Source organism: Phacochoerus africanus, chromosome 8 (genome assembly GCF_016906955.1).
Source record: "Phacochoerus africanus isolate WHEZ1 chromosome 8, ROS_Pafr_v1, whole genome shotgun sequence".
Taxonomy (NCBI): Eukaryota; Metazoa; Chordata; class Mammalia; order Artiodactyla; family Suidae; genus Phacochoerus; species Phacochoerus africanus.
Window position 1 is genome coordinate 169,455,670 of NC_062551.1, and position 69,055 is coordinate 169,524,724.

Sequence of the window (69,055 nt, forward strand, 5' to 3'; positions counted from 1 at the left end):
TCGCAGAGGTGTTGAGAGCAGGCCGTCTTTTATGTGCTGGGAGAGGAAGAGGCTCCTCCCGCGTGTACCCCTCTGCTAGGTGCTCGGCTCAGCTCTGCTTCGCCTCCCCCACCAGATGAGCCAGTCTCCACACACCAAGCAGTCCTGCCACGCCAGCAGTGTCCTGTAGCTGAACTCCGTTCTGACACCAGCTCCCTGGAGGTAGAATCAGATCGTACAGAACTGGGCTCAGTCCTGCGAGACTGACCACCCCCCCCACCCCGGCTTCGGATGCCAGTTCAAAGTCCGTGTTGTTACCTGTGCTTCTGACTGAGTGGCTGTAACTTAGAGACTCCCTGGTCCTCCCGTGGGTTCGATTCATTTCCTAGAGCATCTCACTGGAGCTCGGGAAAACTGTACTCACTAGATCACCAGTTTTTAATAAAGGAATACAGTTGAGGAACACGCCCTGGGAGGGGCCGAGGTCTGGGAGGGAGGGCGGCGCTCCGGGCCTCCCTGCATATGCACCCCTTTCCCAGGCCCCGCGCGCCTCGCCAACCCCGAAGCTCTTTGAACCCTGGCCTTTGGGCTTTGCAGAGGCTTCATTAGGTAGGCAGAATTGATCGAGCTTGGCCGCTGGTGGTTGAACCCCGTCTCTAGCCCTGCTCCTCTGCCCGGAGATTGAGCAGTGGGGCTGCAAGGCCCCACCTCGTAGTCACCGCAGTCACCAGGTTGGTTCCTCTGGCAACCAGCCCCCATCCCTAAAGGCTTTCCAGAAGTCACCGCGTTAACGCACTGAGGTGTGGCTGAAGGGGACCTGTTATGAATAGCAAAAGATACCTTTACGTCTCCCACCACTTAGAAAATTCCAAAAGTTTTAGGAGTTCCTGTGCAGGAAAAGGGGATGACCACACACACACACACACACACACACACACACATGTGTGTCTCCTCATTGATCACAGGGACATAGCAGGGACCAGACAGGGGAAGACAGGTAACGAACACACATGCGTGCAGCTGTTTTAGTTCGTGATATGGCTGCTGAAGGCGAGCAAAGCGAGAGTAATTAGGTTGAAAGTGATTATGTGGGGGAGTTAGTGCTTTTACTAGGCTTTCAGGAAAGGCCTCTCAGAGGAATCAGTATTTGAGATGAGACCCAAATGCTGACAAGGAATCAGATATGCGAAGATCTGGGGGAAAGAACATTTCAGACAGAGGAAATTGCAGGTCAAAGAATAAAAGCATACCTTAATCAAGAGGAAGGAAAAAGAAGCCAGAGTGTCTGGAGCTTGGACAGTAAGGGGGGAGTGGGGAGAGGAGATGAGGTCCAGCAAAGACAGGGCCAGACGCTGGGGCTCCTTCTAGGCCGTGGGAAGGGTTCGACTTTATTTCAGGCGAGCAAGTCAAGGCCACTGCACGGAGGTTTCCGGGAGGATTTTGACATGATCCAATTACGTTCTAAGGGTTGTTCTGATTACTTTGTGGAGAATAGATTCGTAGGTGACGGGTGGGGGGGAATGTGTAGAAATTGAGTTGTAACCAAGAGATGCATACTTTGTGAGATCAATTATTTCAGGATTAGACCAGAAAATTTTCATCAAGGAGCTGGTCCTTGGAGCCCACTCTCGCTTTCGCTAAGTTGGAATTTGCCAGAAGACAAGGAGAAATTGAGGGGAAAGAAGGGGGCACATTCCAGGCAGAGGGGATGAAACTGCCAGAGGCCTGTGCAGGCGATGGTCAAAGTCCAGAGCGCTCAGACCCCACGGGGGAATAGAAGGAGCTCTCTCTGAGCCAAGACTGAGGTCAAAGCTCTAAGCAGAGCACCGAATGAACATTGAGATTCCTGGCAGCCAAGGCAAAACACGTGTCTGGCTCTAGCAGAGTCACCTGTTCTCTCCAGGCCCTGGAAGAGGCACCGGATATTGTTCCCCATCGTTTTTCCCCCCTGGGCCCCAAGGACTAGGCTCTGCTCCTGCCCAGCTCCCAAGATCTCTCTAAAGATGGTCCCCAGAGCCAAGGCAAGAGGGGCCTCACCTGCCAGCCCCCCCAACTCCAGTAACCCCTTACCTCATAGGTGGCCCCTGACGCAGGTCCCCGGTGACTCACAGCCTCATTGTGACATTCCTTTCGAACGGTTCCGAAATCAGAACCACCCTTAGATTTAACTGAAGAAGAGTCTCAGGCCCCAGGCCCTTTGTGGGGAACTCTTCCCTCCCTCCATCCCTCCGCTCTGGCGCTGCCGCCAGCCTTGCCCATGGGGCCATGGGGGCAGGCCCAGGAGGGTGGGGGCATCACAGACCAGTCCCCACCCGTCATGGCAGGTGCCCGCCTATCCCGCAGGGTCGGAGCGGCACCTGGAAGGCCGGGACACCTCTCGACTGAGTGGCCGGGACCCCTCCTCGTGGACGGTGGAGGATGTGATGCAGTTTGTCCGGGAAGCGGATCCTCAGCTCGGACCCCATGCTGACCTCTTTCGCAAACACGTAGGTGTCCCTTCCTGACCTCCCGTGTCTGCTGGGAGTCCTGCTTTGCAGCTTACAGACTTTCAAAGGGCACAAGTTTGTATTTGTTCCAGGTCCCTTGAAACTAAGCACAGTCCACAGCATATAAACTTAGAGACAGGATCCAATCTTGGATCCCAAGCAGCCCTCTCTGGGCCCTGAGTTCAGCTCACTCTGCCAGTGTAGGATCTGATACCCTTCTGAGGGTGTGGCCCTGGGCTCCTCCTTGGAACGCATGCTCTCCTACCTGCGGGCCTTGGCCTGAGTGCAGAGCCAAGTTAAAGAGCCCCTGGCCACGTGGCCCCAACTCGCCAGCCTCATCAGACTTCACCCTCTACTTGCACCGTTGGGCTCTGTGGCCAGGGACTGCTGCTGATGCCTCCGCGGTGACCATGCTCCTGAGCCGGGGCTTCCTCGTAGCCCCCACGGCCTGTGCTGCTCTGCACTGGGCGCTCAGAACAGCTCCGCTACCTCTCACGGGTCAGCCCAGCCCTTCTCAGTCCTTCACGCTGGGCGGATGCGGAGGGTGCCCTCAGGTCAGGCCTGAAGGCCTCACCGCTGCTCAGGGAGTGCCTGCTTTGTGCCTGGCTCCCACAGAGGGGTCCCTGCTGTTAGGAGGAAAGGGGGCTCGCCCGGGGAGGGTCGGTATGGACGTGGTCCCGTGAGGGACACGTACCCTGACGGGGGGAGGCCTCCCGGAAAGAGCTGGGATGGAGCTGGATCGCAGGGCTCTGGCAGGGTGGGAACCTGCCTCTCGAGCAGCAGAGAAAGGAAGTGGGTGCCCGTGGGTGGAAAGAGCTTAGCCGGGGCATCAGTAGCAGGTGTATGTGGAGGGTGGCGGGAACCGTAGGCTTTCGTGCGCAGCAGGCGCGCTGGACTCCGTGTGGCTGGCACATCCCCACGTGGCCTTTCATCAGGCCCTGGGGTGGGCAGCCCCGGGCCTCTGATGTCGCCGCCCCCCCCCCCCCAGGAGATCGACGGCAAGGCCCTGCTTCTGCTGCGCAGCGACGTGATGATGAAGTACATGGGGCTGAAGCTGGGGCCCGCGCTCAAGCTCTCCTACCACATCGAGCGGCTGAAGCAGGGCAAGTTCTGAGCAGGGAGGCGCGGCCCGGACGAGGGGTCGCGCGAGGGGGCCTCCTCCTCCCGGGAGGCAGGGCCGGCGAGGGGCCCGGGCTGCCCCGGGACCCTGGGAGGCTGCGTGGAGCTGCCACGCCTGTGTCCCTCCTGCCGCGGCGTGTCCTTCCGTGAAGGGCCGAGGCGGGGCGCGCGGGCCCGGGGCTGCACGGCTCCCCCCCTCAGCCCACCTCGGCTCTGGGGTCCCCGCGTGTTTATTCCTCAGGCCCCGCCAGCCTCTCTCCGGGAGTTCAGACTCAACACCTTCCAAGTGGTGGAGGAAGGGACTGGCCCCGGGGCCTCGGGAGATGGGGCCCTGCAGTACCACTCGTGCCCCGTCCCCTCCCCAGCTGCCAGGCCTGGGGGGCATCGCGTTGCCCCGCAGCTCCCGCCTTCTCCTCGCGAGATCCACAGACTCAACTCATGGTGCAAACCTCTACCTTTTTTAAAGAAAGGCTCTCTTCTTATTGTTAATTTATTGTTTCTAGGCAAGCCCTCCAGCTCATCGCCTCTCTCCCGACACTAGATTTCCAGAGGAGGGCGGCGTCCTGCCCTGGCCCCAGACGGGCCCTCTCCAGGGAGGCGCGGCCCCTTGGCAGAGGTCGAGACCGGGCGCTCTCTTTGGGTGGACAGGCCCCTGAGCTTGGGCCACGTCGTTGCGCACGGGGAGGAGGGTCCCTGGCGCCTTCCCTCCCCGCCCCCCGGGGCCCCCTGCAGCCCCTTCTGTGGGAATGGGGGTCCCCGCCCTGCCCTGTCCCCACCAAGCTCCTTGCCTTGGCTGGAATTGCTGCTGAAGGAGGTGGGTCCCGTGGCGTTAGGGCCTCTAAGACGGCTGGGAGAGAAGGGTCCCGGCTGGGGTCTGGTCGCCCCCACTGCACTGTCCCCATGCTTCCTTTGTAAGCAAGTCAGCAGCATAGCTGCCCCTGCTGCCCTCTGGACTTATTTTACGTCAGTCTGTTTGTAAATAAAAACAATATAGATGCCAGTGTCTTTGTGGTCACCTGACAGGCAAGTCACCGTGCCGCCAAAGGGCGGGTCACTCCCCTTGTCTTGGTCTTAGCGCCTCATTTTATAAGAGGAAATTTGGGCCAGATGCTCCCCAGCAATCCCTATAGAGCGGGTTCACAGGGGCCCCAGCATCGCACAGCCCCTGGGACACGGTGAGAGCCCTTCTCTGCCCTCGAAGGGCTTTGCTCTGATGCAGCCAGGCCGCGTAGACCATACAGGGTCAACAGCTCCAAGAAGCCTCCGTGGCGGGGCGCATCCTCACCCTCATGGGGCGAAGGAGGGATGCAGGCTGGCCGAGCTTGCATTGTACCCCTTGGGCCAACCAGGGGCCGGTCCTCCAGTCCAGGGCCATCCTTCTTTGTTTGTAAAGAGGCTGCAGGAGTTCCCATCGTGGCTCAGCGGTTGGCAAACCCGACTGGTATCTATGAGGACACAGGTTCGATCCCTGGCCTTGCTCAGTGGGTTAAGGATCTGGCATTGCCACGAGCTGTGGTGTCGGTCACAGATGCAGTTCAGATCCCACGTTGCTGTGGCTGTGGCGTGGGCCAGCATCTTCAGCTTGGATTCAACCCCCAGCCTGGGAACCTCCATGTGCCACGGATGCGGCCCGAAAAGACTGAAAAAGGGGCTGCGGGCGGAGGGGGTGTGGGGACAGCAGTGCAGCGCAACCTGACAATGATTAACGCTTCGCTGTGTGCCCCACAGACTGCTCTGTGTGAGTTAGAGTTATCTCGTTTCATCTTCACAACAGACCCGTTTTACAGATGAGGAAACCGATCATAGAGCCAGGAAGTCCCGAAATAGGTGTTTGAAGCCAAGTGCTCCTGACTCCAAGGCAAGGCCGAGGGTCCAGCTAGGGCAGCTGTTCTGGGGGATGGTTCGGGTGGGTCATTTCCCTTCTTTGGGCCTGGCTGCCATGAGGGGTTTCGATGAGACTTCTGCGGGTCTGACCAGTTCTAACATGGCATCCACCGGGCCATGGTGAGAGTCCGACCAGGGGCTCGCTGAAGCGGTCAGGGTCCGGGCTGCAGAAGCAGAATAAGCCCATTTTCCACAGACTTGTGGATGTGTGTCTGGTAGGCTGTGCTGTTCACTCAGGATACTCCCAAGGGGGCCCTGACTGGACCCTAATAAGGAGCTAAGGTGACCCCGGGGCAGGCAGGCAGGCCAGACGGGCAGGCTGCACGGCCGGGCCTTGGGGAGCAAGTGGCTCCCACCCCAGCCTGCCTGTTGCCAGCAGGTGCGCACAGGTCACAGGGACACTGGTGCAGGGCCCTTTGCGCTCTGTACATGAACGTTAGCTCACGTCAGCCTCGCCGCAGCTCTTGGCAGGAACTCTCATGCTCCCCCCATTTTGAAGATGAGAAGACGAAAGCCTCGCGAGCTTAAGTCACCAGCCCCAAGCTCCATGGCTAAGAAGGGGTGCGAGGCGTCATACTGCCTGCGGCACCCACCAGGTGGCTGTTGTCGTGGGACTCGCCCCCCCCCCAGCGGGGCCGGGCGTGGCACTCGCTTGGAGGACTGCCACGGGAGCTGCCTGCCAGCAGGACCACATGAAGCAGGCCCGTGTTGCCCAGGTGACAGCTCGGGTGCGGGGGGATAAGATGTACCAGGGAGAAGTGGGGGTCCCCTTGGCTTCGAAGCATTGCGCCCCAAGGCAGCCAATACCTCCCAGTCCCATGGGCACAGCTTCTGGGTCCCCCAGGAGTGTGCCCAACTGAGCCGCTGCGCTCAGGAAGCCCTGCCCGAAGAGGTGTTTATGGTCTGTGCAGAGAACGCCTGGGCCAGGTAACTGGCAGTCAGGGCTCATCTTTCCCATGAGCGCTGTCGCCTTGCAACAGCTGACATTCCATTTTTATCTGGTTTCCAAGGGAACAGAACTAGAAAGGTCACCAGATGTCAGATTCTGCAGGAGGGGAGAGAGGAGTTGGCATATCCTTTCGCTCCTGCCGCCCTACCTCTGGGGCCGGGATTCACCGTCATTTCAGAGAGAGACAAAACCAGAAAATAACCTCAGCCTTCTGACAGTGACCCGGCGTCATGGAGAGGAGCCAGAGACACGCCACTGACCCTGACCGTCCAGCGGCACGGGGCGGGCACGTGGGAAAGTGAGGCTGGGGACGGGGGCCTCCTGGCAGCAGCTTCACGTGCCCGCCCTCGTCGCTGTGACAAGGGAGATGTCGCCGCGGCTGCCGAGGACCATCAGAAAAGGAGAACCGCAGGCGCTTCGGGAGAGGAGAGCCCAGGCCCTGCCCCCCGGCCCAGGTCCCCCCCGCCGCGTGCCCGCCGTGTGGCCCGAGTCCCAGAGCTCGGCTCCGGCGCCGCTGTCCGGGCAGACGCGCCCGCGGCCTCCTCTTCGGCCTCTTTGTGGAGCAGCGAGCCCCCTCTGGGCTGCGCCCCCGGTGAGTCACGTTTACGCACCGCTTCTGTCCTTGTGCCCGATGGTGCGACCCTCCGTGGGACGCGCTGGAGGTGACTCGCCCTCAGGCCTCACAACCGAAGCCCAAAACGCGGAGAACTCCTTGCCTGGGAGGCTCCACACATCCCTCCAGCTCTTTGCAGCCTCTTCCCATGACGCCCCCAAGTCGCTGCATCCCATCAGGGAGGCTGTGCAGCTGGGAACCTCCGGGCCAAGCCTGGCCTGGGACACCAAAGCCACCGCACATGCTTCCAGGGCCCCGCAGCCACAGGCCTCAGAGCACAGACCCTGGGCCCAAGACGCCCGTTGGGAGGCTGGGCTGGCCCTGGCGAAGGATGGCGGCCACGGGTGCTCCAGGAGAGGACTCAAGACAGGCCAGGGGCCTGGGGCCCGGACGGCAAAGGCTGCGTCCGCACCTCCCCGCCCTGGAGTTGGCTCTTCTGATCCCCTGCCCTCTCCCACCTCGTCCCCTGGCCCTGGGCCGGGGTCCCTGGGGGGGGGGGGGGCGCAGAGCTCCGCGCTCGCTTTGGTGGCAGGGACTCGTGGCCACGTGCGCCCCCAGGTGGACACTCCAGATGATGAGAAGAGCCTCATCCAAAGCCTCTCTTGGCCCCTCCTCCTCGGGCCCCCTTTGCTCTCTTACCTTTAAATTCAAGAGGTATTTTCCTCCAGTGCCAAGTGGGGGTTGTCACTGAGGTGACAGGCGTCCAGCGGGGGAGCAAGGGGGCTGCTGATGCCCCCGCACTGAACTTGTGTCCACAACCACCGAGCTGCTGGAAAGCCTGAGACGCTGTGAGTGGCCCAGTGACATGGCCGCGCGTCTCGGTATTCAAAAGAGGGTTCCGGAGATGTATTCAGTGCTTCGAATGAAACGATTCTTAGCCCCTGGAAGTAGGACGGGTGTTCAGTTCACACAAGGTTGTTGAAAGAGCCCAGGAAATGTGCCATTTCCAGAAAGAGTGGGGCAAGTTTTGGCACTCAGATCAGTTTGGAAAATTTCATGCCCAACTGCTGCCTGATAGCCAGGCCCCCGGAGAAGTATGCTCCGTTCACGGGTTCATCTCTCAGGCACCTCACCGGCCAGCCCTCTGTCCCTGCGTAGCTCACGCCTCAAGCTAACCGTCTAAAAAGCTCCAGGCCGGCTGGTTCGGCTGCTGAGAGAGCAGCTTGCGATGGCAGGGTCTCGAAAGGCCTGGAGAAGAGGAGGCGTGGAGAGCCGAGGGCCGCCCTGCTCTAAGCTTCAGCTGTGGACATGGAGACGGGTCAGCCCTGGCCGCTGGGGCCTGTTCCTTCCCCCACCGCACAGCCTCATGTCTCACATTCCCCAGCCAAGCTCCGTCCTTCCTCCTCCTTGGGGAAACAAAAATTCATTAGCATCTTCAGAATGGCTGCTCAGAGAAGGAGGCGGCCGCCTCTGCGCTGCCAAACGGCCTTTCCAGTCTGGAACACCTGCCTCTGGACACCAGCCTCCTCCCCCACACCGCAAGGACTTCCAGAAGCCGCGTGGGGAAGTGCTGCCTACATCTACGTGATGCAAGGCGCTGTCAGAGCCCCCACCCAAGACGAGATTTCTGCGTTGATAAAGGCTGAGTGTCACCCAAGCCTTGGTCCCTGTCAGACAGTGGGTGACAACCCTGTCCTTCAAAAGAGATGGCAGTGCTTGACCCTGCGCTCAGGACTCTTCTGGACAGCACCCTCCATCTCTGGCAAAGAGAAGGAAGAGCCTGGGGTCAGGGGAGCCCTGGAACCAGCGGTGTGCATTCGGATCCATCCTGGGAGTAGCCGGGCCCTGTCGGCGCCCAGGGGAGCCTGGGCTTGGCGACTGAAGCAGGAGGTGAGGACCTGTGTGGCGCAGGGGCCTGGAGGGACCTTTCAGAGGCAGGAAGTATGTCTTCGATCCCTGGATTCAGGGGGCTGCCCGGAAGGAGCCCCATACGGCCCCCCGGGCTGCATGGGATGTGTCTTTACAGCGGGGTGAGTTTTCCTGATCCACTTCCCAGAGCTGCCTGCCTGCCTGAGGCCCCCCTGAGGCCTTGTTGACTCTTCTGAGGTCACAGAGGTGGCTGTGCAGGCCCCGCCCACCTCCTACAGCCTCGGTTCCCCTCTGTGAGCCAAGCCCCCCAAGAGCTCCCAGGAGCTGCGGGTCAGGGGTCAGGGGTGTGGGAGCTGAGGGCTGGCACCTCCTTCACTCCCCCAGGAACCATCAGGGCATGAGGGTCCTAGGCCTCCCTTTTCCTCCTATGCCCGGTTGCCCTGAATGCCTGCACCCCAGCAGTGGTGGCCCCCAGCCCCTGACTGCCTCAGGGATCCAGCCTGAAAAGATGCGGGCCTGTGGCACCTGCCACACACACTGGAGGCGGGGTGTGTGGGGGTGAGCGGAGGGGCTGGTGTGAGCACAGCTCAGGACTGCGGCCCCTGGCCTAGTGGGAGGTGGCGAGGGGGGTGGGGGTACGCAAGGGCCCCAGCTCTGCCCTGGTTCTGCCCCTCCTCGCCTCTGCTCTCGGGTTCGGTCCAGGCAAGCCTCAAAGCACATGTGTCTTTGCCAAGGACACTGTCCCAGGAGGGCCCGTAGCTTTCATCTGCACGCCTGACTCCTGAGAACCTCGCTCAGAAACCCCCTGTCCCAGCCCCTGCGGACCAGTGAGGGAGGGCAGAGCCGCCGGGGCACTGAAAGGATGTGGGAGGCCCTCCGAGACCTGGTTCTGGTCCCCCTGCCCTTCTTCTGGCCTGTCCCCTGTCTTCCCTGCTTGGGAGAGAGCAGCAGCCCTTGTGCTCGCCTCTCTGGCTCAGCCCTGACGGACGCTCCTTGCTGTCGGAGGCCTCGGGTGGGTGGCAGGCCCCTTCCTGCTGGCCCTCTGCCCATCCTCTCTCTCTGGCCCTCCCCAGCCCCTGCCAACCTGTGAACCTCCTGGGAGACTCGGCCCCCCAGGTCCCCAGGGTCCTGGGAGGAGCAGCCAGCAGTGAGGAGTAGAAGCCCCTCCGAGGGAGGCCCCTCCGGAGACCCTCGGAAGACATCACCCTCACCCAGGAGCAGGAGCCCCGCATGGAGCCCCCGGGCGGGCAGCCCCTGGGGGAGCTCCCCGCAGAGGCCTCCCCGCCGGAGGACGCCAGAGCCAAGGCGGCTCCCAGCAGGCGTCTTCTCTACGTGGGCCACCTGAACCCCCAGCTCCCCATGCCCGTGCTCGCCTGCCTGCTGCGGGACGCCCTGGAGCGCCTCGAGCTGCCGGTGGCCCGGGAGCACATCGAGGTGGTGCGGCGGCCACGCGAGGCCTTCGCGCTGGTGCAGGTGGCCACCCACGAGGACACGCTGGCCTCCCTGCCCTGGCGCCTGCACTGCCGCCTCGGGGCAGCACCAGATCATCCAGGAGCTGGTGGCCCGCGGGAAGGAGCTGGTCCTGGAGGAGGGCTGGGAGCCCTCGAACCGCAGAGAGGTGAGAGCGGCTGTCCCGAGCCAGGAGGCGCGCGAGCCCCTGAGCCTCGCTCAGGAGAGGCCGGGTGTGCGGGGCCTGGGCCGGGGGCGGGCGGAGGGGTGTCCTTGAGGAACTGGGGACAAATCCACGAACGCGAGCGCTGCCGTTCAGACGACCGTGGTGCAGGGACCACGACCCTAAGGGTTCGCCCCCGGCCTTGGCAGCAGGGGAAGGGAGCCCCTTCTGCCTCCAGCCTCTGGTTGGGGCATCCCGGCACGAGGATACACGGGGTCCCGGCCCTTGCCTTGACCAGCCTCATCCGTTCAGCCGACAAACAGCAGCGCTGGCTCAGAGGCACAGGAGAGAGCGAGGCTCACACCTGCCGTGGGGGCTCTGTGTCCACGAGCAGAGCCAGACGCCCAGAGGGGGCGGCCTGGAGCTGGAGGAGGACCCAGGAGGGGTCCTCACCCACTGCTCTCGAGGGAAACCGTCCCCAGCGAGGCAAACCCAGGCTGGAGCTCAGGCAATGGGACAGGCACCCAGGGACGGACACCCCGAGGGGGACGTGGCGCATACAGGGGGCGACGTGGGGGCAGGGGAGGGGCGTGCAGTCGCAGGAGGGCAAGCCGCTTACTGTCCCCAGAGCCCAGGCCAGAGGCAGCCAGAGAGCAGGGGCCCGGCCACCGAGGGCCGGGTGACCAAGGCAGAGCCCGCAGGGGGTGGGCTTTTGCGGGAGGGGGAGGGCCGAGCCAGCGCCCCGAGGCGCTGGTGGGTCTCAGCGCAGGATGCCTGATCTTGGTTTGTCGTTTCCTTGGGGCCGAAGGCTCCATGGAGGTTGCAGAGCTCAACAGCCCCGGGCTTACCTTTGCGGACCTGTGGCCTGATGGCATGTTCATATGATGCTTGACCATCTCCTCACGGCTCTGCCACGTGTGGCTTCTCTGGGAGCTGCAGGGCTGGTAGGATGTGCGTCTCAGCACCACCAGCCCACACGGAGCTCCCAGCGCTGGAAGCCAGAAGGCAGCCGGGAGCCAGGGGAGGGTCTTAAGGGCAGTGACAGCGTGACTCACATCCGGGGTCAGCGAAGGGAGGCAGGGGACGGGAGAGCCTGGAGGCAGGGAGCCCAGTGGTGAGGCCCAGACTAGGGAGGCGGCCGCGAGTAGAGCCAGAGGGACGTTCAGACTCAGGACGGTTCGGTGAGGCTTTCAGGGAGATCAGGAAGGCGGGGTGCCTCTGGGAACCCCTCTCAATTCAGAGACCTGCTGCTTAGTCTGGGCACCTCAGGGCGCTGAGCTGTCTCCTGGGATGATGGAGCCCTAGGCTTCCGGGTCTACCTACAACCCGAGTGGCACAGAGTGGCCCCAGGTGTCCCAGCTGCCCCCTGGGATGGAGAGCTCCTCTCACCCACCCGCAGCCCATGGTTCGCCCGGGGAGAGGGCGCCCTGGGCAAAGAACACTGGCCTTTGACCTCGACCCTGCTGGGGTTTCCGCAAATGCCGTCAGGTCAGGCAGTATCAGACCCCTGCCGGGAGGGCCTCAGGAGGCCCGGGAGACGGGCTCGGCCGAGGTGGGGCTTCTGGCTGCCGGTCCTTCTGGCCACCAAGGCGGGGCCTCCCGACTCTTGCCCCCGCCCCAGCAGGAGGACAACGGCGGCCCCAGCCCCAGCCCCAGCCCGAGCCCCGGCCCCAGCCCGCGCTCCCGCCTCCCGCCGGCCTGGCCCCCCGGCACCCCTCCTGCCCGGGCCGCGACCCCTGGGCAGCAGAGCCCCCCGGGCCGCCCCAGGGCTGCGTACTCGGACAGCGCCCTCGTGCGCCAGGAGATCCTGGGCCAGGAGCGCCTCTTCCAGGGTGCCCTCCTGGGCTGCGAGACGCGCAACGTGGAGTTTAAGCGGGGCGGCGGCAGCTACCTGAGCCGGGCCTTCAAGCACCACCTACGGCGCTACGTGTGCGCCTTCCTCAATGGCGAGGGCGGCAGCCTGCTGGTGGGCGTCGAGGACGGCGGCCGGGTGCAGGGCGTCCGCTGCAGCCCCCGCGACGAGGACCGCGTGCGCCTGCTGGTCGACTCCGTCCTGCAGGGCTTCAAGCCCCAGGTCTTCCCCGACGCCTACAGGCTCGAGTTCATCCCCGTGGTGGGCACCTCCGCCACCGGCGCCCCCCTCAAGGTGAGCCCCGCCCCCGCCTCCCGGGCCGCCCCGGGAGCCAGGGAGGCGGGCGTGGGGCTGCAGGGCCCCGCGCCGAGCCCACGCGTCTGCCCCTGCCCTTCCCAAGGTGATCCGCCTGAGCGTGCAGGCCCCCAAGGCCCAGGCCGAGCCGCTGCTCTACGAGACGGACCAGGGGGAAGTGTTCCTGCGGCGGGACGGGAGCATCCAGGGCCCGCTGTCCGTCCATGCCATCCAGGAGTGGTGCAGGCAGGTGAGTGGCCCCGGACCCCATGGCAACCCCCCCCCCCGGGCAGCCCCTGAGCCCTCGGGTTTCCCTCGGCGCCCCCCAAGGGCTGGACTGCGACCACCCCCCGCGACATGCACGCTCCACGGCAGCGTGGCCGGAGGAGCCAGGAGAGCCGGACGTTGAAGGTTTAAGACAAGCCCAGTACTGGGTGCCGCGTCTTGGGGGGAGGCCCTTCGGATGGGGGCAGTGATACAGTCCCAGGGAAAAGCCTTTTCAAGAGGGAAGCATCAGGAGTTCCCGTCGTGGCTCAGTGGCAATGAACCCGACTCGCATCCATGAGGATGCGGGTTCCATCCCTGGCCTCGCTCAGTGGGTTAAGGATCCGATGTTGCCGTGAGCTGTGGTGTAGGTTGCGGACTCGGCTCGAATCCCACGTTGCTCTGGTGGAGGCCAGGAGCGGCAGCTCTGATTTGACCCCTAGCCTGGGAACTTGCACATGCCGTGGTAAAAGCCTTAAAAAGACAAAAATAAAACATAAAAAAAGAGGGAAGCATCCAGTGACAGAAAAAGGGCAGGGGGCTGACAAGGAGGGAGAAAGTCACGGCCGGGCTGCCAACATGAGCCTGCCCGAAACTTGGGGAGGCCTGCAGAGGGCAGGTCGCCCCAGGGTCGGGGATGCTGGCGGGACCCTCGGGTCAGGTGGCTTTCCCCAAGACCACGGGCTGACTTGGTCAAGGGACCTGGCTCCCCCACCTACCAGGGCCAGTATGGCGCCCCGGGGCCTTGGGGAGGCCACCCCGGCTCTCGCACCAGTTCGCCCCTGGGTCTGAGATGAGGTCCGCTTAGACGTGCTCCCCTGATGTCCTCAGAAGTGGATGGCCGAGCTGCGCAGGCTGGAGGAGAGGCTGGAGGTGCTGACGGCCGAGAAGGAGCAGCTCCAGCAGCAGCTGCGGCAGCCCAGGCCCCTATCCTGCACCTGCTGCGTCCTGTGAGGCCCGCGCTCTACCCGGACAGGCGGGAGTTTCCTCTGAGCCCTGGTCTCCCCGGTAAAACCAGTCTGGGCTGCTCAGAGGCAGACGGGAGCACCACCCTCCCAGCTCCCTCCACGACAGTGTGCACGCCCGTGGGCTGGGCCCCACGCGGCCACAGTCCTGAGCAGACCCCCATCTGCGTGGCTGAGAGATCACCCTTCGCTCCGTCCCTGAGGGCCCCTACCTTCAGAAGGGGCTCTCGAGAACCTGGCCAGGGCTATCCTGGGCGGAGCTGAAAGGGGCTGGCCCTCCCCTTGAAATGCTTGCTTTGCCCAGGCTGGGGTCTCCGCTCCCGGTGGCTAGGCAGGGCCAGGAAAGGGTTTGTCACCTTGGGAAAGCCCCTGTGCGGATGGCAAGGCACAGCTGGCAACTGCGGTTACAGGCCGGACAGGCCACCCTGCAGCCCCACCCCTGGCTTGCTGGGATCTGTGACTGTTGGAGCTCTTAATAAATTACAGGCACCCGGGCAAGAGTGGTTCTTTCTAGAATACTTGGCTGGCTGCATGCGGCTGGGTCACGAGTCCCATGCCTGGCCCTCTTCTGCCCCGGAGGCCAAGCCAGCTCTGGGCTCCTCCCCTCACACACGGCAGGGTGTGACTCCCACTCAAGCACCCTCCAGCCACTGGAGAGGATTCCTGATCCAGCCATGTCCCTGCCACCCCCACCAGCAGAGTCAGCCTCCATAATGCCATCGTCTGGTCCTGCCACGCCGGGGCGCAAGGCCCTCCCAGAGTTCCCCAAGAGCAAAGCCCAGTGGCCTACAGACCCCCCCCAAGACCCGGCCCATCTGACTTCTGCCCCTCCCGTGCCTCTCTCCTGCGTTCCAGCTCCACTGACCAGCTGGCTTCATGAGCACACGGGCCTCGGGGACTCTGCACTGGCTGCTCACGGGCCGCCTCGCGCGCCTGGATTCTCCACCCTGTCGCAGGTCACACCCCGCCCGGCACACCCATCCCCCGGTCCCTGCTTCTGTGTGCTTTCCTCCAGAGCGCCTTCGGTCACCAGCAGGCACCAGAGCCCCCAGTCTGGGAACGGATTTTATAAAATGACCAAAGACAAGCTCTTGTTGCTGTTGTTCCCCCCCCCCCCCCCCGCCTCCCCGGAACACGGCCTCCAGAGGACAAGGATTTCGGTCTGTGGCGTTGGCTGCTCTAAGTTCAGGGCATAAGGCAGAGCGGGCGGGGGGCAGATGCCCGGTGAACATCTGCTGACGCAAGAGTCAAGGACCCTCCGCCTTTGGGGTCTGAGCCCCTCGAAAACCATGGAGCCTTGACAGACAGGGCATTTCCCGGGAGTGTCCCTGGGAATGCGTCCCACGCCCTGTCCATGGGACACACTCCCTCCCCGGCCGAGGTCTTCGGCCGCATCCTCCGAGCAGACACAGAACCCCCAAGCCCCCCGGCCGGTCGCCGGCTCGAGGACTGGTTTTCCCATTGACCCCACACACTGGTTGTAGGGGCCAGACGTGGTGATGGAGGCCCAGCTCATGATGGGTCGGCAACCCACGGAACCCCTCGGGGTCACCTGCGGACGCACAGCTCAAGGTCACAGGGGACTGCGGCTGGGCACAGCCCTCGGAGGTGCTCTGCCAGGACAGACCCCCCGGCCACCAGGGCAGAAGACAAGGCACGAGAGCAACTGGGCCAGGTTTTCTCTGCAGGAAGCCTCCAAGCACCGGGCAGCCAGCACTAGGCAGGAAGGCCACCCTGCCAGGTGGTCTTGGCTCCAGGGGTCAGCCCTGGTACAGCTCCGTGTCCACAGCCAGGGTGGCAGGCTTGGCAGGCCCTGCAACACCGCTGCAGGGGTCCCTTTTCTAGAAGGGTTATGCGAGTAGCCAACACAGACGTGGTCAGTGGGGAAGGCAATAGGGGTGCGCCCTGCTGACCCCCGAGGCTTTGCAAACCCCCGTGTCCTTCCTGTCGCAGAGAAACCTGCAGTCACCAAGAGGCGTCAGATCCCCCGTTGGGGAACGGCTTTTATAGACATGATTAAAGACCTGTCAGAAGCACCAGACGGGAGGAGGGCTTGGAATTCACTGCCGGCCACGATCAAAGCGCCCAACAAGCGCCCAGACCTCTGCAAGTGAAGACTGGCTCGCGGTCCCTGAGAAGGGCTGCCGGGTGGCCAGTGGCCCCCGGTCAGGAGGCGGGGCTCCCACTCGGGCTTCTGGGCCTCAGCAGGGACGGTGGCCTCAGACTGGCGAGTGGGACGAAAGGGAGCCGCTTCCTTTCCAGGTCTCTGTGGCGGAGGAGCTGGGCCACCTGCTGCGAAGCCCCCGTTTCTCAAACACCCACAAGCAGAGGCTGCTGACCACAGACATGCGGCCCAGCCTGAGCCTCGGCCTCACGCTTCAGAGGAGCCGGCTCACGAGCAGGTGGGCTCAGCAGCCAGAAGGTGGCTGGTCCCAAGGTCACCAACGTGCCATGAGCGCGGACTCGGTGTCACCGCTTCCTCTGGAGGAAAAGCCAGGGAGGACCACGGCCTGCACTCAGAGGCCAGAGCCTGCTGCTCCAGGTCCATGCCGGGCGGGGACCAGCCACCTTTGCCAAAAACACGGCTGCTCCCCCCTTCGCAGGGTCAAGCTGCACCCCTGCACCCACGCTCCTTTGAATCTCTTTGAAGGCTTTTGGAAAATTCTGGTTCCCATCAGAAAGGCTTCTTTTTTCCCCGCTTTTCTTCCACTCCCCCCCTCCTTTTCTTTTGCTCTTTGGGGCCGCACCTGCTGCATGTGGAAGCTCCCAGCCTAGGGGTCGAATTAGAGCTGCAGCTCCTGCCCTACACCGCAGCCACAGCCACGTGGGATCTGAGCCACGTCTGCAATCCACACTACAGCTCACGGCAATGCCGGACCCTTAACCCACTGAGCGAGGCCAGGGATCGAACCCGCATCCTCATAGATACTAGTCAGGCTCTTAATCCGCTGAGCCCCAAAGAGGAACTTCCCCCTTAGTTTTTAAATTGTCAAATCGCCCACCTCAGGCTGGAGGGAGAGCCTGGCACTGACAGCTCCAGGGAGCTGCACGGCAGCCCCGGCACGGCGCTCGGATGGCTCGCATCTGGCCAGGACACGAGGCACATTACAGACAGCGAGGCTGCTGCTTGGCGTTATTTATTTTAAGTTAGAGGGTACACCACGTCCAGCTTTGCCTGTCCGTCACAGCACGTTAAGAAAATAGCTTTTCCTGTTGCATTTCAACCGCAGTTAACACCATCCGGAAGGACAAAGACCCCTCGAGCAAAGCTGTGCATATCTGAGCGGGGCTTTAGAGGCAGGTTCCCCAAAGGACTCTTGGTTCTTTGTGAAGCGACTCCTTGATGCAAGGAGTGTTTCCCAGCCCAAGAAGAGCAGCGCAGCCAGAGGACAGCCAGGCTTGTGTGCATTCCTCGTGACATCAAACTCACCAGCCCTCTGGACAAGTCCCCGACGGAGGGCCCCACCCCCACCCCCCAGCGCAGGGCAGGGCCAACGCTTTGTTTCTGGGTTTGCTGCCCTTGGTGGCAAGCAGTGCCCTCGGGTTCCAGCACCAGGGTTGCGGGCACCAGCTGGACTCTCCCTTCTGTGCCCACTCAGGCTGCAGGGCACACATTGCTAGTGGTCTCGGCGTCAGCGAAAGGAGCAGCCACACGCTCAAAGCCACGGTGACGCCAGGTGCCCGAGAAGCGTGGTAACCCGTGGGCGCCCCCAGTGCCCGGCCATCACCTGCACCGCGTCCGCGGCGGGAGGACCACAGAGGACCGTGTGGAACCCCGGGCAGCGCCCACGCGGGAGCCGGTACCCACGGTGGGACGTGCAGGTCACCAAGTCTTCCCGATACCTTTGCCCGTAATAAAATAATCTTAATAAAAACATAATTTAAAGAAAGTGTCGAAAGCTGAGTGTAAAATCAAAGCTGTAAACTCCTGACGTCCAGATGCTTCTTCAAGAACCGCCCCTGTTTATAAAAAGAAGAGGCGGTGATCAGACAGGAGTTAGAGCAGCAGAGTCGGGGTTCGCGGTCAGCTGCGGCCGTCGCCAGGCCTGGCTTTCATCGAGGGCCAGCAGGAGGAGCCTCATCTGAAGCATGAGAAGCAAAATTTCTAGCCCTGTGGAATCCTGCATTTCAGGAGGTGGCTCTTGGGGACCTGCCTGTCCCGGGTCACTCTGTTGGACTCCTCCACTTAGGAAGGCAGAACCTCTACTCAACTGACCAGACAGCCACCCTTTCCTGTTAAAACGCCCTCTTTGTGGTCGCGACGCGGCCTCTCCAACAACAGCCCTCAGCGACCGCCCCAGCGGAGACTAACGTGAACCTCTGTGCCAGCGCCTTCCCGGCAGAGCAGGGGACCAGCCCTCCTGACCTGGGCCTCCTCCTCACACCCGTCCACCCAGCCGAGGCTCGGACGGGCCAGGTGGCTCGTCAGCCACGGCCAAGGGCAGGGCCATGCGCCCATCCAAGCAGAGCTGCGCGGGAAGAGGCCCCTGGAGGTGCAGGGGACGTGTGCTGGACTCGGGGAGGCGCGTGTCCACCTGCGGTGGGACCCCCACCCCCCCAGACACACACACACGTCCCTGGTTCTCCTTTCAGACCCCAGATTCCCGGCTGACACCCCTCGCCCCCTGCTGAGTGGGTCTCTCTGCTGACAGTTCACTCCGTTTCCTCAATGAGGCGTCACCCCACGGGCGGCAGTGCTCACAGCCAATGTGCTTTATAAGCTTAGGAGCCAGGTCATTGGAAAGACAAACGTCCCAAGTTCGTTCGACCCTTCCTCCGACTTCAGTGGCTTCCAGAGAGAAAGCAGGGATCCGCAGAGCAGTGTTCTCTGGTTCAGTTTTAAAGCACTTCCTGCAGCTCCCGCTGTGGCTCAGCGGTTAAGGAACCGACTAGGGTCAGATGTGGGCTCCATCCCTGGCCTCGCTCAGTGGGTTAAGGATCCAGCGTTGCCGTGAGCTGTGTGGGTCGCAGGCGAGGCTCGAATCCCGCATTGCTGTGGCTGTGGTGTAGACTGACAGCTGCAGCGCCGATCTGACCCCTAGCCTGGGAACCTCCAAAGGCCATGGGTGCGGCCCTAGAAAGACTAAATAAATACATAAAGTGCTTCCTCATGAAAGTGCAAGGGGTCGGGGTCGACGGAAATGCCATCGCATGGTCGCAGCTGTCATCTCAGCTTCAAGATCTCCAAGTTCACGGCTAGGCAGACACCCAGGCCCTAAGAATCCAGTTCCCCTGCCTTTGGTCAGACAGGCTACTTGCATGCCGCCATCGGGAGAGAGACAGCTGCCCCGTGCCTGCTGCCCGCCCCCCAGCCCCCGCTGGAGTCCCCAAAGCAGGACGGGCAGGTCCGCGGTACCCAGGAGCCCTCACCCACCTGATGCCCACACGGACCCTAGCACTTACCATCTTCCGCAGACACAATTTTCAAAACTAAACCTTCACGATATTCTTACCATTGCAGCGTCAGCACCACTAAAAATAAAACTAAAGCTTAAAAAGTAGCACTTACCTTACAGTCAGTCATGATTTATTGATGGGAACTTCAGTTCCGTGATTTCGGAGTCAGGGGAGCTGCTTCCGCTTCTGTCACTGTAGGTGTCCCTGCAGAAGAGATGGTTCACTCAGCAGCTGGCACCGGCCCTCGCTCCGCCCCTGCTCCTGTTGCCCCGCCAGCACGGGCACGCGCGGCGGCGCCCAGCAGGAGGCCGGGCCTCGGCGCTAGGGTGGCAGTGACGCAGCAGAAAGCTGCAGGCGGCTTTCTCTCCTCACGAAAGGTGTACATTCGCTTCGGACTTCGGTCACGATGCCCCAACCACTGAGACAGGGTAACAGACTGGTTCCGGATAAAGGCAGCACGGGGTGCGAAATCCACCCAGAAGGTGGCCAACAGCCCGTGGAAAAACACGGTTCCCAAGACAAAAAAACAAACGGAGTTCCCACTGTGGCTCAGTGGAAATGAACCTGACTAGCATCCATGAGGACGCAGGTTCCATCCCTGGCCTCCCTCATTGCTATGAGCTGTGGTGTGGGTCGCAGACGTGGCTCGGATCTCGAGTTGCTGTGGCTGTGGTGTCGGCCGGTGGCTGCAGCTCTGACTGGCCCCCTGGCCTGGGAACCTCCCTATGCCGCAGGCGCAGCACTAAGAAGCCAAAAAAAAAAAAAAAACTAAACCAAAAACACCACAGTTCCCTGTGGCCCACAGGGTCCAAGATGTGACCCTGGCACCAGATGCTGCAGAGGTGGGGACCCGGCCACCACGATCCGGGAGGGTGGGGGCGGCACAGCAGCAGCCTGAGGAGACCCAGGGAGGAGAGGACGCTGGTGTCTCAGCCGAGGAGCAGCGCCCCGCGAGGCTGCCCGTCCCCGCAGCTTCGCTTATCAGAGGTGGCGTGATGCCAGCCGCCCGTCAGGAGTCAGTGACCACCCCCCCCCCAAGCGACGAGAGGAGCATGACCCTACCTGGGCGAGAGCCTGCAGCCTTTCTGGAGGTAATGCGGGAGCCGCCCCACGGAGGCCAGGAGGAGGCCAAAGTACGGCGGCGAAGGCTTGATGGGTCTGGACAGGAACTCGGGGTGGTACTGGACCCCGACGAAAAAGGGATGACCTGAAACGGCAGTGCCCAAGCCCAGCCGCACGGTGAGGGACACGCGCCTGCTGAAGCCCCGCCCGCTGCCACCCCAGAACGACGCGAAAATGACTCGTGCGGAGCCTGGGTCCAGGCCACCGCGCAGCCCCTGCCCTGCACACCGTCCCCTCCCGCGAAGGCGCCTCCTCTCCAGGGAGCCTGCCCCACCTCCCACCCGCCACCTGCACGGCCAAGCGCTCTTTCTGGAGGACGGGGGCCCGCGGGCAGAGGGGAACCAGCTGCCTAAGGAGGGCCCCGGTGCCGGGAGGAGCCTCCCAGGGCCCCGGAACCTGCTCACCAGGCCCCCGCCCCCAGCCCCCACCCACCGGCCTCCCAGACTGCGCGGCCGCCCAGGTACAGGTAGGTCAGGGCAAGAACTCCTGTTTCTGTGCTTCCCCCGCGTGCGGGGAAAGCCCGGGTCCCCCAGCAAACGCCGCTGCCCAAGCGACCACCTTCCAGCTCCACAATCTCCATCCTCTCTCCTCCGACGTCCTGGCCAACAAACTTCAAGCCTTGCTCTTCCAGACACTTTTTCAAGACCGGGTTCACCTGTTGAAGCGTGAAGAACAATGTTGCCGGGCTCTCGGCCTTTCGTGTTCCCAGGGAACAGAACAGAGAAAACGCTGCAGGTCCCACAGCCGCAGTGCTCACCTCGAACCGGTGGCGGTGCCTCTCCTCCAGGTAGTCGGGGTCCCCGTAGAGCTTCCCTGCCAGAGGAGGCCACGCAGAGTCACGGCTCCCACGTCCCAGAGGAACCTGTCCATAGCCACCTCCTGCCCCCCAGGTTGCTTTCCATCGTCTACACTGCCAGGCCCTTCGAAGGCGGTTCCTGCGGCTCCCCTGCCCACCCCCGCCCCCGGCTCTGGCAGCACAGGTCAGGACGAATTCCCGGGCTTTGCCTCTTGGCGACCAAGAAAAACTGCAGCAGAAACGCACTTTCACAGCCACCCTGACGCTGATGAGAGAGACACAGCACTCTGCCTGCATCGGCACCAGCACGGGTCAAGTCACAGCCACTGTGGCATTTGGCAGCGGGTGCTTCCCAGTGCCCGCGAAGCCCCCAAGCCGCAGGCCGTGAGAGCCGGAGGACTCGAGGACCAGCTACTCAAGTGACCCGAGCTCTGCCCCCTCCCAGCCCTGGCGTCCTTCACCAGAGACAGTTAACCCCCCAGGAAGAAAAGCAAAGCCAGCCGGGCAACCTATTTCCTCCTGCAACTGTGCCCACGTCCTGAGCACGTGTCAGTGCTTCTAGAAGGAAATCTATCTGGGTCGAATGGAATAAACCTGCCATTTTGGTGGGACAAACGGCGCCGGCACCAGCAGTGTCATCCCGTTCCGCCAACGGGACAGCAAAGGGAAGGGCGGCGTGGACTCCCCAGAGCCGCCTCACCTGGTGAGCCGTCCACACCCGCTGCCGCCACCCCCCCCGCCCGGCCCTTTCTATGCGCTTTTACAGTGCAACCTGGCGGGTGGCCAGGAAGGGACAAACTTCAAAAGGAGGACCAGGAGAGAAACGCCAGCCTGGCCGCGGCACCACCAGGACGAGGGTTGCGCAGGCACCAGCCAGCGGCCGGGCCGGGCAGCTCTTACTCATGACGGAGTTCTTGGTCTGGAAGAGCGTCCTCCTCTTGCCCAGCCTCATGGTCCCGCCCATCTGGCCGGGGTTGTGCTCCGGCATGTCTATGACCTGGGGAGGTTCAGAGAGGGACACTCGCTGCCAAACGCTGCCCCGGCTAAGGCGGCGCGGCGCCGGCGCCAGGTGGAGGGAGCCTGCCAGGGGCTCAGGTACCGCAGCCCGGCCTTAGAAGCGATGCTCACTACAGAGCAAGGCGCCTCCCAGCGGTCCTTCTGCGTTCTGGCTGTTGCCTGTGGCACAGGGAGACTCCTGGGCCTAGGATCCAAGCCACACCGCAGCAGCGACCCGAGCCGCTGCAGGGACAACGCCCGATCCTTAAGCCACTGGGCCAGAGAACTCCCCAGGGATGATTTCTAAACCTTTGCTGGGCAGGGGTTCAGCCCTGCAGCCGGCCCTCGGGAGCCGCAGGACCAGGCACAGCTGCTCCCTCGACTGGCCGTTCCTGCCCTGGCACTTTGGCCCCTGAGCATGGGGTCTAACAAGAACGCTCAGAGTAACAGGCCAGACCTGTACGTTATCAGACGCCCCTCGGGACTGACGGCCGCTCAAAGGAAGGGGGCCCTCGTGTCCTCGAAGCTTAGTGAAGGTCTGTGGGGTGCAGAGGCCCCCCCGGCTGTGCCAGCCCGGCCCACTGCCGGCTCCACGGCTCCTCTGAGCACCTCCTGCCCTGCGCTCCCCCACCTCCCGAGGTGCCACGCTCCTCAGCCTTTGTTCTCCCCTCCCCGAGGTCTGAGTGTCAGCAAGTTCAAGTTCAGGTCAGTGGACACACAGGTGCTGTTTAAGTGCCCTGAGGGCGCGGGTCTTGCCCACCCTGTTTATCACCAAGTCCTCGGATCCAGGTCAGGCCTGGCAGGCGTGGGCTGGAGACTCAAAGATTAGAATAAAGGCGCGCTCCGCCCCAGGAGCCACAGTCCTCTGCTGGGAGACAGCACGGGAAAAGCTGGCCTCCTAGAGCTCGGGCCGCCGTCACACGGACGCGTGCTGAACCCCCAGCTCTTCAGGAGCGACGGGCCGTCCCCGGGGCCGGGGGCACTGAGAGAATGAAAGCACACCAAGCAGCAAGCACAGTGCCTCGTACATCCTACGTGCCATGTGCGGCGCTCCCGGTGTGGCTCAGTGCCGACGAACCCGACGCATACCCATGAGGATGTGGGTTCGATCCCTGGCCTCCGTCAGGGGGTTAAGGATCCAGCATAAGTGCTTCACGTCATTATTGTTCTAAACTGCTCTTGATTTGGGGGGGGGGGTGGAAATGGAGACTTCTTTTAATCAGGAACCCCCTGCTTGGGGGTGGCACCTGTCTTAACTTTCTGTGGCTAATTGGGAAGAGTAGTAAGAAATCACACAAAGAAAAATAACAGCTCTCCAAGTTCCCATCGTGGGGCAGCGGAAACAAATCCGACTGGGAGCCATGACGATGCGGGTTCGATCCCTGGCCTCGCTAAGTGGGTTAAGGATCCGGCACTGCCGGGAACTGTGGTGTAGGTCGCAGATGCGGCTCGGATCTGGCGTTGCTGTGGCTGTGGTGTAGACTGGCAGTTGCTGCCCCAAGTAGACCGCTAGCCTGGGAACCTCCATATGCTGCGGGTGCGGCCCTAAAAAGACAAAAAGAGAAACAGCAGCTCTCCGTCTTGGGAGGGGCTGCAAGTGCAGGACCTCAGGGTTCTCGGCACGAACCCAGTGGTCTCGTTTCCGTCTCCAAGCCTCAGTCGATTTCATAAACACCCCTTGCACCCCCGCCTCGGCACCCGAGACACTGGAGACTCACCACGGGGTGACTGGTGTCAGGGTCGAACTCCGTGGAGTTGGCATCTGAAAAGCCAAACAGTTTCATTTTAAAGACGGTCAGAAACAAAACTCCAGTTTTACTCATAAGCTCTAAATCACAATTTCCATCCTCAGTCTAAAATTACTCAGTGAGTAAACTCCAAACCAGGGGTAACGTTTTTAAGATAAATAATACGCAACACACAAACACAGGTGACTTTTCCCATTGCAGCCATAACTCTGGGAAGTCAAGATGTACTTGATGGGGAATCCAAACCAACAGCGGAGGCCCCATCGAGGCTCAGCAGAAAGGAATCCGACTCGCATCCATGAGGACATAGGTTCGATCCCTGGCCTTGCTCAATGGGTTAAGGATCCGGCGTTGCCGTGAGCTGTGGTGTGGGTTGCAGACTCGGCTTGCATCCTGCATTGCTGTGGCTGTGGTGTAGGCCAGCAGCTGTATTTCTGATTTGACCCCTAGCCTGGGAACCTCCTTATGCCATGAGTTTGGCCCTCAAAAGACAAAAACAAAAAAAACAAACCAAAAAACCCCAAAAAACAACAAAAACCCAATGGCATAACCTGATAATCCTTAGTTAGCTAGTACATTCTATTGACAGTTCTTGTACTGTTGCCTCAATTTTTTCACTTTCTGTTCCAGACTTTATCTCCCCACAGTAGGCAAATACTGATGCCATTTCTTTTTTTTCTTTTTAGGGCCGCATCCACAGCACATGGAAGTTCCCAGGCTAGGGGTCAAAATCAGAACTGCAGCTGCCAGCCTACGCCACAGCCAAGCAACACCAGACCTGAGCCTTGTCTGGGACCTATGCTGCAGCTCACGGCAACGCCGGATCCTTAACCCACTGAGCGAGGCCAGGGATCAAACCGGCAACCTTGTGGTTCCTAGTCAGATACGTTAACCACTGAGCCACGACGGGAACTCCAGCAAATGCTGTTTCTCTCCCGTTTCTTTCACCGTCACCACCCTGCACGCTGCACTGCCTCACTCAAGAGCTAAGTCGGAATGGAGCTGACTTCAAAACCCAAGTCCTTTCTTTTCCAGAATTTACCATCCAACCGTCCGTGAAACCAGAGGACAAAAAGGCGTCTGGCTGCTCTTTTCATGTGACACGCAAGTTCACATGCGGCCAGGTCTCGGGGGCAGGCAAGCTCATCCTGGGTCACTCGCCCACCTGGGGACCCGAGTGGGTGGCAGGAGGTCATGGCTCTGAAGGGTCTAGGGCTGCCTCCAGGACGGTGGGTGGAAGGACAGAGCCCACCAAGAGCTCCGACGCCAGCGCCAGGTCTGCTGCCTGTGGAACTGAGCCACCACCCACTTGGGGTTCGGTGACAAAAACCCAACATGAACCCACCCTCACGGTGAGCTGGCCTCAGGGAATCACTTGTACTTGGCAAAGCCAGGCTGTTTTTATACTCCTTAGGTTGCTTTGCTGATTTTTCGTAGAACTTATACGGGTTCTCGGTGGCCCTGAGGAGCTCACGGCACCCCAGAATCCACACCACGTGGTTGCCTCCCCCCGTGGCTGGGCTCAGCCATAGGACACCGGCAAGCTTGCTAAGAGCCTGCATGGCAGGCCAGTCGTTTCAGGAGCCCAGGGGTCCCCACACAGTGAGGAAGCTCGGCCGCATCAGTGACGACGAGGCTGTGCCGCTGCCCCGCGGGCAGAGCTGGATGCGGGGAGGGCGAGTCCAGGCCGTCCACACGGGCGTCCGCTCGGCCTGCAGGACCCCAGCAGCGGAAGCCTCCGAGTTCTCGGTGGTCTGGACACGGCGTAGTAGTCACGGAGGCACAGAGCCAGTAGCGGGGAGTACTTCCTAACTGCCAGGCATCGCAAGGGGATAACTTACACGCATTATTTCACTCCACTCTCACAACCGTGTGACGCAGGTAACGCTCTGACCCGCATCTCACAGAAGAAAACAGAGGTTTGGAAAGGCTGAGTCATTTGCCTAAAATCACCCATAAGTCATAAAGTCACATGCGAGGCCAGCTCCAGAGCCTGGGTTCTGAAGGACCGCACAGCCTCGCTCCAGCCAGTGAGTTTTCTTGCCAGGCTCCGGCTCAGGGACGGTGGCACGGTGGCCGCGGGGACGGGCGTGTGGGCATCTCCAGAGCAGGAGGAGCAGGGGGCAGAAAGCCAGGGCGTGGCCTCAGCCGGCCCCCCGTCCCGAGGTTGGTGGCTCCCGCCGTGGATGCAGCAGCTCCCTCTGGCTGAGCCCGGGAAGGACTGAGAAACCAGGCTTGTCCCCCTCGGCTCCCCATCGCCCACCGGGCACCAAGCTGCACGCCCTCCAGGAACACCGGGTGAGAACTTAGCACGCTTTTCCGCACTCACCTTGCCAACCCAGGACGTTTCTTGAAAACTCAACCACTGCCAACTGCATCCCCAGGCACACACCTTGCGGATAAGGGGGAACAAATCAGAGTCCATTGAAAAGGCCGCTCCCGCATGTCCCATGCACCTGCCCTGGGCTCCGGGTCCCGTTTGCTCACAGAATTCCAACACAAATGCTCATCGTTTCCTGCCATAAACACGCCACCCCCCCGCTGTGTTCTACCTGTGCCAGATCTCAAAAACGGGGTTAAGTATGTATGAAGATTCCGGGACTTAGAAATCACGTGATTTCAGAAAATAATAATCTATTCAGTACTTTCGAATTCCAGTTTTCTCATCCTCTCTCATTAAGTTCCCGTTTACAACTGATCAAGCTGAATATTACTACAATTTATAGCCCCAGGAAGCATCCAAAATCACTTTGCCCAATTAGACAGCTGGCGTTCCAGACAAGGACGTAAAACCCAGTCTCACATGTCCTGCCAAACGCTGGGTCCGGTAAATGGACGAGATTTCCTAACTGCCGTTCATTCCCTCCAAGCCCCACGACAACGACATGGAGCTCAGTCAGCTTCAACTTCCCGTGTTAGAGATGAGTCTGATTTCCGGGAAAACTGAGCCACGAAGGCATCGACTGGAGTTGCCGTCTGGGAAGACAGCATCGACGCTTGGTTTGGGGAAACTCCGCTGCATTTAGGGGCTCCCGTGGGGCACCTTCTCGTCTTTGCTAACCCTTACCCAAAAAAGGCTTCTTCTGTTTCCGCGCCCAGGCGATCGCTTGGATTTTTCCTTCCGTCCCTCGAACGCCAAATCCCCCTGGGACCAGCACGCCACTGTGCAAGGAAGCACACAAGACTCGCTTTCCACCCGTCCAGCTCACAATTACCACCCGAGGAGCCACTTCCAAGACACAGGTGCCACGAAATCCCCCGGGCGCTGTGCTGCCGGGGCTGTGGCCTGAGATCTCAAGACGGCCAGTGAGCTGGACGGGAACACCGTGGACTGGGAAGGTGCACCCAGAGCCAGGCACTTCTCTCTGTGACATCAGCAAGTGCTTATAACCAGTAAAAGAATTTAAAAAAAAAATAAAATAAAAGATGACCGAATTGCAATACCATGACGGCACAATACTTGTTCCAGGAGCAGATTCTTGCCAAAATTTGCCGTTTTTTTAACTTTTGCTCGAAGCGCCCCCTCGAGCAGGAAGGAAGCCTTTTCGGATCAGCTCCGTGTGTCACACCGACCACAGCTGTGTGGCTCCAGAACATTCAGTTGTTCTCGGGAGTGGGTCTGGTTCTCACTCTTATAGATGATAGCTGCCCCAGACCACTCGAGACTCTACTGACGGGCACTCATCCAATATTCTGGATGAAGACCTCTGCATAAGCCTCATCCAGAGACGCAGCCAGTAAACATCATCAATAACATTAGAACCAACGCTCCACCCTTAGAACTACACTGATAAGCTGCATCTGTGCGAAGGCTTCCATCGTCCAGTCTGGAGTCTTTGCAGTAACGGGGAGACACGTAAACAAGCAGACCCTCCACCACCAGCCTAAGACCGCTTTGTCCATTCAAACCCCAAACCGCAAGCCCCGGCAAGCACAGGGGGGCGGGGAATACCGCTTACTGGGCACTGCAGAGCTTCTGCCAGGCCTCGTGGTAGCGCACGGGCTCCTCCTGCAAGGTGCTTGGCTCCAGGTCCGTGGAATCTATGTACTGGGAACGTGCGGGCGGGGGAGGAAAGGAGCAGGCTCGTGACTCCGGAGCACGCGCCTCCGAGAGTCTTCTTTTTTTTTCTTTCTATCTATTTAGGGCTGCGCCCGCAGCACATGAAGGTTCCCAGGCCAGGGGTCCAATCAGAGCTCCAGCTGCTGGCCTACACCACAGCCACAGCCACAAAGGATCCGAGCCGCGTCTGCGACCTACACCACAGCTCATGGCAACGCTGGATCCTTAACCCACTGAGCCACCATGGGAACTCCCCAAGTCACACTTTTCCCTTCACTGAGTTCCCAACTACTCCGCACCTCAAGTCGTGGCTATGCGCTACCTCTGCCAGGAAGGCCCTTCCCTGCCGCCTTAGCCATCTTCCCAAACCTGCTCCCAGGACCCTCCTGACACGTCCGCCAAGGCAGGTTCACCCCCCTCCTCGTGTGCTCCGTTCACGCCTGGGGGACCTCACAGCCTCTGATCCCCCGCGTGGCCTCTACTAACATGCGACGGGCACAGGCCCCCTCCAAGGGAGACAGTGACTGAATGATCGAAAGAACTAGCAAAAAACAGGCCGGGGCAGGGTCACGAGACCCCGCCCCTCTCAAACACAGCTCCTCCTCCAGGAACCCGTTCATCAGCACAAAGCAAGCGAGAGCTTCACGCTGAAACCCCAGAAAGCAGGACGGTGGTGACGGCAGCTGCCGGGGGCCGTCACTTCTGCCCCGGGTCAATACCAAGGCCACTTCCAGTTTTCACCTCCACCTGAAAAGCTCCATCCGGGAGCTACTGCTGGGAAAAAAAGGCATCAAGGGACAAGTGGAGGGTTTTCAGGAGGCGCCAAACAGCAAGCACTGCCTCTGCTCCGCCGGGCGCAGCTCGTTTACGTGACCTCATTTACTTCTTACAATCACAACCGTGACAAAGGCACCGTCGCCAAACCTTCTGAGGCCCGGAGAAGGCTCAGGAGCCGGCCCAGCCTCACGCAGCCTCCGAGGCCTGGCCGCCCGGCCCCGGAGCCCCTGCCCCGAGCCTGGACTCCCCGCTGCCTCCAGCGGAGTGGCAGGGGCTGTGCCCCGACATGCCCGCAGCACAGCTGCTTCCTGGCTCATCGCTGACAGAACAGTGCCTGCTCCCCACTGGGCACAGCCTCTGCTCCAGGCACTGGCGGGAGACTGGACACACGTTTTGGAGGAAGCGCCCAGGCGCGGGCACAGGCGTTGGGCGGTGTGGCTGCCCCACCCTGCGGGATCACCTGACATTCAGATCCAAGCATTCGCTCTCTCGGCTTCTAGTCTGATTCTATTACCCTTGATTTCCTGAAAACGCTCTCCTATTCTCCCAAGCCAGGGGCTAAGGGCACATCTCTTTGATTCCTACAAAATTCTGAGCTCCAAAAGTACAAAGCTGATGTGCACACAGCATCCCCGAGAGCAGAGACGGCTTCATGGTGCCCACGCCCCTCCCTCACCTTGATTTCCAATTTGTGGTTGATGGCCAGGGCAGAATGCTCCAGAGCTTTAATGACAGAGGCATACGAGTCTGAGAACTTGGTGTATTTGCCCACAAGGGCAATAGAGCAGGTCTCCAGGAGGCGGTCGTATCTGTCACACAAAGGTCAAGAAACACCGCATTACTCAGAATGTACGAGCCACCAGGTCATCACTCGAAGCAAACCACATCTGGGAAGAACACAATAGCAGCAACTACCTTCGGAGTCCTACGTGCTGAACAGGAAATAGCAAGCAATTTTCCGATCAACATGGCAGGTTTTGTAAAGAAAGTAGGATTTTAGAACCCATGCACTCTTGAGATGACTTCCACATCTATCCAAAATTTGTTTAAAAAAGAAAATCCCAAAGGGGAAAAAACACAGGCACAGACGATTCACAAGAGTTAATGTCACGAAGGGAACAGTCGAATAAATTGTGGGACATCCACCCAACAGTCCATAGTCATTAGGAATCTAAAATTAAAGGACAATCAGTCCTCTTGACTAATTAAAGGCTTACAGTAGTTTACGAAAACCAGATCATAAAACTGTGTGCCATGGGACGTCCCTGGTGGCCTAGCCGTTAAGGATGCAGTGTTGTCACTGCTGTGGCTCAGGTTTGATCCCTGGCCCAGGAACTTGCCCATACAGTGGGTACGACCCCCGCAAAAGAAAAGAAAACTAGGTACCATTTTTGCAGTCGCATAACGATACACACACGGACGGACAACGACTGAGGGGAAGTGTCCACACGGAAATGCCATCACTGGCCAATGGCGTGAAGGGTCCCTCCCCGGGAGCTTCCTAGGCTCGTGCTGCTGACTGTGCAGCTACAGTGCTGCACGCCCGGGCCCAGAGGTGCAGGGTGCAAGCACCCCAGAGCGAGGAGGCGAGCAGAGTGGGGACCAGTCTCAAACTGACAGTGTAGGTGGCAGCAGTACAGCCAGACCAGACGTCCTCACTGATCTGTCTGCGGTGGGGGGGGGGGACAGTAGGTTCCCAAACACAGCTGCCACTTGGGAGCGCCCAGGGCTGCTCCCGCCACATCAGCCATCCGTGTGGGCTCGGGCACACGTGCTAGCCCGCTGCCACAAGGAGGCCTGTTTGCACTGATTTCCCGGTGGGAGACAAGGGTGAGAGCCGTGCAATCCGAACGCCTGGAGACCTGACCTGGACCAGCTCTACCAGGACCTCCTCAGCCACAATGCAGCTAAGATCCTTGACGCCTTTTCTGTCTTTTTTTTCCTACTTAGGGCTGCACCTGCGGCACATGGAGGTGCCCAGGCTCGGCGTCAAATCGGAGCTGCAGCTGCCAGCCTACACCAGAGCCACAGCAACACTGGATCCAAGCTGTGTCTGCGACCCACAGGGCAACCTGTGGCAACACGAGATCCTTAACCCACTGATCGAGGCCAGGGATCGAACCCGCATCCTCATGGATACAGCCAGGTTTGTAACCTGCTGAGCCACAGCGGGAGCTCCCATCTCCTTTTCTAATGTGAGCTGACAGCACAAGTTACAAGGAGCTGAGTTCCCGGAGCCGCCAACTAAAAGAGAGAGATGCGGCCCGAAGCCCCAGCTCCTTATTAGGAAGCCCACCTGTCGGCCATCTCCTTCCACTTCATCAGCATTTTTCGGGGCTGCCTCTCGATAGGAAGGTCAAGTCTCCGGAGAAAGTACTCCACGACCCCCTGCTCCTCCAGCAACAAGGGGACTCGGTAGATGGACGAGACATCGTGGACGCAGATCACCTGTTCAAAAACGAGCCGGAGTTGGTGAGTCAAAACACACAGACCTGACTGCACTGACGGCCTCCGACGACGTGACCTTGGGGGGATAACTGTCCTGAATTTGAAAACAGAGAAGAGGGCATCTTTCTAAAAAATGAAAATTGCCAAAAGGACTTAAAAATAACAGAACGGACAGCAGCTCATCTCTTGCGAACACAGACGCAAAAATCCTTCAAAAAATCCATAAACCAAACCGCAAATTAGTCAAAAAAAAAAAAAAAATTTGTGTCCAAGGAGGAACTGCTCTAAGAACAATGGTTCTCAAAATTAGTTGCCATTAGAATCACCTGGGAGAGCTTTTAAAAACTCAAAAGTCCAGAAGTTCCGGTTGGGGCACAGTGGTTAATGAATAGGACAAACATCCATGAGGACACGGGTTCAATTTCTGGCCTTGCTCGGTGGGTTAAGGATCCCGCATTGCTGTGGCAGTGGCTGTGGCGCAGGCCAGTGGCAACAGCTCTGATTTGACCCCTCGGGCCTCCATATGCCTTGGGTGCAGCCCTAAAAAAAAAAAATACAAAACAAAAGAAATTCAAAAGCCCATGCTGCACCACACCACTTAATTTTAACAGTAGAATTTACTATATGAATACATTAGAGGAAAAAAAATTACCTCCGTGAATGGAGATTTAATAAAAATTCAAAATTAATTCATAATAAACAATCCTGATAAATTAGGAATATCAGGGAACATGTGAAAATATAAGAAACTCACATAAACATCATTTGGTTTGACACTGATATTAATGCTTAAAATGTAAAGCCTGGAATAAGGCAAAAGTGGGCACTATCACTACTTCTACCCAGTAATGTACCAGAGACATTAGCCATAAGAAAAAGGTATAGGGAGTTCCCGTCATGGCGCAGTGGTTATCGAATCCGACTAGGAACCACGAGGTTGCGGGTTCGGTCCCTGCCCTTGCTCAGTGGGTTAAGGATCCGGCGTTGCCGTGAGCTGTGGTGTAGGTTGCAGACGCGACTCGGATCCTGTGTTGCTGTGGCTCTGGTGTAGACTGGTGGCTATGGCTCCGATTAGACCCCTAGCCTGGGAACCTCCACATGCCGCGGGAGCGGCCCTAGAAATAGCAAAAAGACAAAAAAAAAAAAAGAAAAAGAAAAAGGCATATGAATAGGAAGATAAGAAAAAATTGCCACGAATCACATAGAATATTATTGCTTATCCATAAAAACCAAGGGAATTTACAGGAAAATAACCAGAACAAGTTTACTAAGGCTACTAAGCTTGAGCTCAATGGGCAGAAATCAGCAGTTTCCTACACATAGGTCTTATAGGAAATAACCAGTTCTTAAAAGTATGCCATTTGCCTAGCAACAAGGACTATTAATACCCATAAATAAACTTAAAAGACAATTTACAAAAATAAATAAGTCTAAAAAGCACCTTTACAAAGAACACTGTAGAATATTATTGAAAGAATTGTTTCCACAAATGAAGCTGGAACAGCTAGGTATCTACGTACAAAAAGATGAATTTTAAATTTTTATTGAAAAGTTACTATATCCATAACAGTCAATTCACAATGAATCCTAAACTTACGCGTTAAGACCTAAAATTGTACAACTTTTAGAAAACACAGAAAATCTTCCTGACTTTGGGTAAGTAGCGTTCTTAGATCTGATACCAAAAGCACTGTCTATAAAGAAAAACACGGATAAACTGGAGTTCATCAAAACGTAAAAGCTTTCATGCTTCCAAAGACACCATAAAGAAAAGTCAGAGAATGGGAGTTCCCGTCGTGGCACAGTGGGTTAACTATCCAGCACTGCCACTGCAATGGTTCCGGTCGCTGCTGTGGCGCAGGTTCAATCCCTGGCCTAGGAACTTCCACATGGCGTGGATGTAGCCAGGAAGAAATAAATAAATAAATAAATAAGGAGCTCCCGTCACGGCTCAGCGGTTAACGAACCTGACTAGTATCCAGGAGGACACAGGTTCAATCCCCAGCCTTGCTCAGTGGGTTAAGAATCCAGCGTGGCTATGGTGTAGGCCAGCAATTACAGCTCCAATTTGACCCTTAGCCTGGGAACCTCCATATGCAGCAGGTGTGGCCCTAAAAAGACAAAATAAAACCCAAAAAAACAAAAAAAAAAGAGAGAAAAGACAAACCACAGACTGGGAGGGAAAAATATGCAAATCATATACCTGACAAAGGATGTGGACTCAGAGCATAGAAAGAACTCTCCTAACCCAGTAAGATAGCGACCCAGTTAAAACACAGGCAGAAGAGGGGAAGTCCTAATTTAAATATAAAAGCACTCGTCACACTTTTTCATAGTGACTAATTTTAGTGACAACCTATTCTATTCCAGAATTGAATTGCTTTTTCCTTTCACTTGCTGGGACAGAAATATCTAAGATAAGGGCATGAAAAAAGGCTGCTCATTAACAATGAAAGTTTTCTGATGTTTCACACGCTTAGTATGAAGCAGAATCCCTCTGACGGAGCTCCTGGCCCGGGTGTCACACCCGGGAGCACTGATCTCAGGCCTCAGGTGGCTACCCTCACGCCCTGGAGCTTGAGCCACCACGGGGATGGAGAGGACCGCCTCTGACGGTCAAAGGTTTTCCTCTTGCTCTGTGCACTGGAATGCCAGGGCAATGATTTTATCTTATTTTATTTTGTCTTTTTGGGGCTGCACCTGGAGGTTCCCAGGCTGGTGGTCGAATCAGAGCTGCAGCTGCCGGCCTACACCACAGCTGCAGCAACACCAGGATCCAAGCCGCGTCTGCAACCTACACCACAGCTCATGGCAACGCCGGATCCTCAACCCACTGAGCGAGGGCAGGGATCGAACCCACGTCCTCAAGATCCTAGTCCAGTCTGTTAGTGCTGAGTCAAGATAGCATTTCCGATTTTAATTTTTTTAATTTTCACCTCCATACTCCTAGAAGTCTGGTAAATGAATTTCTCTTATGAAACCCTGCTGCTTCGTTCTCTCCTCTCTCAGCCAGCTGGGCTCTCGCGCCCAGTCTCCTGAGCCTCAAAGAACGCAGTCGTAGATTCAGGAGTTCCCGTTGTGGCTCAGCAGTTAACAAACCCAACTAGTATCCATGAGGATGTGGGTTCGACCCCTGGCCTCGCTCCGTGGGTGAAGGATCTGGATCTGGCGTTGCACTGAGCTGTGCTGTAGGTGGCAGGCGCGGCTCGGATCCCGACGTGCTGTGGCTGTGGTGCAGGCTGGCGGCTACAGCTCCAATGAGACCCCTGGCCTGGGAACCTCCACATGCTGCGGGTGTGGCCCTAAAAAGACAAAAAAAACAGCAAAACAAGCCCTTCGTAACCTAACCCTCAATTCCTTGACGGCCACTTTCCTTCCGCTCTCCTTCAGCCAAACCTAATCCCCGCGTGTCACCGTTAGAATTGCCACACCACAAAGAAGCAGGTGTGATGAAGAAGCCGTTTCTCAACCTTTTCCCATTATCTCCACCCTAAAAAGCATTTTTAGATCTCTTTTCCCAAATCTCCCCCGCCATGAAATTTTATAGAGTGTCTTCTTATGGATTCTATGTGTGTGTTACATACATTAAAGAGAATGGTAATTAGGAGGATGGGAATCACGCACACACACGCGCACACACACACGCACGCACGACGGTACATAAAATAGAAAGCGAGCAGGGACCACTGTGTGGCCGAAGGAAGCCTACTCGATAGTCTGTGACAACCTCGAAGGGAGGAAAGGATGGGCACGTGCACCTGTGGGACTGGCTCACTCGGCTGTACGCCTGCAACTAAACTTCCTAAGTCAACTACACTTCGAAATTCTACCAAAAAATCAGTACTGTGATTTCTACACCACCTACCACACTCGGGCCTATCACAGGCTCCAAAATTCCGAATTGACCATCACAGGTAACCTTCGTCCATCGGCTCAAGTAACAGTAAAAAACCCGTAGACAGCAGGCGCCAGAAACGTAAAGGGGCGGAGGAGAGCCGAGGGCAGCGTGGCTGGAGCAATGAGTACCAGGAGCGGGCACAGGACGGGCAGGAGGGGCAGGGGAGGCAGACGGTGTTCGAGGCACCACGGGCCGTGAGGCCGTGGCGACCGGGAGCCGGCGGTCCGCTGTGGCACGTTAGGGGTAACAGCGAGCCTCGGGCAACTGCTCGAGACGCCTGGAGCAGGAGGAGGAGAAGCCACCTCGGCGGCCAGGGAACTTCTACCCACCTGTTCAGGCTCGACGTGGCAGAACATGGAGATTTTCTCTTTCACTGACGTGTCCAGAGGGTTTGAGCACCTGCACACAACCTATAGACGTGCGGGTGGAGAGAGGGGTTGCCAAGCTAGGCTTCCTCCCGAGGACACGCGAGGAGGCCCCACCTCGCCAAGCTGGATGGAAACAGTGGCTCCAGGCAGAGCAGCAGTAAAAGGGGCTGCCTGCTTTCAACACCGACACCAGAGAGCACGAGAAGCAAGCGAGGGGACAGACAGGTAAACGAGCCGACTGGGGTGCTCCTCTATCGAGGGTCTTGGGCGGGAGAAGGCGGGACGGGCTGAGGGAGGACGGGACCCCGGGCCAGCAGGCGTGGTAGCGAGGCCTCCGGAAGCCACAGCCCCGGGCAAAGCACCAACCCCATTTCTCCGGCCCTCGCTAACTAACTTCAGGCCAAGAAAACAAAGGCTTGAGCTGCCGCGGAGGCGAGATCTTAATCAGACAGACAAGATCATGCTGAAACCAGGTAACCAGGAAACCTCACCAGATCCGGGGACAGCCCGAGCCCTCTGAGTTCCCGAACACTGTTCTGGGTGGGCTTCGTCTTCTGTTCCCCTGTGGAACTTGGCTATTTCACAGCAGGAGACAAAACAGAACAAAACGTTAATTTCTCCACGGTAAGAACTTTTCCCCAAACCTCGTTTAACAGGGAGACAGACCATCTGACCGTTTACCTAATTCAGTTCTCCTTTGTGTCAGTTACACAGGCGCATATTCCAGAGTCCTGTAAGGTGTGTCCGAAAAGCAGCGGTACAGCACCCCTCTCCCACTCTTTCTTTCACGGAAGGCTAACGGATCTGCAATGTTGCATTAGTGGCACGTGCACAGCAGGGTGATCCAGATATACTGTGTGACTCCTTTCCCACTGCAGACCATGACAAGATGCTGAGCATAGTGCCCTGCACTACACACGAGGTCCTTCCTTTCTCCAACGTTACGTGACGCTCCGAGACGCTTTATTTTAATCTTTTTCTCTATGGCCACACGCGCGGCACCGGGAAGTTCCCGGGCCAGGGATGGAATCTGAGCTGCAGCTGCAACCTACGCCTCAGCTGTGGCAACGCCCTATCCTTCGACCCACTGAGCTGGGCTGGGGATCCAACCCGAGCCTCTGCAGTGACCTGAGTGAGCCACTGCAATCAGAGTCTTAACCCACTGTGCCACAGTGGGAACTCCTACTGCTACCTCTTGACATTTGGTTTGAGGCATTTTCTACTTACTTCCCTGTAGGATGAGGAGCCCCCTCTGTTCATTCCCCCACCCCCATTCCACGCACCTGCCCTGGGTCTGCGGCCCCATCTCATGACCCCTCCTCAGTGCACGTGGACTTTCGAGCATTTGGGTACCGGGCACATGAAACCAGGTGCCACACCTCTTCCTTTCTGGCCTAATCATTTGCTTGCTTTGGTTGGTTTCTTGGTTTTCCTTTGTTGATGTGCTGAGTTTCCTATGTACGATATTATCATTGTCTTCCTCTAATATTTAACAGATACGTTCGTAAGGCAGAGAATTGTAAGAAATCATTTTCCCTGAGGACGCTTGAGCAAACAGCTTCACTAGGTTTGCTTCCAGCCCTGCTGCTGAGACGCCTACTGACATACCGGTTTCTTGATTTTTCTCTTTAGCGTCTTTTAGAACTTCTGCCCCATTATCCCCAAATTTCACAATGATGTGCCTTGGTGGGGGTCATTTTTCATTCGACTGGCTGGGCATTCAGGGGGCCACTTCAATCCAGCAACCCCTATCTGCAAGTTTCCTTGAATTATTTGGATGCGGAATCAGAAGACTTTTTCTAGAAAGGGTCAGACAATAAATATTTTAGGGTTTATGGGTCACACAGCCTGTCACGACGACTCAACTCATGTTGGGCACAGCTGTATTTCCACAGTTTTATTTTCAAAACCAGAGGGTAGGCTGACTTGACCTGTTTACTGACCCCTGGTTCAGATTCCATTGGCCTCTGCATTTCTATTATTTTTAAAAAACCCCATTACTTGGATGTCAGAATTCCTAGATCAGCCGCTAATTCTCTTCTCTTTTCTCTCCTGTGTTCTCTCTCTTCCTGCTCTACTTCCTCTTTCTCTTAAATTTTTGCTGAACCTTTTTCCTCTTAAATTTTTCATTCCTGCGTCCGATTTTCAACTTCCAGGACTTCTTCTCTGTTCTCTGAATGGTCTCTTTTTAGGGTGTCCAGCGCCTGTTGACAGATGCAGTTCACCTCCTCTGCTTTCTGAAGATGTTAACGACAGGCCGCTTTGTCTTCTTTTTTGAAGTTTCCTTGTCCTACTCCCTGCAGAGCCCGTTTCCTCTAAATTCCTTCCTTCCTGTTGCTTGGGCTCCTGCATGTTAGATGCTTTTCCCAAAGGTCTGGTGACCCCTGGCCGCCAGCTCACTGTAACACTAACTGAAGGTCTGCGAGCAGGGGCGGGGGGGCTCGTCCACCAGAGTTTCCCTGTGGGGAATGACTGGCCGGCCTGTTTCCCCAGGGAGCCTCTGAGGGAAGCGCGTTTTTCCCGGGCTAGTTTTATACCCCAGGACGTGGCTTCCAGTCTCCTAGGCGCAAGGTCCACGCCTGTGGTGATAATTCTGCGAATCAGGTAGCCGAAGAAGGCAGGGTGTCTCCACAACATAGAATTACACGGTCCCTAGTGTCTGCTCATCCGGAAAAAGCCTACAGTGTCCTGCCAAGGTGGAGGGGGGGGGGCTGATGCCCAACTGTGCGTGTTGGCAGTGGGGACGCCCATCTACGCACCTGTGCGACAGCCACGATGAGGGACCCGCCCGCAGCCCTTGCCCGACCTCTGCGGGGTGACCAGGGCTGCTGCTCTGCGTGCCCCCTGCGAGGTTAGGATCCAGCCCTCCCAGGTCAACAGGGCCATCGCTTTCTGCTTTCCTAATCTGTTACTACTGACTCCTCCGAGTATTTGTCTCTGTGAGTTTTGTCTTAAAAAAAAAATCCTGGGCGTTTCCGTCGTGGCTCCGCAGGTTAAGAACCCAACTAGTATCCATGAAGATGTGGGTTTGATCACTGGCTTCGCTCCGTGGGCTAAAGGATCTGGCATTGCCACAAGCAGTGGTGTAGGTCACAGATGGAGCTCAGGTCCAGGGTTGCTGCGGCCGTGGTGCAGGCCGGCAGCTGCAGCTCTGATTCGACCCCTAGCCTGGGAACCTCCATATGGCTGCAAGTGTGGCCCTAATAAGGAAAAACCAAAACCAAAACCAAAACCAAAAAATTCCCTTGACTCCAGGTGTAGTGGGGTTTCACCACGTAGTAAAGATAAATGGATACGTGCAGGCCAACTGCGATTTCTCTGATTAATCTTCCAAATGGCTTCCATTTGCTCTTTTCAAAGAAGGTGGGGTTTTTTTTTTATCTTTTTTGTCATTTCTTGGGCCGCTCCCGCGGCACACGGAGCTTCCCAGGCTAGGGGTCCATTCGCAGCTGTAGCCACCGGCCTACACCACAGCCACAGCAACTCCAGATCCAAGCCATGTCTGCGACCTACACCACAGCTCACGGCAACACCGGATCCTTAACCCACTGAGCGAAGCCAGGGATCGAACCCGCAGCCTCATGGTTCCTAGTCGGATTTGTCAACCACTGCGCCACGACGGGAACTCCTCAAAGGTTTTTTATCCCCTGCTTCCTGCACCGCAAACACCTGAAACAGCTGAGGAGGCGAGCACCCCTTCCTCCCTCCTCTCCGCCGTCCCAAGGAAAGCTCTCGATGCCTCACCTGAGGAACCAGGCTGACGTGAATGTTACAGAAGTTCTCTCTTTTGACCTTGAACTGGAACTGGCGGAAGGCCTCGATGAAGGGCATGCTCTCTATGTCTCCCACCGTCCCGCCAAGCTGGGCGAACAAAGGCAGTTTAGGACGCGCACAGCAGCAACGGACAGACCATCGTGCATCAACGCTAATAAAAATTCTTTTTAAAAAAAGAAGTTAGGCAACAAGCTTGTCCTCCCGCGGTTTAGTTTTCTAGCAGCGCCACACTGTCGACAGAAACAGGGTCAGGCAAACTCCCCAGGCTCATAAAACGTCCACTAACAGGAATGAGACGCATCTTTGTGCTAAAAGCTGACTTCTGATAGGCTCCCCGTTCCCCAAAGTGATCACGGCTCTTTCCCCGTCATTTGAGGAAAAAGGTCAGATCAAAGACACACTAGGAGTTTGATTTGTACAAAGAGTCAGTCTTAAAGCAAAGAAACCAAAATCTTATCTCCTTGGCCATAGCTTCTGCGTTAAAAAGCAGCTACCAACAAACTGCTGGGGGATGGAAATCCTGTGAAATCAGATTGTTATGATCATTATAAAAAAGAAAAAAAAAAAAAACTGCTGGGACGTCTCGGTCTCCTGCTTTCGCAGGAACACCGCGCCCCCCGCGCCAGGACGGGCAAGGCAGGAGCATGGACACTGAAGCCAAAGGAGGCCCATTCAGAGAGACGCACGGTCCTGCCCGTGGAAAGCGGAAGGTCAGGTCCCGCCAGCCTCACCGGGAGAGCCACGCAGAGTGAGCGGACGAAGGCTGGCAACGGGGAACCGTGGGGGACGGGCAGCGACTCCCCGCGATGCGGACCCGGCCCTTCCCTGCCCTGCAGCCGCAGGAGGGAGGGACTGACTGAGGAGGTGAGAAGACGTGCACCTGACCCCAGCGCAAGAACTGCCAAGAGTCAAAAGGACCCGACAAACCTCGATGACGCACACTTGAGGCTCCAGGCCATCTTCATCCACGGGGATCAGGGCCTGTCTCATGACCCACTCCTGGATGGCGTCGGTGATGTGCGGGACGACTGAGAAAGACAAAGACACACGTGACCTGCGCCTCCCTTCAGCGCAACTGCGGCCGAGACGCTCATTGTGACACAAACCGCAGAGCAGCAGTGGGCTCGGGACCGTCTTTCTGAGACCCTTCCCCGCAAAAGGCCCTTAACGGATCACACTGCTCTCGGGTGCTGTGCACACTTCCCAGCTGGGGCTGCAAGTCCTACAAGAGAGCAGGGCCTGGAGAGGAGTCCTGAGCCACCTTGGAGCCCTGGCCCCGGTGCACCATCTCGCCTGGCCACACAACCGCACGTCGGACCGCGGGGCCGGCCCTGCCGCCTACGGCTGGGGAGTTTGGGGGGAGGCACGTCACACCCTTTCCCAAGGACCAGAGAGCGCCAGGCCTCTGTTCCATCACGTTCTGATTTACCAAAGGGCAGCAAACCCGCTGCACAGACGGGAAGGCCATTCAGGAGCACAGCATCTGGGCCAGAATGTCGGATTCCAATCTCGGTTCCATCACTCAGTTCCACAAATCTCAGCTCCACAAATCTCAGAGGTGTGGCTCTTTGGGCAAATCACGGAACCACCCCTGAGCTCCATTCCTACCCATTCCCCGGAGGGAGGAGCTTCTACGTGAGCAAGTCGTGGAAACGGGATGCGCGCACGGGAGAGATGCCGAGCCAAGCACGGGCGGGACAGCGCTCACCGAGGCCAGCCATAGCCGGGACCTCTTTCAATCACCATGTGGGGCTCAGGAGGCCAGTTCCTAAGGGGCAGGAGTTACTCTTTAACTTGCTCTATAACTCGCACTCCCTTGAGCCGGGGACATTACCTATTCCACACACAGCAGCCAAAGTAATCTTTTAAAAAGGCACGTCAGGAGTTCCGGTTGTGGCTCAGCGGGTTAAGAACCTGACTAGTATCCATGAAGATGTGGGTTCCATCCCTGGCCTCGCTCAGCAGGTTACGACGCAAGCTTCAGTATAGGTCGTGGATGTGGCTCGGATCTGGTGTTGCCGTGGCTGTGGTGCAGGCCGGCAGCCGTAGCTCCAATTTGACCCCTAGTCCGGGAACGTCCACATGTGGCAGGTGCCATCATGAAAAGAAAAAAGAAAATGCACATTTGTGTTGACCACTCCCAGGCTTCAACTCCTAAATGGCTTCCCCGGCTCGGCGTAAACTCCCCACCCCACGTGGGGATCCAGGAAGCCCTGCGGCCCCGGCCCATCCCGCCCACGTCGCCCTCCGGGTCCCAGACCAGGCCCCTGGCAGTCCCCCGCCCTCCGCCCTCCCCAGGGCTGGGCCCTCGGCTCACAGCCCTCTCCTCGGAGGCGCTCCCTGAGCCCGTCCAGCCCGCTCCCCCTCCATCTGGTCCGTCTCCGCTGCTGGCAGACACCTCACTGCGTGTTTTGTCCTCCCTGGAAGGTAAACCCCCACGAGGACAAGGCTCGTGGGTCTCATTCACCAGGGACGCCCCGCACCAGCGAGGGTCTGACCAGAGCCAGCACTGGAATCACGCCGAATGAGCGAGTGAACAGACTCCGACCCTCTCTGCCCAAAGACCAGCGGGCGCCACGCGGGCTCTGACCCCTCTGGCTCTGGACCATCATCCCAGATGCACGACACGCACTGTCTGACCGACCGCCCTCACCTGGCTGCCTGCACCCCGTGACGCTCAGCACTGGGGGAAAACAAGAGCTCTCTGGATTCGAACCACACAGCTGGACTGAGCGCTTCAAAGCCACTCAGAGAGGAAGGCGCCGACCCACGCGATTTCTTGAGTAAACAACTACACACTCTGAATTTTCAATGGAAGACACACTTCGGTACCAGTACCGTGACACGTCTGTGCCGGAACCGCATAAAAGGTACGTGCGGTTTGGTTTGGTTTTGCTTATTAGGGCCACGCGGCATGTGGAGGTGCCGGGCTGGGGGTCGAACTGAAGCTACAGCTGCCGGCCTGCACCACAGCCACAGCAACGCCAGATCCTTGACCCACGGAGCAAGGCCAGGGATCGAACCCGAATCCTCAAGGATCCTGGCCGGGTTCGTTAACTGCGGAGCCATGACGGGAACCCCAAAGGTCCGTTTTTATATACAAAAGACATCAAAGCGGTTCCAATTTCCAAACCTTAACGGCAGACCCAGCGTTACCTTGGACGGTTTTCCCCAAGTAATCTCCTTTGCGCTCCTTGTTAATGACATACTGATATATCTTCCCCGTGGTCAGGTTATTGTCCTTGGTGAGTCGGATGTCAAGGAAACGTTCGTAGTTACCCAGGTCCAGGTCCACTTCCCCCCCATCATCCAGCACAAACACCTCCCCTGCAGTGAAGAGTGGCAACGGTTAGGGGACATGCAACACACAGATGCTGTGGCCCGACGTGAGTGCCAAGAACAAACTCTGCATTAACTTGACAGGAAGCAGAGAAATTTATTTCTAGGAGAGAAAATATGACACGAATGAAAAAATCAACAACCATGCCACACTCCCAGTCCCCCACTCAACTCAGTGAATCGGAAGATTCTGCCGTGAAAGAGCACAGCATGAAGAGGAAAGGACAGCTCACAGTGGTGTGGCATCTGCCACCCCGAGAAAAAAGGTTCTGGAGTTCCCTTCGTGGCTCAGCACTTAATGGACCCAACCAGGATCCACGAGGATGCGGGTTCGATCCCTGGCCTCGCTCCGTGGGTGAAGGATCCGGCGTTGCCATGAGCTGTGGTGTAGGTCGCGGACGCGGCTCGGATCCCGCGTGGCTGTGGCTGTGGTGTGGGCCGGCGGCTGCAGCTCCCACTGAACCCCTCGCCTGGGAACCTCCGTATGCTGAGGGTGTGGCCCTAAAAAAAAGAACGGAAAAAAAAAAAAGAAAACGAATGTTTAGCAAAGTCTCCTACTTGGGCAGAAAAAGGTTTAAAATGTCATAAAAGCAGGTTTTGGCCCAAAAACTTGAACAAGGTTTATAGAGACAGAGATAAAGACATATCAATGTTAAAGTCCTGGGATGATAAAACCAGTCTGGGCTGCACTTCGGACCAGAACAAAGCCGTGAAACTTCTGAGGTCGCGCCTCGCCTTCGTGGAACATTCACTCCTTTCAACGTCCTTCTGGAAATTTTGCCCCAAATGGGACCCTCCTGCCATCGCCAACAGGAGCCACTCTCACAACAGCAGAGCAAAAACGGTCTTGTTTTTCCCGCATCCTCTGCTCTCAAGAATTCTGGACTATTGCTCCAATGTGTCCACCTTTTCCTGACACTCTTTATTGCATAAAGAATTTCGCTTGGGGAGTTCCCGTCGTGGCGCAGTGGTTAACGAATCCGACTAGGAACCATGAGGTTGCGGGTTCGGTCCCTGCCCTTGCTCAGTGGGTTAACGATCCGGCATTGCCGTGAGCTGTGGTGTAGGTTGCAGACGCGGCTCGGATCCCGCGTTGCTGTGGTTCTGGCGTAGGCCAGTGGCTACAGCTCCGATTGGACCCCTAGCCTGGGAACCTCCATATGCCGCGGGAGCGGCCCAAGAAATAGCAAAAAAGACAAAAAGACAAAAAAAAAAGGAGGATGAAAAAAAAGAAAGAAAGAAAGGAAAGTAGGAGTATGAAAACACCTTCAAAACTCAAGTTTTTTTTCGTGGGGGGGGCCCCGCACCTGTGGCACATGGAGGTTCCCAGGCTGGGGGTCAAATTGGAGCTGTAGCCCCGGCCTACACCACGGCCACAGCCACGCCAGATCCGAGCCGCATCTGCAACTTACACCACAGCTCACGGCAACGCCAGGTCCTTAACCCACGGAGCAAGGCCAGGGATCAGACCTGTGACCTCACGGATACTAGTCAGATTAGTTTCCGCTGAGCCACAACAGGAACTCCCACAACCTAGAAGTTTTTTAAACGTGTAGCTCTACCCTGATTTCGAGTCATTACCCTCCTAGGTAATTCAGACACAGTCACACATCACACAGAGGAGAGATGGCCAGTGAGAACAAAGAGGTACAGTGCCACTTCCCCAGCCACCTCAGGGCTTCGACTTTTCTCTCCCTTCCAAAGACGTCTGCTTGTATCACCCACACTCTGCGGGCGGGACAGGGTCTCGAGCGCACACCCCCTCCAAATCCAACATGGCCTGAATTCCTGGACCCTACGAAGCGGTCCCTCGGCCTCTGCCTAAACACCTCCACTGAAGGGAACTCGCAAATTCTGGAAGCCAGATCCCCGCTCTGGGAGAGCATGTGCTGTTATAAAGACCTTTTTTTATGCTGGGCCAAACCTCTACCTACCCGCCCTACCCCTAAAGACGGGGCCTCAAGAACCAGCATAATCCCGCTTCTCAAATATCTGAAGAAAGCTACCGTGTCATCAGATGTCCCTTTTCAAGAGGAGAGACAAGCTCTCATTCAACCCCCCAAAAGACCACTTCTACTACTTCCTTCTCAAGATTTTTTAAATTGCATTTTTTAAAGTGTAGTTGATTTATGATGCTGTGCCAATTTCTGCCACCCGGCAAAGTGACCCCGTCACATATATACACTTCTATTCTTTCTGGGACAGAAACCACTGGATTCTAATCACTCCACTGCCCACTAAGCTCTCTGCCTCCTCCCTGCCCAGGTGAGGAAGGCGTCAGTCTGCTGCCATGCGAAGGACCAGTCTCTGAAGACGGGAAATGGAGTCACGTGATGCAGCGCACACACAATTTCCAAGGGCTGACATTTTCCCTGCACATATCACAAGACCAGTATTTTTAAAAAGAGAAACGAAGAAACGCATCTTGCTCACCATGCTCATAGGGAGAGAATGTTCCTGCATCGATGTTGATGTAGGGGTCAATTTTAATGGAGGTCACGTGTAAGCCACAGGACTTGAGGATCGTGCCCACGCTGCTGGCGATGATCCCTTTCCCGATGCCGGATATCACACCGCCGGTGACCAGAATGTACTTCATTGCACCTGCTGACCTGGGAGGAGGGAAAATTCCAGATAAGACGTATCTCAGCAAAGCCAACCGATATGGATTCAAATGCCGGCGCTGCCACTTACCGAGCCAGGAAGCTCGGGTTCCCTTATCCGTCATGCAACTTGGGAAGGTGGATCACTCAATGGCTTTGGTCAAATCTGAGCTGAAAAATAACTGTTAATTAAATAATGAAGCTTTTGTTTAAAGTTTTGACAGCTAACAATTTTGAGGGTCAATCTAATTTAAAAAATAACAAACAAAGAAAAACACAGCTCTGTTGCCAGAACACTATGGCCTCATTGCCGACAAACACTGCAACACCAGGCGGGTGTGTCCTTTTCCCTACGCGGGGGGAAAAAGATTTCGATCTTAGATAAGCACTCGGATTGCTCATAAAACAGGTAACATCTTTGGCTAAACTGTAACGTATCGCCAAGAAAATACAGCTCCTGTCGTTTATGGAAGACAGAATCAAAGGAAAGGACTTCAACATTTAAAAGGGGTTGCAGTGAAAACCAAGGATCTTTTCATTAAAGGTAGCTCTCCTCGGTCCTTTAATAACTTGCTGCTTGCCAGCAACCTCGTCCAGGTGCGCCACGCAGACAGCCCGTGGCCTGGAGGAAAGGGACATGAAGAATAACCAGTCCCAAGCACGCCACGGTCGGAGGACTCGGAGAGCGGGGAGATTGGGTTAAGTCCTAAGCGCAGGCCAGTGGCGCAGGGAGCGCACGACAGAGACTCGGGGGGGAGAGAAAGGGGTCGATGGCCGCGCAACAGCAGCAGAGGCGACGGCTCCGGGCAGCCTGTATCCCTGGCCCCGGCTTCGCGGGCTCCGTAAACCCGAATGCAACCAAGATGAGGAACACAAGCCCAAGCAGAAGAGAGTGCGAGAACGCTTGCTTTGGCAGGGCTGGGACCTCTTCCTCCCCTGAAGCCAAAGTAGAGTAAGAATAGGCTGCGACAGGAACGAGGAAAGCGAGGAAAGCGGGCAGCGCCGTCTGCAGCCCCCCCTCCTCCCCAGGGCAGGAAGGACACTTGGCAAGGAGATGAGAAGGTCAACGTTCTCCCCTTCCACGGCAAGGAAGACCCCCGACCACGTCCTGCCTCTTCTGTCCTCCGCGGCAGCACTTCCAAGAGCTCGCCCCCCGGTTTCCGCGAAACGCACACAGGAGTCCCCAAAAGGGCCTTATGCGCAGATAAACAGAGAAAATGCTGGTTCGGCAGCCACCTGGTTTCTTTGCTGCATGCGCTCTCAGAGCCTTTCATGAGCTGATGTGCGCAGTGACCTCCCAAAGGGGACGCTTCATCTGCAGTTTCCCCCAACGGGTCTGACCCAAGTCCCTAGCATGTGGGAGACACGCTGTCCTGTCACCTCACGGCCGAACGTTCCCTACTGACACGTGACTGTGAACTGGGCCACATCTTAGAGGGGTTCTAACCAGGCATACCCCCGAGTCAACACCCTGGTCTCACTGACTGGATTCTGGAAGTTTCTAGAAAGTCCTCCGCCATCTTGACTGGGTGATAGAGCAGGTTACTTCCCGAGAAGACGTGTCTCAACCATTTGCATTTGATTTGCCCTGATTTTACTCTGAGGATGACACCTCTCTTTGGGGGGGCGCTTGCGGTCCCCCACAGCGCCTGGCAATAAACATTTCAACATGATGGGGGGAGGAGAGTGACGGGACTTGGTCCCCCCTATGTAGGTAAGTGGCATTGTGCCAGGCCCCTCGGGGGCTACAAAAATTACTCAGATTTGGGCCGACTCGTTTTTTGGGTTTTTGGTGTGTCTTTTGTCTTTCCAGGGTCGTATGCGTGGCATATGGAGGTTCCCAGGCTAGGGGTCTGCTAGGAGCTACAGCTGCCGGCCTCCACCACAGCCACAGCCACACGGGATCCGAGCCATGTCTGTGACCTACACCACAGCTCATGGACACGCCAGAGCCCTAACCCACTGAGCGAGGCCAGGGATCAAACCCACATCCTCAAGGATACTAGTCGGGTTCCTTAACCACTGAGCCACCAAGGGAACTCCCTAGAGCCTATGGTTTAAGTTGCCATCCAGTTAGAGACAGAACATTTAGAAATATACAAGTGACCCAGTAACCCCAGGCAGCAGAGGGCATAAATGGTGAGGAGAGAACTTTCAGTAGCAAGACCAGGGTCACCTACCACGGCCCATCAGAGGAAGTACAAGACGGGAAGGGAGGAGAGGATCCAGGCTCCTCCTGCTGTGTTCACCTGAGACGGCAATGGCCTTGAAGAGAAAGGGGACAGAGGGACAGGAAGGCGAGGGCTATCTACAGAACACGAGGGCAGCGCCCAGAAAAGAGACGGAGCGTGAGGAGGGGCGGGGGAAACGGGGGGATAAACTGGAAATTCAGGCAAGGACCAAATCACATGGCAACCTGAAGGCTCCATCTGAACTTTCACCTGAAGGTGATGAGCGATGGGAAGGTTTTCAAGTACAGAAGGGACACAAATCAAGATGCAGCAGAGGAACTCAGCAATGAAACACCAGCAAAGATGTTAAACGCTGAGATCGAATTCCAGCTCCACCACTTGTGGATGAGACCTGTCAAAACCACGGAAGGCGTCTGATGCCCCAGTCCTTACAGCTGTTAAATGGCAGTGAGACTCTCCGCATCGCCTGGGTCACAGTACTGCTGAGGATTCAAAATTACAATGAGTGCGGACGTAAGTGCGCCACGCACACGTAGTGAACTTCTTAAAATGCCGCATCCTCATCCTGGGCGGCCAGTGGGTAAGGGGGCCAGCGGGGTGGGGGGGCCGAAGCCGAGCCTTCCCCAGCACACGGAGGCCGTCGGGCTCCGAGGCCCCTTCCGCCCGCGGCAGCCCGGGCGCGCCGGAGGGGGCCGCAGCCAGGACGCCGAGCCCATCCCCCACCGCAGCGGGCCCGTCTCGGACCTTGATCCCCTTCCAGCGAGGCTAGGGCCGTGCCCTGAGGCCGGAGGGGCGAGGGCCGGAGCAGTTGCAAGGAGCTGCAGCCGCCGGCGTGCTCGGGGAGGGCTGGGCAGTAGGGGCTCCTGCGCCTCTCCGGCCCTCTCCGTCTCACGAGCCACCCCCGGCCCTCTGATCAGGCAAGCCAGGCCGCGCTGACATGGGCGCTGCCGGTCCCAGCGGCCCTTCCCGCCGCCCCACGCCCCCTGCGGCCGGTCTCCCTGGCGGAGCCCGGCCACGCGGCCCCGCGCGCGGGAGCCGGCTCCTAGCCGGCCTGGCCGCCCGCCCCACTCCCGCTAGGCACGCAGCCCATTGGGCAGGCCGGCGGGCCACCTCACCCCTGATTGGTGGGAGCGACGTCTGTCACCGGCGCTGGGGCCGTCCTGCTCCCAGCTCGGCTCCCGCCGCGGGTACCTGCACGGGAGAACAGCTCCCCCGGGCTCCCCGGAGTCAGCCTACCTGCGGCCGGCCTTAACCCGGGCCGTCGGCTAAGGCGCTGAGCGGGCCGCGCTGGCGCTGAGCCCCCGGCAGCCAATGCACCAACCCGGCCGCATGCGCCGGGCAGTCTTTCACGGAGGCGGGCTCTAGGCGGTGCGCACGCAGAGATGGGAGGCGGGGCAGGGCGCGGGCCCTCCCCGGGGCGGGGCCTGGGCGAGCCGGGCTCACGGTCTCTGGTGCGCAGGCGCGGGGCGAGCGCGCTTTCCCGTGCGCGGGGCCTGCGGCTGGAGATTGTCCAGCGGTCTCTGCAGACGCCCAGCAGAGGCAGCAGGTTCGAGACTAGGCCGGTTATGGTGGGTCTGCCTTTCTCACGACCAGTGGTGCGGCCTTCCTCTTTTGAGGGAGAGGCTGTTTTGAACCCCCCCGCCGGCACATCCATCACCTGGCTCCAGCCCCCACTCCCCAGCAGCCTTCTGGAGGCGGCGAGATCCATCACGCCTTGGCCCGGAACCGTCCGACCTTGAGCAAGGCGGCGAGACCCAGCCCAGCTCTACGCGGCCCGCTCTGAACCGAGGGGCGCTGGCCGTGTCACCCCGCCCCCGCCCCCGCCTCTGTAACTGGAAAGGCCCAGAGGAGGGCTGGGCGCCGACTCCTTCCGTAGCTGAAGGGAGGAAGAGCAAGTGAGGCAGAAACAAAAGCCGGTCTGAAGGCCCTGAGGCCCAGAAGAGCCTCCCAGTTGAGCTGGGGAAGAGCTTAAGAGAAGATCAGGCTGGAAAGGGCAGCGGCCCTACCACGCCCAGCATTTTAAACTGAGGATTTTCTTTCCCCTGAGGGCAGTGGAGAGCCTTAGAAACTAAGGGGGGAGGTTTGGTTTTGCATACTGAATACAGGCCCATGCTTATTTTTTTTTCTCCAAACACTTTACAACAGTATCTTGAAAAGTAAGTCTCCCATCTGTGTATCCCAGTGTTCTGTTTTCTTTCTTTTTAAATTTTACTTATTTTTTGGAGTTCCCATCGTGGCTCAGCGGAAGCGAATCCAACTAGTATCCATGAGGATCTGGGTTTGATCGCTGGCCTCACTCAGTTGAGGATCCAGCGTTGCCGTGGCTGTGGTGTAGGCCAGCAGCTGTAGCTCTGATTGGACCCCCAGCCTGGGAACTTGCATATGCCATGGGTGCGGCCCTAAAAACCAAAAAATAAATAAAATAAATTTTACTTAAATATTAAGATATTCCCTTATGTTATATTTGAGTATTGTTGACTTACAGTGTTGTGTTAGTGTCAGGGGTACAGCAAAGTGATTCTGTTATGTTCAGTAATAACCTACATGGGAAAAGAGTTGGGAAAAGAGTTTGAAAAAGAGTAAATACCCGTTTTCTTCCTTAGAAGCAGTTTGCCTCAAGTTCTTGTACACCTCATTGAAGGATTTAAAGAAAAGACGTGATGTGATGTGATTTGTATTTCAGGAAAATGACTCAACCAAATGCATTCCAGCAAACCAGTTAGGAGGCTTCTGCAACGGCCCCGAAGAGTCTTCTGGCTTCTTCCATGTCTGAGTCACCACTGCTCCTGCTCTGCCAGGCTGCACTCGGCTCCAACTCCAAAACATGCTTGGGATGTTTCACAGCCACACGGCTTTCAAGAAGCATTTGGTGTTTATCCAAGTGCCTGGGACGTGATAGACCCTGAGAACATACTTGCCAAAGTAACAGCAGTGCTGTAGACGGTACAAAAAGAGACACGTATCCGGCCACTCTCCTGAATGCCCACTATACCCTCTGCTCTCCTCCGCAAGCGTCTGCTTTCTCTCAGTTGACCGTCTTGCTTGCTGTTGCACTGAGCAAAGAGAAGCCATCAAGACACCTTCCTTGAGAAGGTCACTGGTGGCATGGCCTAGTGGTTAAGGACACAGCATTGCCGTGTCATTGCCGTGGCTCTGGTTACTGCTATGGTGCAGGTTTGCTCCCTGGCCCAGGAACTTCCATGTGCAGCAAAAAAAAAAAAAAAAAAAAAGAGAGAGAGAGAAAGCACTTCCTTGAGCTCCTACCACCCTATCCATCAGTCTGCTTCCATCTGTGCCCAAGAAGCTCTGCCTTGTCTCCTGTGCCATGGACAAGCCATCTTTGCACCTAGAGGTCGGTCTTGCCTTGTTGTTTCAAGTGCCATATCCTGCATCTTCAATTTCCCCTCTCTCCTAGATCTTTTCCACTGGCAGGAGGCACTTTCTCCCACCTTAAAACAAAAACCCTCCAGGAGTTCCTGTTGCGGCTCAGCAGGTTAAGGACCAACCTGTGAGGGGAGGGGTTTGATCCCTGGCCTGGCTCAGTAGGTTAAAGATCTGGCGTTGCCACAAGCTACAGTGCAGGTCACAGAGGCAGCTCAAATCCAGTATTGTCGTGGCGGTGACATAGACTGCAGCAGCAGCTCTCATTTGACCCCTGGCCCAGAAACTTCCATGTGGCACAGGTGCAGCCATCAAAAGAAAAAAAATAAAAAGAAAAGAAAATTTAGGAGCTCCTGTTGTGGCTCAGCAGTCATGAACCCAACTCAGTATCCACGAGGACGTGGGTTCAGTCCCTGGAACCGCACAGTGGGTTGAGGATCTGCTGTTGCTGCGAGCCGGGGTGTAGGCCCACAGCTGCAGCTCCGATTGGACCCTTAGCCTGGGAACTTCCAGATGCTGCAGGGGCGGCCCTAAAAAAAAAAGGCAGAAACGAAACAAAAAAAACCTCTCCCTTGACTCTCGTGATTCTCTGGCTTCCCCTCCGTCTCTCCGTTGCAGCTCAGCTCCTCGAAAGTGCGGTTTGTATTCACCGTCTCCAGTGGCTTCCAGTGGCTCATGCTGTCAGGCTCTTTCTCTCGTACTTCCTCTGAAACGACTTTTGTCAAAAATTAGCATCTACCTTCCCGACCTCTTCTTTATATACCAGCCTAGCCTCACAAGTCCCAGGTCGAGACACCAGGGTGGCTCTGTAGGCACAATGTGAACGTGTGTGTGTGTGTTTGGGCTGCCCTGCCCGCCCATGGACTCCCTGTGGTCTTCTGGGTGCCACCGTCCTGCCCCCGGATCCTGCCCCTGAGCTCACCCCTTCCCTACCAGTGATTGCCACAGCGGGTCACCTCTTCCTTAGAAACGTGTTCTTTACCTGGTTTCTGGGAAACCGCCGTCTCCGTTCTCCTCCTGTTTCACAGGCATCTCCTTCTAGGCCTCTTCCTAGAACCTCTCTGCTTCCTGACCGTAAGCGCCGTAGGCCCCAAGGCTCGGAAGATGCTTTCTCCATGTGTCCTCACTCTAGAGGCTCTCACTCAGGCTTTAAATACCAGACTTGAGAGACTAGACTGTAAATGCCATCTGTGTGCTGACAACTCACAAATTTATATTTCCAGCCTGAACTTCTCTCCCTATCGCCAAGCTTGGGGCCCTTCTCAGCGAGAGGGCTCCAAGTCTGTGCTGCGCAAAGGAACAAAAGGCCAGGCACTTGTCTTCAGGTGGCACCATTCTGCGATTGCCCTTCGTGCTCCAGAGCGCCCCCTGGGATCGGGCTGAGGCTAGACTCTGCTAAACCAGGGCCTGCAGGCTATTTTAGACTTTGTGGGCCATAGGGTCTCTGTCAGAACGCCTCAACAGTGGCCATAGATAACATGGAAACAAAATAAGCTCCACTGGGTTCCAATACCATCTCCTTGTTTACAGAGATACGGATTCGGGCTGAAGGCCCGTTTGCAACCCCTAGGCCAAACACACCTTGTCCAGTTTCTTCCCTTCCAGGCTGCACGTAAGAGCCTCAGTTGTCCCGTTACACAGGAACCCATCTCAGACTTCATTCCCAGGGGACCCAACCTAGACCACGCCTCCTACAGGCCCCCCCAACCCGTGAGCTGGCTTTACCCTGAGCACCGTCGCAGGGCGCCGATGTTACCTGCTGCTTACTTGTCTGTCTCCTCCTCGCCAGATTCTAGCCTCTCCGAGACTAGTTAACCTCTCTGTGTCTCCCTTCCCTTGTCAGGTGCAGGCTCATTCACCTTTTAATAACCAGGATCCCGCACATCTAATTCCCACTGCTGCCACCGTGGTGATGCACCTGCCACTGTCGTCGCTGTACTACGTGCGGGGAGCCGAGACTGAAAATATAAAACCTCCCAAGAGCAGGGGTGAGGGTTCACTTTGGGGTTTTTGTGTGTTTATTTGTTTGTTTTTTAGGACAGCACCCACAGCATGTGGAAGTTCCCAGGGTAGGTGTGGAATCGGGCCTCGTCTGCAACCTACACCACAGCTCATGGCAACGCCGGGTCCCAGACCCACGGAGTGAGGCCAGGGACCGAACCAATCTCCTCATGGGTGCTGGGAGGCTTCTTACCACTGAGCCACAATGGGAACTCCCTGTAAGGGTCCTTTGGAGCCTCATTCTGTCCATCACCGCACCTGGCTAATTGTTTTCTAGCCAAGGCTCCTTTGAGTCACTTTTTTCACCTTCACATCCTATGTTGTCATCTGAGCCTGAGGGTACAACCACTTCGCCAAATAGCATCATCAAAGAACGCTATGGATTACCTGAGGGAGCAGTGGGGCAGGAGAAAGCCTTACAACTGTCGACCTAAATTTGTATTTTTTTTCCTTATAAGGTCGCACCCACAGCATATGGAAGTTCCCAGGCTAGGAGTTGAATCGGAGCTGCGCCTGCCAGTTTACATCACAGCCACAGCAACTCAGAATCGGAGCCCCATCCGTGACCTGCGCCGCAGCTTGTGACACCCTCGGAGTGAGGCCAGGGATCGGACCCGCGTCCTCACAGACCCTAGTCAGATTCTTAACCTGATGAGCCACAATGGGAGGTCATATATATATATATATTTTTTTTTTACCAGATTGGGGCTATTTACCCTAAAACCAAATTTTACTTGGTTTGAATAACTATGTCGGTGGTGGGAAGTTCCAGAGGCGAGGAGGAGCGCGCAGTAAAATGCGTCTTCCGGGCCCACGCCCGGCCACCTGCTTTGCCGCCCAAGGCAGCCACTCTGACCACTTTCTTGTTCATCTTTCAGGAGACACTCTGTGCCTGGGTCTGTGTCCTTTCTTATTGGCTACACATTATTTTAATGTGACTCTTCATCAGATTCTCCTCACTTAAGAGAGATTCCTTTGATGATGCTGTGTGGCGAATGGGTTGTGCCCTCACTTTGTTCCCAAAAGGATTTAAGGCCGTGTGTGTGTGTGTGTGTGTGTGTGTGTGTGTGTGTGTGAGTAAAATAGGAGGAAACAATGAGGCAAAGGAAAAAATAAGGGTAGGAACTTTTTCTCGTCCATGCTCCATTGCCTTTAGGATAAAACCTCACTTTGATTCTGGGGGCAGTGCCCACACTGGCCTTGGTTCACCACCTCTCCAGGCGCATGACCCTGCCAGGCTCTAGCCAGGTCCCTCAGCAGGACATTCGTCCTCTGCACATCTGGACCTTTGCAGAGATGGCTGCTGGAACGCCGCTCTGTCCTCCTAAGTCCCACTCCAGCCTGGCCTTCCCTTCTTCCACGTAACTCTCCTGGCAGCTTCCTTCCATGATTTGGGACTAGTCGTCTTTCTCCCCCAGGCTTCTGTCGCCACCTGGCACAGCACCTACAGACTGTGGGCTTCTTGAGCTGCCCCCGTGCCATGCGGAAGTACCCGGGCCAGGGATCCAGCCCGTGCTGCAGCCGCCGAGCAGCTGCGGTGACAGCGCCGGATCCTTATCCCGCTGGGCCACGAGGGAACTCCTAGATTGTGCTGTAACTGTTCATTTCCTCATCCAAACATCCCATGTGTCTGTGAGCCCCGTGAGGTCCGGGACCTGTTTATCTGATCCACTGTTTTATGCTCAGTGCCTGGCTGGTTCCAGCACATACTAGGCATTTGCTAAGTACTTGTTCCACAAATAAATGAATCTAGGAATTAAATTGGATCCCAAATCCTATACTCTTTCTAGAGGCAAGGCTCAAATTTGATTTTTAACTTTCCAAGCAGCATGATTGGAGAGGGTCAGTCTGACTAAGTAAAAAGCCATTTAATTGCTCAGGAGAAAGGTCGCTTCCCCAAATACCCCTTCATCACCCCCATATCCCCTCGCTGGCACCCCTAAGTGCTCCCCCCGCTATTTTTCTGGCTAGCACTTATCGAAAGTGTAATGGCTGTCAGGGTCACTGGCTATTTGACGTCTGTCTTCCCCACCAGACTGTATTTCATCTGCGAGTGTCTCCCTAGCACATCTCCCACTGCCTGCGTGTAGGAGGTGCTCATTAACGTTTACTGAATGCATTAAAAGGACCATTATTCCCAACACCGAAATCAGAAATCAGTGTCTCAGAGTTCCCATTGTGGCTCAGCCATAGTGAACTCAACGAGTAACCATGAGGACGTGGGTTCCATCCCTGGCCTCGCTCAGTGGGTTAAGGATCCGGTATTGCTCTGAGCTGTAGCGTAGGCCGCAGATGCGACTCGGATCTGGCGTGGCTGTGGCTGTGGTGTAGGCCGGCAGCTGGAGCTCCGATTCAACCCCTAGCCTGAGAACTTCGTATGCGCAGGTGGGGCCCTAAAAAGAAAAAAGAAAAAAAGAAATTGGTTTCTCTTGCGAGTTTCGTGGAGAGGCCACGGGACATGTAACGGGAGAGTGAACGGTCTCAAAACATCCACACGGCGGACACACAGGCCGGAGTCACAGGGCTGTTCCCGATGATGATTTTCGATGAAGGCAGATGGCAGGGCCACACGGGCAGGGCAGGCAGAGCGGTTCTGCCGAGCCCACACGGTGCAGACAGCACGCAGTGCGGGGAGAAGCCACCGGGAAGCCGGGCTTATTCGAGAGCAAACTTCAAAGCGTCTTCCTGTTTTTCTCTCGGAAAGTGCTTCTCTAGCCTGAGTGCCAGGCAGATTCTTGCGGGACAGTGAATTCAGTACTGAGGGTACCTGCCCTGAAGCTGTTCTGAGCTTCGAGTTACATTCAAAGGCTTTTGACCATCATTGACCTTGGGGGTAAAATTCATCCACCTCGGAATTAATTGATCTCCTCTCCAGAGAGCAAGACCGGATGTGAGGATAATCTGATGGGGCACCCGTCTTAGTGGGACCTGTAATAAGATATATTAATACTGTGTGGCCTTGTGGTATAATCACACACTAGCACCTCATGAATGCACTTGGGGGAAATTTTAGTAAAAGAGAATAAAACATTTTATGAAAGCATGTGATTATACAAGCATGATAATGAATTCTTTTCAAAAAAATCGTTTTTCTTTTTTTCATTTTTTTTTTTTTTAGGGCCACACCCACAGCATATGGAGCTTCCCAGGCTAGGGGCTGAATCAGAGCTGTCGCTGCCGGCCTGCACCACAGCCACAGCCACGCCAGATCCGAGCCACATCTGCGACCTCCGCCACAGCTCACGGCAGTGCCGGATCCTCCACCCACGGAGCGAGGCCGGGGATCGAACCCGCGTCCTCCCAGATCCTAGTCGGGATCATTAACCTCCGAGCCACTAAGGGGACTCCCCTAAAGACTCTTAATGCAAATAAGTGGGCAGAAAAGTGAATATTTGGAGGCTCAGGAAACGTGGCAAATAGGACTCCTTTCCAGAATCCCCACCTGTGAGGACTAGTCTCCCCTGCTCGGGTGGCACCACCCCTCTGACCCACACAACCCGCTTTGTATTCATCTGTCCCAGCATTTGCCACATTCCATTGAGATTATCTGGATTTGCTTCCTCCTAGACCGAAAAAAATTGCCTCTTTTCAGCTCCAGTAGTTGCAGGAAGGGATGGTGAAACCTCCCGCAAACTTCCATAGGCCCCCAGAACCGCCTCAATCCTGTAATCTACCCAAAAACCCTGTGCTCGCTGTGCGCCCAGGGCTTCAAGACAAGCTCCTGCCCTTTGCTTCCAGCTGAAATGTGGTCCCTCCACCCTGCCAGTATCAGAGCGTTCTGTCCGGACGTCTGGCACCCTGATGGGCACACAGCGGGCCCTCAGTTGCTATTTGATGAGTTAGGCCCATAAAACGACCTCGTGACTTTTAACCTCCCCAGAGTCTGGCTTTTTCCACCACGGCAAGTGAGCATTCTTGCAAGGAAAACGGTTGTATTTCAGTGGGTAGGAAGACACCATGAAAGCAGTCCTTTCCGCCGCATCGGCCCCGCTCAGCCGTCCAAGGGTCTCGAGTGTGTTCTAGGCAATGGCCCCACCGAGGACGACTCGGAGTCGAGGGTCACGAAGGGGTCGGCACACTCACACCCTCCAGGCCCCCGCTGGGCATCCGGCATTCTCCCTGCGGCCGCAGAGTTGAGCGACCCAACCACGTGACACAGAGCATTGGACAGCTGGCCATGGAGAGATTTAGAGAGATTTGCATCCGGGAAGTACACCGTGGAGCCACATATGTGTCTGGAACTCAATAGCTATAATTTCGATTCCGGGGCCAGGCTCCAGACATCGGTATCTCAGACCTAAGATCTATTTCTGTCTCCGAGAACGGCTCGCCTCCCTCCCACCGTCAGTGCCAGGGTCACCTGAACGGCGTCTTTTAAACCTGCGGCACGACGGAGACTGCTCGTCCAGAAGGCGCAGCATCGCTCAGGTTTCCGTAATTGGCACTTGGTCCTGCCGCGCCCGAGGAGAGTTTTATGCGTGACTCAAGCTTTTAAAATACCTGCATCCAGCATATATTTACCTCTGCCGAGCTCAAGGAGTCGGGGAGAGACACCCTGTTTGTGGGTTAAGGAGCCGGCAAGATGGACAAGAATGATGTGGCCCCGGGTGGTGCCATTCAGGAGAAAGACGTTTGGGGCTGGTTTTTTGTTTGTTTTAAAAAATTCACTGACATGGTATAAACTTCTCTGTGAAGTATGACTTACCCCAAAAAGTGTAAAAATCCTAAGTGCACAGTGGGATCGGTTTGACGTATCTGACCACACCCATGTAACTAGCGCTCAGACCGAGAAACACAACATTCCCGCACCCCAGAAAACCCCCGGTTCCCTTCCAGTTACCACGCCCCTAAGCATAACCACTGCCCTGACTTCCACCACCACAGATCAGTTTTCTCAGGGCTCTTTCTAAAGCTAAATTGAGAATAATATGGTCCTCTCTTAAAGCTCTTTGTTTTTTAAGAATCTTAAGATCCACAGTATTTGGCTCCTTTATTTATTTATGTTTTTATTTTTGGTTTTTAGGGCTGCACCGGCGGCATATGGAGGGTCCCAGGCGAGGGGTCCAATCCAGCCATGCTGGATCCTTAACCCCCTGAGCGAGATCAGGGATTGAACCTGAAACCTCATGGTTCCTAGTCGTTTCCACTGTGCCACGACGGGAACTGCAATGTTTGGCCCGTTACAGTTGTACCTGCCGGGAGTTCCCATGGTGGTGCCACAGGTTAGGGGCCCAGTGTTGTCTCTGTGAGAATGCAGTTCGATTCCTAGCCCCACTCGGTGGGTTAAGGATTCAGCCTTGCTGCAAGCTTCGGTGTGGGTCGCAGATGAGCTTGATTCCAGTGTTGCTGTGCCTGCAGGGTAGGCCTCAGCTGCAACTCTGATTCCATCCCTGGCCTGGGAACTTCCATATGCTGCAGGTGTGGCCATTAAATGATAAATAAATACATTAGTTAATTAAATTGTACCTGCCTCCCCTCTCCCTCTCCCGTTCTGGATCCTCTTCCATTTTAGGTAAACATGTCATCTTCTCCGGATTCTCTTTATGCGAAGCCAAAGCGTTGGCCGAATGGGCGTCTACGTTGTTCTTTTTTTACAGAGCAGCATTTATCGGCATCTCCCATGTGCTGGTCACTGTCCCAGGCACCAGGGTTACAAAGCCTACAATACCGAGGTCACAATAGAATTGGGGGAAAGTAGGGAGGTGTCTGAAAGCCCCAGGAGGGGCACCTAATCCAGCCGGGTGACCAAAAAAAGCTTTCCAGGGCAGTGTCTCAGAGGATGGGCAGGTGCCAACACACGAGAAAGGCCAGGCTGGAGGATGGGGGAGGGGGGCAGGTGGGGAGGAAAGGCTGGGTGGGAAAGGGAGGGCGGGCGTTTCACTTGCTGAGTCAGAGGCAGGAGGAGCTCCTTTAATTAAGAAACTGCTGGAGTTCCCATCGTGGCTCAGTGGTTAATGAATCCAACTAGGAACCATGAGGTTGCGGGGTCTATCCCTGGCCTTGCTCCGTGGGTTAAGGATCTGGTGTTGCTGCAAACTGCAGCATCGTTCGCGGATGCGGCTTGGATCTGGCGTGGCTGTGGCTGTGGTGTAGGTCAGTTACCGCAGCTCTTATTCCCTAGCCCCTTGCCTGGGAACATCCATATGGCTTGGATGTAGCCCTAAAAAGACCAAAAAAAAAATTTTTTTTAATAAAATGAAATACATAAATCAGAAGTTCCCTGGTGGTTCAGCAGGTCGAGGATCTGGTGTTTTCACTGCCGTGGCACCGGTTTGCTCCCTGGCCCGGAAACTTCTGCACTCCACAGGCAGAGCTGGGAAAAAAATAGAGCCACACCATAAATCCACATATAGGCGGGGAGAACAGGAGGTGGCAGGAGTAAACATTTTGGAAGGAAGAAATGAGATGAATGATTGAATAAAAACTGAGCAAACTTAACGAAGGCAAAACTCCAGCCAGAAGTAGGGAAACCAAGAACTGAATCCGTTTACAGAGCAGGCGATGGGGTTATTGCAGGAATTAGACCTCTCGCAAGTGTAGGAGGAGCTGAGGCAGTGGCCATCTGGAGTGGGGAGAAGGGGGTCAGAGGAGTCCGTAACAAAGCCTCCTCCAAAATGATCAGAGGTGGACCACGTGCAGCTTGCTGGGAGACAGAGACGCCCAGCGAGTCCGGCCGCTGGGAAGGGGGCCAGAGCAAGGCTGCAGCTTCTGGCAGCTGCCCATCAGGAGGCTCAAGCCTCTGGTGGTGTGCCGGGGGCCACTGGGGACGTTTGGGGAAAGGGGCTGAATGCAGAGCCGAGAATAGGTCGGACCCCAGCGAGCGCTTGTGCACCTGTCACCTTGACCTCCCTTCAGTGGCACCACTTCGCTTGCTCCTCCCCGTGCCCACACCGGGCCCTGTGTGGGCTCTCCTCTGACACAGAACCCTGCAGGGCAAGGCGGTCCAGGAAATGGGGTTCCAGCTCAGCCAAGTGGAAAGGAAAACTTGGATGCCTCGAGCTCAGGGAACAAGAAGCTGGAAGGAGGCCCGACACTGTTGCCAGGAGCACCACACCTGACCCGGCTGCTCATGCCCGGGACGCGGGGTGAGAGAAAGACCATCCGTCGGTGCTGATGCCGTGGCAGCTCTGAGCTGAATGCCTTTCCCCGCTAAAACCTCACCTGCTTTTCCGCTTGTAATTGCCACTTTAAATGTCAAATCCCTCCAAGGTGCGGCTCTGCTCTTTGGCACTGTTTCTTTTCTTTTCTATTTCTGGGGCTGCATCCGCGGCACATGGAGGTTCCCAGACCAGGGGTCGAATCGGAGCTGCAGCTGCCGGCCTCCACCACAGCCACAGCAACGTGGAATCCGAGCCGAGTCTGCGACCTGCACCACAGCTCTCGGCAACGCTGGATCTTTGACCCACGGAGCAAGGCCGGGGACGGGACCTGCGTCCTCCTGGATGCCAGTCAGGTGCATTTCCGCTGTGCCACGGCGGGAACTCTTCTTTGCCTTTCACTTTTCTGTCACGCCCTGAACTTCCATTCCGGTTGGCAGCTCCCACACCCACAGCCACTCATGGTCCAAAGCTAAGCGAAGCCTCGTCACTGCTCACCGTGGGGCGGGGGGGCTGCAGCGACCCCTCCGTCACCCCCACTGCCGGCCCCACCGAGGCCTTTCCTCCAGGCGGAAGAGGCACTTTCACCTGCGCAGACCTGCTTTCTTCCGTGTGGGCCCAGCCTGCCTCTCTTGCCCTCTCCTCCCCGAGCTGGTCTCGGGCTGCACGTTGCCCCACACCCTCCCTCTTCCTGGCATAACTCACTTCTCCAGGGTGGACACCTGCGTCCTTTAGAGGCCTCCCTCTCAGCCAGTGTGTGGAGACTTCTGGTGGCTCTCTCCGCTCCCGTGGGTCCAGGGTGTGAGCTTGACTTATCAAAGCCCAGCCAGCCCCCCGCCCACCCCGCCGACAGCAAGCTAAGCCTCCGTGACCCAGACCCCGAAATGCAGTGGCTCAGCTGAGAGAAACATTCACCTCTGGCTTACATACCAGCCTGAGGGGGAGGGGTCCTGGCTGACAGGCCGGCCACCCGGGGACACAGGGTCCCTCCGTCGTGCCGCCCTGCCTTTTTTCCTGCAGGGTGTTGTGCTCATCTCCCTGGTCAAGGCCGGAGCCGAGCAGGACCCTGGGAGGCCTCCCCCGAGGGGACCCCGCTCATGCCCTCTGCCGGCCTTTTAGCTATAGAAAAACTTGAGTCAAAGAACCCATCTAATCAGAGAAGTGAAAAAGTGCAGCGAAAAAAGCAAACAGTGATCGTAATTCAGCCATTCGACAGAGGCAAGGACTTCACTTCTTCAAAGACGATAGACCACGTTCTGAGCCGTGTCCTTGAAGCTGTTTCGCAGGTGCCGAAGCCCCCGCCAGGGGCAAGGCGTCGACTGGGTGCTGCCCACCAGCAGCCGAGACCCCAGACCAGCTGGAACCAGGAGGCTGATGACGCCCAGTGACCCCCACCTCCCGCCCATCAGGAAAAGGCCCATGAGCTAGCTGATCAGCCCGGCTCCTCAGACGCGGTGAGACGCCTCATGACCCGCTCTGTGCCTGGCGATGAAACTGCTTTTTCTGTTTCCTCCAACTTTTGCTTCCGAGTTTCTGTTTGGCATCGGCGTTACAGAGGCAGCCGCGATTTCAGGAGCAAGGCTGGGTTCCGGCCGTGTCCGTATTCACATCCCCGCAGGAATGGGGGCAGAAAGGAAGGGAAGGAAAAACGCTTTTTCCTTTTAAGCACACGAGGAAGAAGCTGCCCCCCACCCCCACCCCCACCCCCCTTCACGTCGCACTGGTCAGAACCGAGCGAGAAGGCCACAGGGTGGCCCCAGGGAGGGCTAGGAGATGTCACCTCTGGCGGGATGACTGTCGCCCAGGTGAGTTCGCTCCCTGGTGGTAAAGAGTGGAGAACAGATGCGGTTGGAACCAGATGTCCCACAGCCTGGCTGCCGTCGAAGGCCGAGGGGATAATCTCTGTTTTTGACGTGTCACCGCTCACTTCTGGTAATTAATATTCCGCCTCCTTCTCCATCCCAGACAACATGCGTGGTCTACCCAGCCCTCAACTGTCTCCCAAAAAACATCTAAAAACGGCATCACCCAGTGTAGAAGCTGCTGTCATCCCCTTAGACCTCCAGGGCACACTACCCGCCTTCCAGGGGTCAGGGCCTGGGACTTTCTGCGGCTGCCTGAGCTTGCAGGGCACACAGGGCAGCCTGACGTGCTGGAGAATTAACATCCTTCCCACGAGTGCAGTTCAGTTCAGCTCGCCTCACCCAGCGCCGTGCAGCCCGCCTGTGCCAGGCTCCGTGGACGCCAGGGATGCAGAGAGACCTCGAGCTCCACCAGCACACGCTGGAGGCCGGACACAGTTCTGCCGGCTTTACCTGCAGCCCTTGTTTTAATTCTCACTGCAGACCTTTGAAGGCAGGGGACTCTTCTCCGATCCATTTTATGGATGAAAAAACTGAGGCTTAGCAGCTTGTAAGCAGCAGAGTGTCTGACTCCAGGACGGCTGCTTCTGATCAGAGATGCTCCCTGGCCTGCAGGTAGGGTGGGTGGAGGAGTAACTCACCGTCCACGTCCACGCTGAACGCAACAAAGAAACGTGCAACGCTAGACAGGGGATGATTTCTTTTGACTTCTTGCTGGAGAGAATGTGTTTGGGTGGGAGCTAAGCAACCATCCCCCGGAAGCCTTATGTTTGGATTTTTACCTGGGGGGAGATACAACTTATATATATACACACACACACACACACACACACACACGGCTTTTTAGGGCCGCGCCCATGGCATATGGAGGTTCCCAGGCTAGCAGTCGAATTGGAGCTACAGCTGCTGGCCTACACCCCAGCCCCAGCCACAGCCACGGGATCCAAGCCTCATCTGCAACCTATGCCACAGCTCGTGGCAACACCAGGAGATGAGAGAGGCCAGGGATCGAACCCACATCCTCGTGGATGCTGGTGGGGTTTGTTACCGCTGAGCCATGACGAGAACGCCAATGCTGTACATTTTTTAAAATTCGTTTTATTGGCGTATAGTTGATTTACCGTGTGGTTAATTTCTACCGAACAGCAAAACGATTCACTTGTACAGATAGACACATGTTCTGTTCCATGTTCTTTTCCGTCATGGTTTGTCACAGGACATGGAGGGTGGTTCCTAGGTTCTACAGCAGAAGTTTTTGTCAAGTCTGTCATTTTATTTTTATTTATTTTTCTTTTTTGGCCTCCCCACAGCATATGGATTTCCCAGGCCAGGGATCAGATCGGAGCTGCGGCTGCAGCAACAGCAGATCCTTGATGCACTGTGCTGGTTGGGGATCGAACCGGTATGAATGTAATTCTGTATTTTTAAGCCACTGTTTTGAATCTTTTTACAACAAACTCTTTTAGCTCAGTGCTCCCCAATGCTTTTCACATAACGTGACATGAAGAAAACGGCAGTATTTGTGTGACACAAGATTTGGGAATATCTGTGTAGGAATGCGTGAAAATACTAATTGCATTTCCTGGGTAGCATGTAATTATGAAAAGAAATAAAATACAAAGTATTTAGGAAATAGTAAACTATTGAATTAGAATAAAACTTCCAAATAACTTTTTCAAAATAAGAAATACGCTTGCTTCCACGAATATTTTGTACTAGATTCTACGTTTGAAACGGCCCCCAAATTCCTGAGTAAGTTCTTCCAGTTACGGTCTCTCCAAGTTCATGATCAACACCAACGACAAGACACAAGACACTTCCACAGAGAGAGGCTGGGAAGGGCAGCAAAATCCATCAATTCCCCCTCACTTGTCAGAAACGCCTTTCTTGTTCTTAATAGAGTTAAGAGCCTTTGCATTTTCCTCTTAATGATGCAAATTGTTCTCTGAATCTAACAGCTCAGCCTTTTCTTTCATTGACAAACGATGCTGAATTTCTCATAATGATATGAAGGGCTTTAGAATACAATAGTTCTTTGTTCAAGTTCAATACTTTAAAATTACGGTAAAATTTTCTTACAGTGTACACAGACATGGTGCTATTAGTCTGAACCATTTTTCTTTAGGAGTCAAATAATAATTCCAAACTAGTTCCCTGGTAATGTCACTTCTCCAAAGCACTTTTTTTTTTTTGCTTTTTTAGGGGCGCACCTGCAGCCTAAGGAGGTTCCCAGGCTAGGGGTCTAATCGGAGCTACAGCTGCCAGCCTATGTCACAGCCACAGCAACACCAGATCCAAGCTGCATCTGCGACCTACACCACAGCTCACGGCAGCGCCAGACCCTGAACCCACTGAGGGAGGCCAGGGATCAAACCTGACACCTCATGGGTCCGAGTTGGATCCGTTGCCTCTGCGCCACGACGGGAACTCCACAAAGTGCATTTTTCCTTTGAATCCATAAATGTTGTTAGCACGTATTAATAATGTGTGGAGGTCCCGAGACGACCCTCAGGCTCACCGATTTGCTAGAAGGACTCATAGAACTCAGAAACCCTGGTATATTCATGCTTACAGTTTATGACAGGGAAAGGGTACAAATAAAAATCGGTTGAAGGTGGGAGTTCCCGTCGTGGCTCAGTGAACCCGACTAGTATCCATGAGGACACAGGTTCAATCCCTGGCTACGCTCAGTGGGTTAAGGCTCCAGCATTGCCAGGAGCTGTGGTGTAGGTGGCAGACACAGCTCGGATCTGGCGTTGCTGTGGCTGTGATGTAGGCCTATGGCCACAGGTCTGATTTGACCCCTAGCCTGGGAAGCTCCATATGCTGTGGGTCCTAAAAAAGATGAAAAAGAAAATCAGTTGAAGGAAAAGACGCTCGGATGAGGACGTCCAGGAGGAAGTAAATGCAACTTCTCCGGGCCTCCCTCCGGCGGCGTCACGCAGAGAGCATCCGACTCTCCCGGGGGGGTGGGGGCGACGGGTGAGAACCCGGCAAGTGCTGACAAGCCCGGGAAGTGCCACTGTGTGCCAGACCCTTCATCTCTGGGTTTTGAAGTCAGAGGCTTTTCCTTTAGCCTCCCAGGCCTCCCTCCGTCTCAGGATGACTCAATGATTAGGAAACACAGCTCCAGCTAAAAACGAGTTAAAACAGTCCCGGGCCGTTGCGCCCTGCCTTGGCCCAGGGACTTACTCTGACCGGCTTTTCACAAATGATGTCTTCCTGCTTAATTGCTTTTTGGACTGGCGTTTGTTTACCTTTTGGAGTTTTATTGCACTGAGGGTTTTCTTCTGTAATTGAAATGCTCCCTGACACCCCTTCCCTGTAAGCATCTCTTTCCAGAGAGAAGGTCAAGGAACAATAACCCCGAAGACAACCAGCAACCATCACTGGACCAGCGGATGCTCGACCCGATGACTCTCGATGATCTAGGGAGAGAGACTAAAAAAGACACTTTAATCAATAACCCTGTCTTCCAAGCTAAGCCCGTTAAACCCCTTGCTGTCCCCTCTCACGTCAGGACACAGTTTTGAGCCATTCGCCTGCCGTGGCCTCCTTTGCCTGGCAAAGCAGTAAAACTGCTCTTTCTGCTTCGCCCAAAGCTCTGTGTCCGAGACTTAATTGGTGCCGGGGGACAGAGGCCACTTTTTAGCCACAGAAGCTCCTCTGGCCTTGGCGTCCAGGCTTTTTCATCAGGGGCCAGTTGCTTAGGATGTACTACCCACATGGAGGACCTTAGCTGCTCAGTCTTGGGCCCCAGAGGTCGAAGGGATGCAGCAGCAAGGTCTGAGGTCTCAGGCTCACAAAAATGGGCTCGTCAGGTAGATCAGATACAAAAACCCAAAGATTCAGAGATCATCTTTCAGGAGTTGGTCATGGGCTAGTCCCAAAGACCTTTGCAGCGTGCCAGTTTGAACACCCCAAGCCTGCCGTGTTAACTCGTGACCACACAAATATGTTAACTCATGACCACTCTTTTTTTTTTTTTTTTAGGGCTGCACCTGCAGAATACTGAGGTTCCCAGGCGAGGGGTCGAATCAGAGCTGCAGCCGCCAGCCTACACCACAGCCACAGCCACACCAGATCCAAGCCATGTCTGTGACCTACATCTCAGCTCATGGCAACGCTGGATCCTTAACCCACAGAGCAAGGCCAGGGATCGAACCCACATCCTCATGGATACTAGTTGGGTTCGTGACCACTGAGCCATGACGGGAACTCTGATATATGAGTCTTATAATTTTTGGTCAAGTTCATTCGGAGACTCAAAAATGACAAGCCAGATTTCAAAGCTAATTAGTACCCTTCAAAAGAAATTTGCACAGTGAGATGGGTTTGCAGTTTTTATGTTTCATTTTTATTATTTTTTAAGCTCATAAACTCTTGACAAAACTCTTCTTTGGAGAGTCGGCCAAAGTATGAAACAGCAGAAAGCAGTTTTATTGTCCTATTTCTTCCCATGAGGCTGAAAACATGCAAGGCTGACAGCCTGGAGTTTTAATTCCCCATTTTGACCATGTGATTGTTTGTGGAATTCAGATCTTCGAGGAAGCGTGTATGCATGATAACTTTCTGTGCGTGGGAGAATGTGCTGCTGAAATCTCAGGGTGTGCAGAGCGCACGGAGTAAAGCCTGGACATGGCGCTGTTGCCGCCACCCCAGGAGGGCTGTCCCACATCTTGGTTCAAGGTGCTCGGCTACCCCGGACGGCTCCCCCTCGCTGGGTTCTGGAACTTCTGCTGCTGCTTCTGACTGTGCCTCCTGAGGCCTGAGGACGCGTCACGTCGCAATGATGTGTCACGCTGCAGTGCAAACTTTTTAGGTCTTCTAGATCAGCTTTGGTTCTGTGCCATCTGAGGTGTTTTCAGTGCGTCTGTGTGGCTGTTTGGAAACGACCTCTGTGTTTACTTCTTTGGCCCCAAACTTAGTGCGGCTGGTTTTCATCCTGCGAACAGGCGAGGCATCTGACTTGGGCCGTGAAGTGCAGGCTATTAGTTTGCAGCCAGTGTCTTGAGCTCTGCCTGAAGGTGTTGCAACCGCTTGTAAAAGGACTTTGTCTCTTGCTTTGCAACGACACGCACTGAAGATCCAATCTCTCCCTGCGCTTTGCAGTCAGGTGTAGGCAGAGGTGATGCCTCTGGGCTCCACCGTCCGCAGCACGAAGCTGTTATTCTCACATGTGCCTCCGTGTGGCCTCAAGATTGTCAGCTGGCTGCTTTGGCTCCAGCCTCAGACTCACGTTCCAGGCAAGAGGAAGGCAGCAGCAAGGAGGGAGAAGTGGCGTCTCCATCAGGAAATCGGTGCTTTCTCAGAAGCCTCTAGCACTTTCTGCTTGCGTCTTGGTGTCTAGAACTGGCCCCCCCAGGGGTTCCTGCTGTGGCTCAACGGGAACGAACCTGACTAGGATCCATGAGGACTTGGGTTTGACCCCTGGCCCCACTCAGTGGGTTAAGGATCTGGCGTGGCCATGGGCCGTGGTATAGGTCGCAGACGCGGCTCGGATCTGGCGTGGCTGTGACTGAGGTGGAGGCTGGTGGCTACAGCTCTGATTAGACCCCAAGCCTGGGAACCTCCATGTGCCATGGGTACAGCCCTAAAAATGTTTTTAAAAAGAACTGGCCACCCCAGTTGCAAGGCAGGCTGGGAAATGTAGGTTTTGGCTTGGTGTCTTGCATCCTTGGGCAAAATCGGATATTGTTTTCCCTTATCTGGCCTCAGCTGACGCCCAAATATCAAGCTATCATCTCACATTTCCTCCCCTTGACTTCCGTTCTTTAGTCTTACTGGTTGTAACAGGTAATGCTCTTGTTCCTCCCAGAGCCCCTCGGATCCCCTTCTCCCGTCGCTGTGCACGTGGCCTTGGCTTTGAGAGGCTTTCGCTTCCGGCACCCAGTGCCCGTAGCTCCTTTGGGTGGCCGGGCTGCCTTCAGGCTGCTGAAGCCCACTTCGCCTACATGAACTGTTTGAGCATTTGCGTCTCCTTGGGGAGACCCTAAGCTGGGCCTGACGGGAGTACAAGGGTCTCAGTTGCCTTAGGTTGGGACAACCTGTAAGGCATAGCCATGCACTGGAGCTCCCTGTGGGATCAGGCCGAGCAGGATTCTGCCTGAAGTCACATTTTTGCTGGGCCTCCTCTTCCCTGCCCTGCTAGTCCTGTGCGCTTGTTGGGTACCTCCCAGCCCCACCCCTGAGGGAGAACGTAATAAAACGCCTGCACATGAATTCTCATCTCAGACTCTGCGTCTGGAGTCCTTGACTTCAGACACCGGCCTTCTCAGTCTTCCCAGACTATGCAAAGCCTGCTCTGACCACAGGGCCTTTGCACACCATCACAAAAGCATGTATATCCCAGATACATGCATGGTCCAGGGCTTCACTTTACCTAGGTTTTTGCTCCAATATCACCTCATCAGTGAGAATTTCCTTAAGCACACTGCCGAAAATAGATCCCTCCATTAATTTCCATCCCTGCTTAATTTTCTTTCAATTTCATTCATCACTGCTTTAACAGGATGTGTATTTTTGAGGTAGGAAAGGAGCTCTTTAGACTCCATGAGCGTTTATTAAGATACCAAAGCTGAGTCGGGAGGCCCCGAGTTGTTCATGGCCTCAAGGAGGCCCCGGACTGCACGGCCCTGTCTTCCAGGCGGTGTGAAGTCTCTGTAGTGGTCCACGCTCAGGGCGGTACAGGCGATCGCTTCTGTCCAGCAGAGTCCAGGAAAGCTTCTCGGAAGAGGCCCACATCTGACAGTAAAGGCTCGCCCCGCACAGCTGCAGGTGCAGAGCTGAGCTTTGGCACCAGAGGGCGCTGTGACCTAGGACATGGGCCTCCCATCTGCCCGGCCACCTTGTGGGCCCTGCGGCTCCAAGCCTTCAGGGACCAGTCACACTTCCGGCGGGGTCCCCACCGCTGTCTGGCTGTCGGCACAGAGCACCTTGGGAAATCTTTTGCATTGCATCTTATTTGGTTGTCTTTTCTATGCAGTAATGACGGAGACGGAAGTGCTGCTGGAGAGGCAGTGGGGAGTGAACGTCGCGTCTGAGAGTATGTGGTCTAAGCCAGAGGGTCTCCAAGGGGGGCCCCGGGGCCAGCGGCATCAGCAACTACTGTGAACATGGGAGAAATGCAGATTCTCAGGGCCCCCTCCAAACACGCTGCTTTTGGTGCACCGTCAAGGGTGAGACGCTCTGGTCTAAGAAAGTCGTGCGCGGTGAGTGGGTGACCTCAAAGGAAGGAGTCCAGGGTGATGCAGAAGGGCCCCAACGCAGATGAACAAGGGCCAAGGGAGGCTTCCTGGAGGAGGTGTCATGGGACTTGTTAACCAGACAGGGGAGAGGAAAGAAAGGGATTCCAAACACAACACATGCGC

At 56.5% G+C, this 69,055-nt stretch overlaps 3 protein-coding genes across 8 annotated transcripts in view; 2 read left to right on the top strand and 1 right to left on the bottom strand.

Annotated features, from left to right (window-relative positions):
* Window positions 1-4,584, top strand: part of SCMH1 (Scm polycomb group protein homolog 1) — a 190,374-nt gene extending 185,790 nt beyond the window's left edge. The window contains 3 exon segments of the mRNA XM_047789532.1: window positions 2,323-2,465; window positions 3,454-3,568; window positions 4,088-4,584. Coding sequence (XP_047645488.1) covers window positions 2,323-2,465; window positions 3,454-3,568; window positions 4,088-4,125 — 296 coding nt within the window. The 3' untranslated portion in view covers window positions 4,126-4,584.
* Window positions 4,585-5,171: 587 nt separating this feature from the next.
* On the top strand, window positions 5,172-14,324 carry SLFNL1 (schlafen like 1). Its single transcript, XM_047789533.1, is given in 5 exon segments — window positions 5,172-10,369; window positions 10,371-10,457; window positions 12,073-12,597; window positions 12,704-12,847; window positions 13,693-14,324. Coding segments are annotated over 5 exon segments (1,179 nt in total). The 5' UTR covers window positions 5,172-10,069; the 3' UTR covers window positions 13,816-14,324.
* A 2,623-nt stretch (window positions 14,325-16,947) lies between these two features.
* On the bottom strand, window positions 16,948-48,720 carry CTPS1 (CTP synthase 1). Of its 6 annotated transcripts, none has more exons than XM_047789539.1 (20): window positions 48,581-48,717; window positions 45,244-45,318; window positions 44,983-45,161; window positions 42,367-42,537; window positions 40,138-40,238; window positions 39,181-39,297; window positions 35,928-36,011; window positions 35,398-35,478; window positions 31,019-31,170; window positions 29,399-29,531; window positions 27,845-27,933; window positions 26,953-27,047; window positions 26,215-26,277; window positions 23,856-23,899; window positions 22,042-22,138; window positions 21,103-21,158; window positions 20,904-21,000; window positions 20,286-20,430; window positions 19,336-19,427; window positions 16,948-17,786 (listed from the first exon to the last, which is right to left on the bottom strand). In XM_047789539.1, the coding sequence occupies exons 3-19, from the start codon at window positions 45,146-45,148 to the stop codon at window positions 19,343-19,345; spliced, it is 1,776 nt and encodes a 591-aa protein (XP_047645495.1). In that variant the 5' UTR covers window positions 45,149-45,161; window positions 45,244-45,318; window positions 48,581-48,717; the 3' UTR covers window positions 16,948-17,786; window positions 19,336-19,342. The 6 variants fall into 6 exon arrangements, with proteins under 6 accessions (XP_047645495.1, XP_047645492.1, XP_047645493.1 ...); XM_047789536.1 differs by having other exon boundaries at window positions 45,244-45,323; XM_047789537.1 differs by lacking the exon at window positions 48,581-48,717 and adding an exon at window positions 48,460-48,563 and having other exon boundaries at window positions 45,244-45,323.
* Window positions 48,721-69,055: the final 20,335 nt, after the last annotated feature.

Bases quoted from the DNA above. Each gene is read 5' to 3' on its own strand.
- CTPS1 (XM_047789535.1), bottom strand. From the start codon at position 45,148: ATGAAGTACATTCTGGTCACCGGCGGTGTGATATCCGGCATCGGGAAA. The intron at 26,278-26,952 runs GTAAGGGTTAGC...CTTATCCGCAAG, and splicing joins ACAGAAGAAGCCTTTTTTGG to GTGTGTGCCTGGGGATGCAG. The intron at 23,900-26,214 runs GTGAGTGCGGAA...TTGGCTTTTCAG, and splicing joins AAACGTCCTGGGTTGGCAAG to ATGCCAACTCCACGGAGTTC.